The 70,110-nt window shown below is 54.4% G+C and overlaps 1 protein-coding gene across 1 annotated transcript; it reads right to left on the minus strand.

Annotated features, from left to right (window-relative positions):
- Nucleotides 1–9,030: 9,030 nt before the first annotated feature.
- Nucleotides 9,031–27,452, minus strand: NGFR (nerve growth factor receptor). The gene is made up of 6 exons (XM_081161576.1): nt 27,281–27,452; nt 21,317–21,458; nt 17,453–17,812; nt 13,621–13,873; nt 12,286–12,446; nt 9,031–11,598 (listed from the first exon to the last, which is right to left on the minus strand). The coding sequence occupies exons 1-6, from the start codon at nt 27,344–27,346 to the stop codon at nt 11,297–11,299; spliced, it is 1,284 nt and encodes a 427-aa protein (XP_081017702.1). The 5' UTR covers nt 27,347–27,452; the 3' UTR covers nt 9,031–11,296.
- Between the last annotated feature and the right edge of the window lie 42,658 nt (nt 27,453–70,110).

Below are 70,110 nucleotides of genomic sequence, written 5' to 3' on the forward strand. Positions count from 1 at the left end.
CAGGTGAAATGAAGAAGGGACTTCACTGGAAATCTGCAAGGGGGTTGGAGTGGGGATGGTGTGTATAGGGACAACAGCCCCGAAGGCAGACAGGTGTCCGATGCATCAGTCTCCAGCCCGGTGTCAGCTGCAGCCTAGCTCAGCCACCGTCCCCCGACTTTATTTCACCCCCACCCCACAGCCTTCTTCCGGCTCCTGCCCGGAGGCCCAGGCTGTGTCTGTCTCACAACTGGTGTCTGTGGGTGGCTTCTCCTTCTCTACATCTTCAGCCAAGAGTGGAGGAAGGCACGAGCTGCTGGTCTGGCTGGAGTCAGAGGGACAACATGAATGGCTTTGCCAAACCGTGTCAAGCTGGATTAAGTCACAGGGCTGGTCCCCCCCCAACATGCTCCTCTCTCTCCACTCCCCATCTTTCTGTCTGAGTGCAGCTGGGTTCCAGGTTCTCCTTGGTTAGCAGTGTTCTGTCCTGGCTGGCTGGTGTGAAGGCTCCAGTGCAAGTGGGCCCAAGGGTTGCAGGGAGACTCACTCCGTGGAAGAGGAACAGTTAGCATTCCATGGGCTTTTGAGCACCTACTGTGCACAAGCGGCTGGGGGGAGGGGTTTGGTGGGGACAGAGAGAGCGGCAGAAATGAGTCAGCTTATAATTTAATAAAAGATGTAAAGCAAAGACTCAAAACAGAATGGAGTCCTTTCTATGCAAGTGCCAAGGAGATCCTGGAGGAAATATGAGAGGGAGATCCGGGAGGGCTTCCCGGAGGAGCTGAGGAAGGAGTGTGGCTACAGGTGGGGCTGGGGACAGTGCTCCACAGGCAGCAGGCACAGCAATAAGGACCCCATTGGGAAGCATGAGCCGTACTCAGGGAACACAAGTCACCCAGTCTGGCTATAGGGTGGGAGATAGGCTGGAAGGGCAGGGTGGGGTCCTTACGGGGCCTGTAATGCCAGGATAGGTTGACAAGGACTCAAATATGCACTGTGACCCACAGTGCTCAGTTTACCCCAAATCTCCAAGGGAGCTACTATTTCTTTGCATTTTATGTCTGAGAAACAAAGGCTTAATGACCATATGTGACTACCTTGCCCAAGATCCCAGAGCTATGAATGGCCAGGCCAGGGTTTGAACCTAGGACTGTGCGACTCTTTAGCTCACATCCTTTCCACTTGTGTCCTTGGGTGATGAGGCCAAAATAACCAGCAGCCAAAGTGGGAAGATTATTGACACAAGTGGGCTTGGAGCCTTCATTTCAGGGACCCAGGAAGGGGCCAGCAGAGCCCGGGGTAAGGAGGGGGTGCGATGTCTTGAAAAAGCAGGTTTGTCTGAATCCCAGACTGAGATGTGAGGCCCTGAGGAATCTCTGTGGACAGGCAGAGTGGTGGGCAGTGGGCATAGGAAGAGGGGTCCAGGCCAGGCCCACCAGGGTGGGACTCGGAGCTGCAGTGTGGTCTTGCTGGCCTTCTGCTCCCTCCACCAGGCCTGGTCTGTGTGGCTCTGTGCCAGGCTCCCAGTGGCGCCAGCTTCCTGCAGCCTGGGTGGGGGGCTGGGAGCAGAGGGGAGGGGATGTTCTGAATGGGGATCCCCTTTCTTCCTCCCCTTGTGGGTCTCAGCTGTCCCTGCCACTCTTTGCAGGAGGGGGCAGGGGATTCAGGAAGGGGAATGAACCTTAGGAAATACCCAAGTGGGGTCAGTTTATCTTCAACCTCCATCCCCCGGTCTGAATTCCAGTCCCCACCCCAGCTTCCCTGCCTCTCCACACCAGCCCCTTGTTCCACCCTTCATCCCCACCCCTCAGCCCAGTGGCAGCAGACTCAGCCAGTCATGGGGCAGAACCGGAGGTGAGGGTGCTGGGGAGGCAGATATGGCTCCCAGGTTGGCTCTGTCACCTACCATCAGGGGGCCTTGGGCAAATCTCGGGGTGTCAGTTGTGTCATCTATAAAATGGGTCCAATAATACCTCTTTGGTAGAGCTAGTGAGACAATCACATGAAACTACAGCTGTGAAAGCACTTTGTAAACTTTCAAATGTGTTCTGTTATCATTAAGCAGTGTCTCCAGAGGCCCAGTTAATAGGTGCTATGTTGCTTGGTTCACCCACTTCAGTGGCTGTGGTTAACCCCCATCCTTTAGGGATCCCTTGGTCCCCTCACTCTAAGGCCAAACCAGGGGCCAGAGTCCAAGGAATCAGGCTATGGCTCTCACTGACACCCCCTATCCTTACCCTTATCCTCGCTGCAGGCCTTAGAGGCATGTCCTACCAGGCCTAGACTGTGGCTGCCCTTTGTCCTGAATAGAGGAGACTCCTCCTTGATGGAGGGCTGCCTGGCATTTAGGTATCAAATCTGAGTTTGGGTCAGCCCAAGACAGCCTCTTTGCCAGTCTGCCAAGCAGACTTCTCTCTTGCCAAGAGAGGCATTGCCATGCTCCCAGATGGGGAACAAGCCCCTGCCCCTGGCACCCATGCTCCCTCCCCTGTCCCTTGACTAGTCAGACACCTGGTGAGGGCTGAAGGGGTGCCACAATCTGGCCTGGACTGCAGCCTTCCCTCCCAGCCCTCACTCCTCAGCTGCGTCACTGTTCTGGGTTTGCCCTGCTCCGGGGCTTCTGGCAGCCTCCTTAGAAAGGCATGAGACAGGCTCCAGCCTGACAGGCATGTGGCACTCTCTGGGCAAGTGCCCAGCCCATGTGTTGTGGGGCTTGGTGCCCAGAGCTGCTGAGGTGGCTTCTGCATGAACCTATTGTGATTCTGCAGCTTCTTCAGTCCTGCCCTGGCCTTCAGCCACTCCCCTGGAAGGGATGGAGCGAGGATCTCACTCCCAGGGCCTAATGGTTGCTTAGTAAAGTCTCAAAAAAGGTGGCATTTTGACAGGGGATCTAGGTTGTGGTTCTTCTGGCAGAATCCAATCCCACTTAGATTTTCAGACATTCCTCTCTTCATTTTAGCTGAACTTTGAGCTCCTAGAGGACAAGGCACCGATTTTTGCTAATTAATCCTGCACCATTGGCACTGAGATGGATGTGTGTGGGGGGGGCTGAAGAATAGGTGGGGGGTAGAGGGCAAGATGGTTGAAACAGCAAGAGAGATAGGACCCTGAAGACTAAAGTTGACCCCCTTTAAGCTGGTTTGGAGCCTCAAGGCCGTGGAATTTCACACAGAGGGGCTGGGCTGGTGGAACTAGGCTGTGGAGTCCATGTTGAGAGGGATGGCTCAAACCATCCACTTGAGACCTTAAAGCTCCCTGGCTTGGAGATCACATCCTCCTTCCTCTTTCCCCCAGTGAAGTCCCTCCTTGTCCTAGGGCATCTCCTTCCCGTCTCAGCGAAGCTTCAAGGAGAAACTTTATACACGGGGGCATCTCCATTGTCTCACCTGCTACCCTCTCCTCCAACCACTGCCATCTGTCTCCTGCACCCCCCATGGTCCAATCCAGGGGATCGTCCCAGCCTTCTGCCTCCCAGACCTCCCTGCGGCACCTGCACTGGGGATCACCTGCTGCCTCCTCCTGGAAACTTGCTCCTTTCTTAGGCTTCCTCGATGCTGCAAGATCCGGGCCCCCCAACTCACTGACTGGCCCTGCTTGAGCATCTCTGCCTCTTCATTCTCCTTGGTCACCGAAGCAGGCCAAGCCCAAGGGCTCTCTCTCCCTCTGTCCCATGGGGACCTCACCCAGTGCCTGGCAGATGATAATAGAACACTCCCTGGAATTTCCTGCAGCCCTGGAATTTCCCTGAGCTCCTGATCTGTACAACCATGCCCCCCCACCCCTTGCCGTTCTCCCTCAGTGTCCCACAGACTTCTCAGACTCCACAGGGAATTCTAGATCCTCCGCAAAAGCCTGCTCCCCCTCCAGGGCTCTGTCTCCCCTCAGCTGCCACAGCTGAAGACTGGGAGTCATGGAGACTCCTCTGGGCCTTGCTATTTCCCATTTGACCCGGTGCCAAGGCGAGTTCATTCTCCCTTCTTGATGTTTCCTGAATTGCTTCCCTCTTTTCCTCCCCGCTGCTAGTTTCTGTGCCTGAAGCACCAACCTCCCAGCAGTCTTCCTGCCTTTGCTCCCTTCCTCCTTCCAGAACATTCTGCCGCTCAAACAACCTCATTGCCAACCTCTTCAGTCCAAATTCCTCAGCCTGGCATTCCAGTCCCTGCTAGATCTGGCCCGATTTTCACCTTGTTCCCATTATTATTTATGGTCAAAGTTAACTACTCCTCGCTCTCTATTCTTGTGCCTTTGCTCCAGCTGTTTCCTTTGCTGTTAATATTCTCCCCACCTATTTTCCACCCCCACAATCCAAATCCTTCTTCAAAACTTCAAAACTCAGATCAAGGCCTCTCCTTCCAGGCCCCTTCCCAGGTCCCTGCAGCCACAAGGACTTCCTCCTCAGGTCCCCAGGGCCTCCTGGACGCTCTTGTACTCCTGTGCTGGGCTGTTTCATGGCAATTCTTACTAGAAAGACACACCCGGGTCTGGGGGTGGAGTGTTGCTCAGATTGCCTGGTGAGGAGGAAGGAGCCCAAGTGTTGATCTAGGATGGGGCTACATTTGTTGTTGGAGGGGACCCCCTTTTTGTAACTGTACCTCGAGTTCTCCCACTCTCAGTCCCCATGCTTCAGACAGGGGCATACCCCTGCCCCAGAAAGGGATCCTCGGAAAAGGACCTCCACAGTAGCCAATCAGCGATCGACATTCCTGGGACGGGCCAATCAGAACCAAGGATGCCTGCAGGCTTTGGCTGGAATTCTAGGACTTGAGGCTCTTTCCCACGAGCTTGAACCTGAAACTGTGCAGTCATCGGGCCACCAGAAAGGAATTGTCTATGGGAAGAAATGGAGGCAAGAGATGGAGAGGGAGAAACTGGGTCCTGGGATGTTGTTTGAGCCTCTGAATTGAGCTGGGCCTAGAGCCAGCCCTACCTTCTGGACAGTAAATTCCCTTGAACCACGCTGGGTTGGATTTTCCCCTTCTTGCATTACAAAGAATCTGAACTGGTGCACAGGGTGAGAAGAGGGGAACTCCCAGGTGGCTGGCTTCTGGATCTCGGCTTTATCTTCCAGGAGGTCATGGTGTGACCTCCCTTGGTTCCAAGGTTTCGGAATGGAAGCCTGGCTGCTCTGTGCCCCTGGCCCACATATCCGGTGTGGCCCACTGGCATCCCAAGGTCTATAGGAGCAGATGAGAACCATCTGAACCTCTGATTGAAGCCTTAGGCCCTGAGGTAGGGTGGGGTCCACAGAATGTGGACACTGAGGGCCACGCCCAGGTCAGAGAGTGTCGAGGGCTTCTCAGGAGGCATCAGGCTCCCACTGCATGATGCAAAAGGACCCCCAGGTTCTGAGTCATTAGAATATGGGAGGGGGAGGGGAACATTCCCAGACTTTTCCAAAGAGAACAGTCAGCCCAGGGAGGAGACCCAATCCCACCTTTTCCAGGATCCCTTTGGGAATGTAGCTGGAAACATCTGGAGCAGGGATTACAGGGAAGGGAGCACAGGGATTGGGAAGTGCCCGGATGCTGTGGGAAGAGGGCAGGACTGAGCACCCTGGGAGGGATGGGGGGTGAGGGTTGGAATGTTTCTGAATGTTCTTCCATGATGGTGCCTTAGGGAAATGTTCCTTTCCTCTCCTCTGAAATGATTGGGGGACTGGAATAGGTAGACTTGAGGTGTGGAAATGGGGAGCCCAACTTTCAATTGAATGTGGAAAGAATGACCCTGTATGTGGGGATGATAGGGCCACTCAGGGTCTGTCTTGGGAAGAAACTTGGTGCTCACCTGAATGAAGGTGTTGCATCAGAGACCCTCTCCAAGGATTTGTGCTGAGAACTGGGGGTCTCTGATGGAGGTGGAGAGTGACCCGGAGTCTGGGGCAGGGCCCAGGGCAGACAGATTGCTGAAGAAGAGCCTGGTGTAGCTGGGAGGGGTCAACGTGAGGGCAAGGGTGTTGGGAGGAGTCAGAGATGAAGGGCATGAGACTGAAGGAGCCCTCCTTGCCTCAGCTCTTCTGTACCCAGATTCCTTAGAACTCAGTCTCGTCGCCTGGCCTTCTGCCCACCAGCTGCCACAAAGCTAGAGAAGAATCTGCTTTGCATTATCAGAGGAGCTGCGTCCCCCAGCCATATGGGCAGCAGACCCCCCCCGGCCAGGAGCATCATGGGAAATGTCTTCCCCTGACCCCAGCTCTGGCTCAGCCCCTTCTTCCCCTGGAACATGGGGTTACAAGCTCAGTGGGCCCCACCACACCCCTCCCCACTGGATAAAAAGGCTTTTTACATTGTTCCAAGTCTCATCTCAGCTTCAGTGAACTGCATGAAAGGGGAAGGAAACACTAGGGGAAGATAAGGGGCTCTGATGGGCCAGAGGAGATAAAAGGTCTCACCTTCTAGCCTAGAGAATGAAGGAGACAAAGAGAGGTTCCCCCGACCTGAGCAGAGAGGAGTGAGGCCTTGGGGGTGGCAGGTGGGGTGGCAAGGAAGAACTATAGGCCTCAGGCCCAAGGGGACTGATGACACAAGAAGCAGCCAAGGGGCACCTATCTGTCCTCTGAGCCCACTGGGGGCTCAAAACCAGTCCCTCCTCTGGGTGGACAAAGCTCTGGAGCTGCCCGATGGGATAGCCACAGCCTCGTATGGCTGCTGAGCACTCGTGATGGGGCTAATCCAAACTGAGGTGTCCTGTAAGAGTAAAATACATTCTGGATTTTGAAAAATTAATGGGGGAAAAGTAACATATTTCATTAATAATTTTAAAATAATGATTACATGTTGAAATAATACTTTGGACATATTGGGCTAAATAAAATATATTATTAAGTTCATCTCATCCGCTTATTTTACTTTCATAATGTGGCTACTAAAAAGTTGAAAATCACATATGTCAATGGCATTCTGTTTCTATTGGACAGGGCTTCTTTAGAGCACTCCATTCATTCGGTCAACAACGTTTTATTGGGTGCTAGCTGTATGCCAGGCAAGGTGCTGAGGATTAGAAAGTGAGCAAAACCAGACCCTGTCTCTGGTTTCCTGGAGTTTACAGTAATCAAATAATCACTCAGACGGGTGCCTAATTGCGAAGAGATAAGTGGTCTAAAGAAAAAGAGTGGAGCCCTAGCTGGTTTGGCTCAGTAGTTAGAGGGTCGGCCCTCCAACTGAAGGGTCCTGGGTTTGATTCCAGCCAAGGGCATGTACTTCAGTTGGCAGGCTCGAACCCTGGCCCTGGTTGGGGCGTGTGTAGGAGGCAACCAATCAATGTGTTTCTCTTACATCGATGTTTCTCTCCTCTCCCTTCCACTCTCTCTGAAAAGCAATGAAAAAAATATCCTCTGGTGAGGGTTAAAAATAAAAAAAGAAAGAAAAGGAGTGGAACGTGGTGTTCTCTGACCTGGAATCAGGAAGCCTGATTTGAGTCCAGAGTATGGTAAGAGCTTCCCCAAGGAAGCACTGAACTGGGAGGCAACTTGGAAAATAGAGGGAAAGAGTGTTCCAGACAGAAAGGACGGCATGAGCCAAAGCCTGTGGCCGGAGGGATCACCGAAGCTTAAAGAACTGCAAGATGGCTGGTTTGGGGGAGCACAGAGTGTGAGCAAGAAGGTGGCTAGAGGATTAGCAGGGGCCTCACAGCCCTTGGAGGCCACATTAAAGATGGGAAGCTCATGGAGTGTTTTTTCATTTGCCCTCAGGGGAGAATTGGGAAAAAGGAGTGGAGGTTAGGCTGAAGGAGGGCAAACAGGGTTTCTCCACAGTATAGGGGGAGTGCAAATCTCTGGTATGTCTTTAAGGCTCTCTGTCCCCCAACCAGTGACTTCACCTCCCTGCCCGCCCTGCTGCACTCTTACCCTGCACCCAGCAGCCAGAGCTAGTGCTTTCTAAACTGCAAATCTGTCTATGGAGCCCCTGCTTAAAACCCCTCGGTGGCTTCCCAGTGTTCTAAGAGTGCAATACAGACGTCTTAGCATCTCTTTAAGCCCCCTTTCTGTCTGGCCCCACTGACCTCCCCCTCCCTGGGCCCCAGGCACAGGTGCCTCCCCAGGCCCTGTGTGCTCTCTTCTCTCTTTAGGGCTTTTGCTGAGCTGGTTCCTCTGCCAGGAACAGTCCTCCCCCAGCTCGTTGATTCCACTCATCCCTAAGGACTCAGCTTCAAGGTCCCTTTTCTAACAAACCTTCCCTAACCCCTGGTAGGGGTAGATCTGGGCTGGGACCTCCCACTCACCCCTAGCATGGTATTGCATGCCATAGGGGGCTTGTCTGCTGTCTCCCCCTCCAGAATGTAAGATCACTGAAGGCAGGGATTTGCCTATCTCACACGCAGCATCTGGCTCTCTACCAGATGAGAGGTGCTTCCCCCATCAGAATAGGGGCTCCCTTAGGACAGGAATGGTGCCTCCTTTATCAGATTCGAGGTATCCTCAAGCCTGGGACTCCCATCAGATGGGAGGTTCACTCAAGACAGAGACCATCTCCCCATCACACTGCACCTTGGGTGCTACCCAAGTGCCAGGGTCACTTCTCCTATCTACCTGCACCCCACACACACCTTCCTCATAACCCTTGCAGTCTGGGAGTGGAAGATGAAAGACAGCTGCCCCTCCAACTCATACCTCATTTTTGGCTGGGGCCTGGCTGGCCCCTCCCAGGATTTTGAGATCAGGAAGGCTTATTTGCTTCTTTCCAGGAAGAGCAAGTCTCCTGTGCTTTTCCCAACAACCACAAGCCAGCCCAGCCCCATCGGAGGACCTGGCCAAGGGATCAGCAGGGGCTGAGCAGCTCTGACCAGCTGCCTGGCCAGCCTCAGAGAATGGAACAGGCCTGGGGCCCAAAACCCTGCAGCTCAGGGAGCTCCCAGGCCCAGGCCAAGCAGGGCTCAAAGCCAGGCTGGCAGGAGCCAGGGTTGGGACCTGCCTGGGAGAGCCACAAGGGAGGGGCCTAACTCCAGGTCAGGCCAGCCAGGCTTCCTCCAGGCCATCTGGAGCCAGACCCCGTGCACATGCATGTGTTTGGAGGGGGCGGGGGGAGTGTCTCCCAGGCCATGTGGGTGGCTGGGAGCTGCAGGGTTGTGACCCGGCCCTTCTAGCCAGCTAGCCTCTGGCTCCCCTGTGGTCACTTTCACTTCTGACATCTGGTCAAGTTCACAGCTGGCCGGCTTCCTGAATCGCTATTCTCACTTTCCTTCTCCAAGATCTGGGGGAAAAGGGCCCCCACTCCTTCCTATCCCACGTGAATTAATTCCATGGCTACTACACTTGTGAATTTGCTGGATTTCTGTTAAAACTTCCCCATTTGATGTGTGTGCAGGCAGAAAACAGGACAGGAACAGAGATGGAAATTATACCTGTGTCCTTGTGGCAAATACAGCCTCCGCCAATTCAAAACACATGCGTTTCCAGAAAATCATTGCACTAATTTTCTTTCTTTGCTATTTAATGTTCATCATTTATGTTTTATGTGTATGTTTCGGGAGGGCCCAAGAAATGATTACACAAGATGCAAGGGAAAGGTGTCAGGGACTCTGGAGCTCAGAGTCCCCAGCTAGGGGGCCAAAAGGGTTCCATCTCCGACCAAAGGGAGGCAGGAGGGGCCCCAGAACCAAACACATGCTAAAACATACTTGCCACCCCCAACCCCCTCCCCAACTGCTGGGGAGGAAAATAAATACACTCAGACTCTGCCCCACTCCCAGGTGCACAGGCGAGGGGCCAGCAGGTGAGTTTCCTCCTCCCATCACAGATTGAGGTCAAAGAAATGCCATCTACATACAATGTTCCCCATCCCTTACAGGGGGCTGGGAGAACCCTGGGCGGGGGAGGGGGTGGCTGTTAGTGCACACCCTGCTCGGGGCTCGTTCATGCTAAATAGATGGGGGAGCCAATCATTCCAACATCAAGCAAAACAGAACAGGCCAGGAGGGACCTCCAGGCCCCTTCCTGGCACCAAGCTAGGGAAAAAACTGTCCTTTGTACAGTCCTCTAAACTTGGACAGACCAGAGTCTAGGGGCTACAGTTGAACTCAATTCCTTCTTCCTGCATTCCCACACTGGTCCACTTTTCTTCTTTGCAGCCTTCAGGGCCCAGCCAAACCCACGGCTTCAGAGGAGGGGGAGCATTCCTCCCGTGCAGGCCCTTGGAAGACAGGCGCCAGCTCGAGCCTCAGCCGTCCTTGGCCCGCCAAACCCGGGGGCGAGAGAAGACAATGCGCAGAGTTCAATTCCCTGGGATGCTTCTCTGGCAGCTGCCCCGGGCAGGATCCGGTCCCAGCCCAAGAGAAAGAACTTGTGGAGAAAAGATTTCTCATCGTGTGTGTGTGTGTGTGTGTGTGTGTGTGTGTGTGTGTGTGTGTGTGTCTGTGCGTTGCAGGTAGGGGTACTGTCTGTGTTGGCTCTTGGTCTATGCCTGGATGGAGGGCACCTACAGACTGGGCCACACCACAGGTGCCACACTGACACGCCTTAGGGTGACAGGAAAGGGGAAGCAGCACCCCTTTCCACAAACCCCAAACCTGACTCGGGTCATGATGGGTCAACGGACCAAGCCTTGGGTAAAGCATCCATCTCCACCAGGGTTGAACAGGCCTGGGGATGGTGGAGGGTGGACCGGATTTGGCTGTAAGACATTTCCCAGGGGTTGTCACCTGTCCCCCCTTCTCCCAGCCTTTAAGCAAAGGTGAGGCTTGTGCCCTTCATTCAGAGAGGAGGAGGCTAGACCACATTTGGCTACCCCATTGCTGGGTGGCTTTGGGCCAGTCACTGCCTCTCTCTGGGCCTGTCCTGTATGTGAAACAAGGAGGGTGGACTAGATTTCAATACCCTCTTCCAGCTCTGACAAGCTCCAACCCTCTTCGTCTTAGGCCAGAGGGGAGACGTGATGGGGGCTGAGGGAGGGTTTAGGCCACGATGATGCGCCCTCAGTCCCCAAGTTCACAGTGTAGAGTCCATGGCTCTGGTTCCTCAGTCTCTCTCTGAGTCTCTGGGGCCTCGTTGTCACTCCAACACTATCCCTGGTGTCAGCCCCCCAAGTATGACACCTGCTATGGTGGGAGGAGCTGGCCCACCTGGAAATGTGGGAGAAGGAGCAGAAGGCTGGAGATGGTGAGGGGTAGGGACAGGGTGGAGAGGCAGCAAGGGTGCCTCTGGTGCTGGAGAGGGAGTGTGGTCAGAAGCGATGGGGCCACAAGGGGTCAATGACAGGGCTGTGGTTTAGGGGCCCAGGCTCCACAGCCCTGCCCAGAGGAGCTCAGCTCTGATGCTGGCCCATGGGGGGCTGGCTGGAGCATCAGTCACCGGAATGTGGGGGCAGGGCAGGGGCTCCGGGTCAGCTCACACGGGGGACGTGGCAGTGGACTCGCTGCACAGGCTCTCAACAATGTCGGCTCGCTGGATGCGGCGCAGGGCAGCCAGGAGGGCATCGAGCGTAGCGCTGTCCTGGGCCGCCCAGCTGGCGAGCAGGGCGCGGACGGGGCAGGCCTCATGGGTGAAGGAGTCTATGTGCTCAGGCTGGTAGCCCAGCTCGTCCGCCAGGTGCCGCCAGGTGTCCCCCGCAGAGCCATTGAGCAGCTTCTCCACCTCCTCCCGCTTGGCCGGTGGCAGGTTGCTGTAGAGGCCTCCGTCCCCCTTGAGGGCTGCCAAGAACCCAGGAGAAGTCAGACACAACCCACCAGGTCCCCTTCCCCCCACAGTAGGCCTGGCGCCTGGGATAAGACCAGAGAAGGACTGAGGCATTTCTCCTCCCAATCTGGGGAAGCCCCCAGGGCCTACAGGCAGAGGGATGGCCAAGATGAGGTCCTGGATAGAGGGGCCAGGCTGTGGAGGGGGCCTGGGGGCAGATGCTGAGTCATGTGCCTTCCCCACCCATAGCTCCAGCACTATCGCCACCATCTAACCCCTCCCTACTGCCCCCCCCCCCCAGCAATTAATCAAGGCAGAGGAGGAGACAGGACTTCTCAGTCCCAGACTCAACTGTGGCAAGTGTCCTGGAGCTAGGCTTTGGGCCACTAATTAGGGGACATAATTAACTGCTTGTTCCCCAGAAGTCCAGGGCAGGAGGCTAATTGCAGCCACTTGGGGGAGTAATTAGCCCTAGGGGGGACAATTAGCTTGATGAGTCTGGATGCTCCAATTTGTCAAAGCCTCCATTTCCCAAGTCACTCCACAGGAAAGGACCTCCCCCACCCCTTCCCTGATCCCACTGTCCCATCCTTCCACCCAGAGGCACCAGGCAGCCAGCCCCTCTGGCAGTGCTTCCTACAGCCTGACCTTAATCAGTCCTGATTGCCCTGCCTCAGTCCCCTGCCCGGCCTGCTGCTCACCCTGGCCTGAGGCTGTCTGTGTGTGGGGCTGCTGGTCATGCAGGCTCTGGCTGTCCACAGAGATGCCGCTGTCGCTGTGGAGTTTTTCTCCCTCGGGTGGGGGTGTCTGGTTCACAGGCCGGCTGTTGGCTCCTTGCTTGTTCTGCTTGCAGCTGTTCCACCTGGAGCCAGAGGACAGGCCCAGCCTCAGGGAAGAGGGGCCGCAGTGGCCCTGTGGCTAGGGCATCTGTGCTCTGATGTGTGGGCCAGGGGCATGGTAGGTACCCAGCTGTGATCCCCTGCCACAGTGACTAAGGTCAGAGGGGCACTCAGGGCTTGGTGAACACTGCAAGTGTTCAATAAATGTCCATGGAATGAATGACGCATAAATAAATAACTTCCCAGAATTCCACTTTTCCCAGTCTACCCTTGTAAAATACTCGCACATGTGTGCAGGACACGTATAGTCCAAGGACTTCCTCTGCTATTATAAGAACTAAGAAAAACTAAAAACAAATCAAATGTCCATCAGTCAGAAACTGGTTAAATTATGATCCATCCATATTATTGAATGAGTGGTTACAAATGATCAGATAATCTATATGTCCCAGGGAAAGCTCTCTTGGGGGAGATTAGTGAAAAAGTAAGCTGTAGAATATGTATAGTGTGACTCCACTGATGCTAAAAATATATACATATACCTGTGTGTTTACATATAATTTAAAAGTTTCATGTATATGTGTTTATAAATGCACAGAAAATGGTTGGAAAGGATCGAAACAGATACCAATGATGAGGGGTAGGATTTGGGAAGATAAAAGGGAGCTTCTGCTTTTTGCTTTACAAGACACTGTGCTTGTTTGCATTTCCCCAAGCAAGCATATATTACTTTGATGGGATTTTTTAAGAATCAAAAATGCACTTAGACATTTAAAATACTTTCGGAGAGTTCTGGCACATCCTGGATTTCTGGATGTGGATGCCACAGTTTCCCAAGTGTCACATGGGAAGGAAGAGACACATACACATGTAGGTAACTGTGTTGCTAAATGGGGTTCGGGGAACGAGGTCAGAGGCACTTGGTAAAGCACCCTTTCTGTGTGCAGCAGGGGCTGGGGAATCAGAGAGGGGAGCACATGGGAGTGGGGTGGTGCTGACATGAGGACAGGACAGGGACAATCACCTTCCCTTCCTGCTGAGCTGCCATGCCCTGGAGTGGAGCAGCTGATGGTGAGTGAGGATAAGCTTGGCTTGGGGTTGAGTTAAAAGAGTGTGTGCATTTTCAGGTCAAGGTCACAGTAAAGCCCACCTTGAGAACAAAGGTCCCTTTCCCTGTCCCCCACCCCTCCCTCTCACCTCTTGAAGGCAATGTAGGCCACGAGGCCCACAACTACAGCAGCCAGGATGGAGCAGTAGACGGGGATGAGGTTGTCAGTGGAGCCTCGGGTCACCACGGGCTGGGAGCTGCCCATCACTGTAGTCACCACATCTGCTACTGTGCTGGCCACAAGGTCTTGCTCTGGAGGTACCTCGGGCTCCTGGGTGCTGGGGGCGGTGCTGTCTGAGCCCTCTGGGGGTGTGGACCGTGTAATCCAGCGGCCAGGGATCTCTGGGAGAAAGGGTGACAGGATTGAGCGCCCACTCCCCTCAGCCCTTCCCTTTATGATCTGACCCACCCAGCGCTTCTTCCTGAGTCCCCAACCCGCTCCAGGTGCTCGTGTGCCCAGCAGTTACACACATGGGTGACGAGCGAGAGCCTGGGAGTCACGAGACCTAGGTCCCTGCATTTCCCTGTCCAGAGAATGGGGATATGAAGAGAGATGGTCTCTAAGCTCCCTTCCATTTCGGGGGGTAGCTGTGGCCCTATAAATCTATTCTGCCTCCCCTGGGGGGCCCAGACCTGGCATGCAGGTACACACAGAAAGGAGAGAGAGAGTAAGCCCGGGAAGGCTCCAGCTGGAAGCACTCTGGGAAATGTAACCCCTTTGGCCCTAGGTTCGCCCAATGGCTCCAGTCACCGGTCCCAAGGAAGGATGAGGGTACTTAGGTACCGTGCCCCACTCCACCTCCCCAGAGCTGGCACGCAGCCTCCTTTCCAGTCTGTTGTCCTGGCTCTAGGCTTGGGCAGGGTGGGGGTGCCAGGCAGGCTTGCTTCCCTCCAGCCAGTCCTTGGACAGTGGCTAGCCCGTTTCCTGCCCTGTGTGGCCCTCACACCATCTGATCTTGACACCCAGAGAAGAGAGTGTCAAGGAGCCCACACCCTCCCTGGGCAGGAAGCAGGCTGTTGGCAGAGAGAGGGCCTGAGAAGCAGGTACTGCCCAGTACCTCAGGGAAGGAGACTGCACCTTGCCACCCACCTAGACCCTCTCATGCCAGCTGGGTATTGCCAGCCTCTCTGACAGGGGACCCAGCTACCTCCTGGCACCAGTGGGTGGGATTTTCCATTCTGTCACCCAGCTGGGGGCAGTTCCTGGGGTTGTGGGCTCTGGACCGCCTGAGGGTGCCTGCCTGGGCAAAGCTGCTTACCCTACCCGTTCTCACTTCCCACTCCTAGGGCAGGGAGGTAAAGCAGATGGGACATGCCAATGGGGTGATGGGGAAGGCCCTTTGCTCCTCAGCTCAGCCCCACTCAGCTCCCAGTTTGCCCACCCAAGTTGGTGTCAAAGCTGCCCACTGGTCTCTGGGCCTCCTCAGCTCAAGACTAAGATGCTTCAAAGAGCCCTGTTTTCAGCACCTTCTGAGGGGTAGGCCCCCAGATGTGAATCTGGAATCCATTTGGCTGGCACTGAGGAGGGGGCTGCCATCTGCTGTCTCCCCCATCTCAGTCCTGGGAGGGAGTGGGGCTGGAAGGGGAGGAGACATAGCTCTGTCTTTGGCAGCCCCAGATAAGGCATTGACTAGGGGGTGGAGGAGGGGCAGTCTCCTCTTGCCCTGCTAGGGAGCTGGGCCAGCTAGAGGGGCAACCTGAGCCCTGAGGCTGACCCCAACCCATAGGCTGAAGGCATGGTGGTGAATCAGATCATCACAGAGATGCTAGAGCAGCGAGAAAGGCTGAGAGCCGGTGGTCAGGGACAGACCAGGCTGAAGATGGAGCTGTCCAGGGCACTTTCCCCACATTTCTCCACTACCCTCTGATGGGGGTGGGGGGATGAGATCCAGATGTGGCCATGTCCACTAGCATTCCAACCAGCTAAGCCCTTGGCAGGTCCTGACAGCAGTTTCCGGAATGGGGGCTGCCAGACTTGGGGGTGAAAGAGGGACCAAGCCTTTCCTCTAAATCCAGCTTTCACTGGGGCAATGGGGAAGGGGGGCTTCTGCCCCAAGGGTGGGTGAGTCACCGTGTTGACACCTGAAATGTATATGCAAGAAAGTACCATGCACTGGAGGGGAAGGGGGCAACCAAACTGTGAATCACATTCCATTTCCTGAAATGCTCCCTCTTCCCCAGAGCTGACATTTAACCCTTCGGAGGCAGGGGTAAAGAGGGGCAGAGGGACAAGGGTAAACATGGCCCGCAGGGGTACTCTCCTCCTCAGGGTAGCTGGAAAAGTGGGGTGCTGTCTGGGAGGAATCTGTGAATGCCCCAAAAAGGCAGAGCCCACCCCTCCCCCAGCCACCACCTTTCTTTGCTTTAACCATGCCCCTGACTGAGTCCCCCCACCAGCTGGTCTGGACTTGCCCACGGAACTGTACTGCGTGCCTGCCTGTTGCCAGCGGCTGAAACTCCCTCCCTGCCTGTGCCTGATGCCACTTGCCTGCCTCCTAGCCCAGGGAAATTGCCACCAGAACCATCACGTTTTGTACCCCAATCCTCCTCCCAGCCCCCCATCCCAATACAGGAAGCTTCACACACACACACACACACACACACACACACACACACACACACACCTGGCATCAGCGCAACTTAACAGCCCCCTCCGCCAGAGATCACCGGAGGTGGAAGGAAGGCATGGTTGCATGGGAGCCAGTGTTAGACTGGAGGCTCCTCACAAAGGGGACCTATCTCCCCCATCTGACTGGGACTGACTGAAGGCAGAGGCTGGTGCTTCCTCCACCAGAATGAGGGATCTCTCAGGAAATGAGTGCTGGGACCCTGTCTCTCTCATCAGACTGAGGCAAAGGCTGTATCTCTCCCATCAAACTTATGGTTCCCAAAAGGAGGGGCTGTGTTGCTTTCTCGGAATGAGAATATCCTAAGGGTTAGGGAAATAGCTAAGTGGACACCCAGCCACAGGGTGATGGAGAGAACGTAAGGGCACTGTCAACCACTCCCTGCAGTGGAAAAGCTACCCATCTCCCTGAGACAGACGTCACCAACCAGAGGCCAAAACTGTTCTGCTCTGACGGCCAAGGTGCTTCCTCCTCCCACCCCAGGAATCACCCCATCTCCTTCCGGTCTGTGCCTGGCTAAGGTGGGCACACCCAACTCCCATCCACCCCTGGGGAGGGTGCTGCGGCCTCCACCTGCACCCTGCCTCTCATCCGTGGACCCTGCCACTCCCCTTCCTCCACCCCAAAGCCCCTTGCCCATGACCTCCTTAGTGTTCCTTGGGTCCAACTCCATCCTTGACTAAACTAAAGATGACTGTTGACCCTGCCCCCTGATAACACAAGTTGAAATAGACCTGCCACCTTCTCTAACCCACAACACTGGTCACCAACTGACCAGTGAGGAAACTGAGGTCCAAGACACAGCAGTGACCTCTCTAACTAACATCACTCAGCAAGTGGATTCTATCTTGGGTCATAAACCACCATGGACCTAGATCAGGCCTCAGTGCCTAAGGGTCTCAACTCCTGAGGGTCCTCAAGCCTCTTTTCCAGTTCAGAAAGCCTGCCTTAAGGATCATACGTGTCCTGCTCTGCTCTGGTTGCAGTGGCCACCTTCCAACTGTTTATCTGCAACCGGTCCAACGTCCAGCTGGCAGCCACAGTAGACCCGCCACCAATACAGCCCTGGAAAATGGGTACGAATGTAGTAGCTGCGGCCTGAGAGGAGGAGGGTGGCTTTCCAAACAGCCCAAAGGAGGAAAGAGTGAAAGGGGGCCTTTGGTGAGAAGGATCCGAAGCTACCTCCTCCGTCGGGTTTCAGGAAAAGCGGCCGCAGTCCCAGGCCGGTCCTGCCCCTCCCGACCCCCAGGGGGCGCCCTCCCCCCGCCTGCAGCCGGGCCCGCGGCGCGCTCACCCTCGCACTCGGCGTCGGCCCAGCGCGTGCACTCGCGCAGCTGGCGCTCTGTGTCCTCGCACACGGTGCAGGGCAGGCACGGGTCCACGTGGTTGGCCTCGTCGGAGTACGTGCCGTCGGGACACTCCTCGCACACGGTGTTCTGCTTGTCCTGGCACGAGAACACGAGCCCCGAGCCCGCCTCGCACACGCGGCACGCCTCGCAGCGCCCCGTCGCCTCGTCCTGGTAGTAGCCGTAAGCGCAGCGGCACACGGCGTCGTCGGCCTCCACGCAGGGCGCCGACATGCTCTGCAGGCCCACGCACTCGGTACACGGCTTACACGGCTCCGTGGCGCTCACCACGTCGGAGAACGTCACGCCTGCGGGCAAATGGAGGTGGGGGAGCTGCGGGCCCAGAATTTGGTCGCCTGCATTTTGGGCACTTGGGACGCAGGGGCTGCAGGGCCTCTCTCCCTCCCCACGCCCGCAAGGGCGCTGACTCCCTCGGTCAGAATCACCCCCTCGGCGGGCCTCACCCTCTCCCCTGATCCAGGTCCGTGAAAGCTTGTGGCAGCCCACTGGGAGGGAGGAAGGGGTCCGGGAGTCCCATGCTCCAAGCCCAAGCCCGGGAAGCAATGACCCTGAGACGTCTCAAGGTAACCCAGGTGGTGCAGGTAAATTTCTTGGCAAATTCTCTTAGAGAGTTCCCAGCAAGATTAAGGGATAATCTGGAGGTGGTTCCCACCCAGCTCTCCCCACAGGCCAGAACTGAGCTGTGAACCCAGCCCAGGCATGGGGCCTTCAACAGCTCCCCTTGCACAGCTGGCTCGGCTGCCCTTGCACAGGTCGGGGCTCAGGTGTGGCCTGTATGAGAGTAACTAGGGTTAGACAACATAATTTCCCACCCATGGCGCTCCCCCACGCTGCCGAAAGGCTTGGCTCCTGAGGGTGGGGATAAGAATCCTGGCTAGCAAGTTCAGGTACAGCAGGAGGGACTGACACTAGAAAGCAAGAAGGATTTGAATATATCATCCTCTGCGCTTTGAAAGGGCATAAAGGGAAGATTTTCAAAATCACTTTATTTTTTTAATAGTTTTTGTTAATCCTTACCTGAGGATATTTTTTTCCATTGCTTTTCAGAGACAATGGAAGGGAGGGAGGGAGGGAGGGAGAGAGAGAGAGAGAGAGAGAGAGAGAGAGAGAGAGAGAGAGAGAGAGAGAGAGATGTCTCTCTCACATCAACTGGTTGCCTCCTGATTGCTCCCACCTCAGCCAACCTGCAACCAAAGGAAGTGCCCTTGACCAGGAATCAACTTCGGTGCCCTGGGCCAACACTCTAACCACAGAGCCACACTGGCCAGGACCGAGCTCACTGTTAACTTATGCTTTCTTAATTAATGGATGTGAGCTCCAGAACAAGGGGAGGGACGCCAGGGGCTCCAGGGTCCTCTCCTCCTTGTGCAGAGAAGAGAAGGCACAGAGCAGATCTTCACTCCTTTCAGCCCAGCATGGAGAACTCGTGCCAATCTGCATCCAAGAGGGTGCATTCTTGCTCCAAGGGGAGGAAAAGCAGGGATTTAGCAACCTGAGAACCAGGGAAGGTCTGCTCAGAATGTGGAAGCCATAGAGGAAGTAGCAGCATCCCATGGAAGGGAAATCAAGGCCTGTTGTGGGTCTGATCTCAACCTTCTCTAAAGGCACCAAGAGACAAGATGGAGCACTGGGTCATTATCTTGGGGTGGGGGGAGTGTGTAGAAAAGCAAAGAAGAAAAAAACCAGACAGAAGTGGAAAGGGAAAAGATATCAGGGGAGAAGGGAAGAACACAATCAGTTCTGGCAGAGGGACCCCTATATTTCTCTTCCTAGGACTCAGGCAGATCTGGATTCAAAACTGCTTCCATCACTTATTAGCTGTGTGACTCTGGGCGCTTTATTTAACCTCTCTGAGCTTTTTACTTTCTCTGTAAAATAGGGAATAATATCTCCACTCACAGGGTTGTGATGAGGAATAAATGAAATTCACTGTAAAGCACTTGACACACAGCAGGGATCCTATAAAGGTTGGGCCTACCCCGTGGGATATAGTCAGACAGCAGAAAGGACTTCCAAACATAATCAGCCGAGGCAGGATTTCCAATTTAAACAAACAAGAGGCTCCTATCTGGTTGGCATGTGGCACCCTGGAAGGGAAGGGAGGGCCCTCCCTGCTTATGGGAAAATACAGAAAATTAGCAGGAAACTCCTGGGAGAGGGTTTTAGGGGGTGGGGAAAATGTGGTCTTTTTTGGCAGAGAATGAAGGCAGGAGCTTAATGGGTTTCCTTGTGGAAACGTTTTGAGGATAGAGGGAAAGTCCACTGGGGTCTCCATTCCATAAAGTGGGCTTGTAAAGACTGCCTGTTAACGCAGCTGATGGAGAGCAAGGGGCGGAGGGAAAAGGAGGGGAACAGACCGAGGAAATGGGAGGGAGGGTTCCTGCCATCACCTCTGAGCTTGCCTCCCCTCTCCCCATCCCCAGAGATGCAGAACCTCCCTCCCCCAGGCTCCTCTACCCCATCTCTTGCTTGGACAGAGGGTGAGTGGGGTCCCATCCTGTGAGACTTAGGGTTCAGGGAGGAGAGGCCCTGGGCTAGAGCCTAGGAAATGCGAAAGGCAATCTTACGAGGTTCCAGGGTAGGCAGTAGTTGGCCAACCCTTCCCTGGGGTGGAAACCCTGTTAGGCCAGGGCCAGGGCAAGTGCCCAGATGGCAAGGGTATTACAGAATGTCCAGTCTCCCCACCCAGTCCCAGGCATCCCTCTGCTGGGGTGTGGGGTTATAGGATCCATAAGCACAGAAATAGGAAAACAGTATGTTTGAGGATACCTAGGAGCTGGGGTTGCCTGGAGCATGGAGAGGTGGGCAAGTGTTGATGGTGGAAGAGGCATCCAGAGGTAAGACTAGGCTGGCAGGTGGGTTCAGAGTTCCCAGTTCCTGCTCCCTTGTTCCCAGTGTGATTATAGAATAATCTGAGTATGGTTACCACAGGCCCTCCGGATGGGCTGTGAGTGCCAGGTAGAAGGCAGGATCTGACTTGACAGTGAGGAAAGTTTTCTGGGCAGGGGCAGGAAAAGAGTACTGAGCCCATAGCCTGAAGGCAGCAACTGACGCTGGGGCATCCAGCAGAGCTGAGACTCCTGACTCCACAGTGCACGGATTTCAGACCCCAGACCCACCATCCTGAGGCCTCCCTCATCAAGCAGATCTGGAAGACAGGATTCTCTCCCCTCCCCAAGGACATCTCAGGTAGGGATGGCCACAGTGTCCTCTCCCTCCCCCACCTGATATCACCTGCAAGAAGGACATCTTTATAGTACTCTAACCCCCGTCCCTGCTGCCTGGGAAAGCTCTGCTTCCTCAGAGCTGGAGGACAGTTGGCCTGGGGGGAGGGGTAGCCACACCCTCCCAGGATCCCCCAAGGTCAGACTCCAGGGCAGCCAGTATTTGATTCTCCGCCCCTCCCCCCAAAAACACTGCGGGTAAGTGGCAACCATTGATTTTGCAGTGTAGGTGATATTTTTAGCTCATCTTAGTATCAGCTACTCCTCCCACCTGGCCACACTCTTCTACTAGGTTTCTTTGCTTGGGGGCTGGGAAGGGGGGTCCCCTTGGGATCCCCTATCAGGTCCCCTCCTTCCTCTGCAGACCTCTCTCATCCATTCTCAGCTTCCCCTCTCTGCCTCCTATCCTGCATCACACTCACTTCTGGTGCCCATAGAGTGGTGGGCAGGAGACACTGCCAGGAGGCAGAGGACTGTAAGGCCTCTCTTTTGAGCATACTTCTCCTGAGCCTCTGGTCCCTCCCTTCCATTCCTCTCCCTTCTCCCCACCTGCCACCCTTTACTCACTGTCCAGGCAGGGCTCACACACAGTCTGGTTGGCTCCACAAGGTTGGACCACACCCTCTCCTAGGTTGCAGGCTTTGCAGCACTCGCCGCTGTGGGTGTACATGCCTGTGAAGCATGCCTCCTGGGCACCTCCGAAGGACACCTGGGTGGGGGGAGATCAGAAGGTCAGACTGGTAAGAGAAAGGAGAGGGGGTATCTTCTGAGGGATCAAACACCCCCTCCAAAAGCCTTCTATTGGAACCACCTGGGCCTGGATGAGCTCACCAGGGAGGCATCAGGCACATCAAAGCTGGAAGAAAGGCAGTGGGGGACAGTGCACCCCTGCAAGCTGCTGGGGGTATGAGGTCAGGGCCTCCCAGGCTGACCCTCTATAAAGTTCATTTTGGGGTTACAGCAACTCTTGGATCTCAAGGATACATTGCATAGGGAAAGAGGCTTGAGGCCCAGTTGAGGGCCTTCAGGTTGCAGCTCGCACAGGGTTTCCAGCCAAGGGGGCAACTGGCCTCTGAAATTTAGTCCAAATGCCACTTACTAAGCTGCACGACCGCAGGGCTGCATCTGCCCAGAAGGGAGCCTTTTTTGTAACAAAGGCTAGCAGGGCCGTCCCTACTCCAGGTCCTTAATTCTAGGCCAACCCTTACATTCCACATATATATCCAACAGGATGTATCTGTACCCAAGAACAGAAGGCAGAGGGGTGGGGTCTTGGGTTCAAATCCTGACTCTGCATTGGGAGCTCTGACCTGCCCTGCTCGCTCTCTCTGAGTCTCCATCTCTCCATCTAGCTAGAGATGGCTACAGCTCAGCGCCAGAGCAGACCAATCGGCAAGAGTGTGGCGCCAAGATGTAAGAAAGGGTCGCCTGTTATCAATGATGAGAAAGTGGCGGCTCTCATCACCCGGCAGCCCTGCTCCACCAGGGTTTGATTTCCAGTCACCAGCCCTCCCCACTCCCTGCCCCCCATGCAGCCAGTGGGAACAGCTCTGGAACCGGGAAAGGGAGTCGGATTCCTGCCGCCAAGGCATCTTTGCTCATGGATGGAACGATTTAGCACCAGATTCCCTAGAGGGAGGGGCTGCTGGCAGCTTGCTTTATATTTCTGTTCCTTAAAAAAAAAATCTTCATGTCTAATAAAACTCCCAAGCCTGTTTCCCTGGCCCCAGACCACGCAGCTCCCATTTGATACTGAGAGGAAGTATGGGCTCTCAGGTCGTGCGAGCAGAAAGGAGCTTTAAAGGTCATTTTAGATATCCCTCTGCCTCCGCACTGACCAGGTCATGGCCAAGAACATTCCCTTCCCCCCAGTCCTTTAAGATATACTGAGATCTCACCAGGGTTAGGTGGAGGTAGGGGGTGGACGGATTGGATGAGTGTGGGAGGCAGCCTGTGGTCCTCAAGAGACCAGCAGGGAGGGTGCAGGCATTGTAAGAGGGGGACCTTGGATGCTGCCACCATCTTCTCCCAGGTGGCAGGAACACAGGGCTGGGAACATCTGCAGACCAGAAGTCTTGGGGCTGGGGGAGTCCCCGATCCAGGCCTTCCCCCGGGAGGCCAGTGAGATTACAGAAGGGCCTGGTAGGATTCCTTTTCATCTTTTAGGGCTCCGCCTAACTATCACTTCCTCAAGGAAGTGGGCCTGTGCCCCCCCATCAGGCGGGGCTGCCCTGTGACGCGTTCTCTCTGTTGGCTATTCTTGTCTGTTTTGACACTTCTCAGGATCCCCCACTGCACTGTCAACTCCCTGAGGGCCAGGCCGTGGTTGTCCCAGAACCTGACATGGTATCTGGCACAAAATAGGGATCTCGCTTAACTAGAACTCTGGTGAATGACTTCTGGATAGCTGAGCTTCCCAAAAGTCAGGGAGTTGCTGCTCTAATCACCTACCGTTTTCCATTTTAACCAGGGTGGCTGCACCTTTCTCTGACTCCGGAACATATCTTCACAGTTTCCCCATGACTCAGGGACTCAGCATTTACACCAGCGATTATCCTGGGCTGCTGTGCACTGAAGCCCTTGTGTTCTTTATCCCAAATTACTACCACACTTTCGTCTCTTTGAGTTCTCCTGTCAGTTTTTTAAAATACTTTTTCTCTCTTCTCCCTTCCTATCAAGATATCAGTTGTCAATTCTTGATGCTACCAGAGTGTGACCTGAGTGGCTCCTCCCCCACAGTTCTAATCTGTTCGGTTTAATGGCATCTTTAGGGCATCTTTAGGAACTATGTAACTAGCCTTGGTAGGAAGGCATGTCTTAGGAGAATGAGCTGCTGAACCTGGGTGGGAGGTAGTTGGAGGGGGCAGTTTAGCCATCCCCTAAAATAGGAAGCCATCTAAGAATAGGGGGCAGAATAGATATGAAGAAAATCTCAGCCACCAAGGAGTCTGAGGATGGCATGGGGACCAAAGGAGGATGGGTAATTGCTCTCCTTAAAGTTAAGTCATGCAACAACTATTTACTGAGCATTGAAACAAGAGTTTCCAATGAGACATGGTCCCTGGTTTCTGTGGGGAACCACAGTCCCATGAGGGAGAGGAAATGTCACCCAAACAGCTACTCCAGAAGCCAAGATGCTGAGGGGAAAAGATGTGAGGGATTGCCTTCATCCCCTCTCTGACAGAGGGGGAAACTAAGGCCCACAGAGGTCCTTCTACTAAATGGCCTAATGCTTGGCCCCTGCCACACCTTCTATTGGTTCAAGCCAGGGCAATCTTGGGAAGCCAGGAGGGATGACTAGGGTCCAGGCTAATTGCTCCAAAATGACCAGTTTACCACAATGATAGGTGCAATTGCCTGCAATTTACATTATTACACTTCTTCATTTCCAGTTTTATTGAATGATTTCATCCCATCTTTGAAAATGTTTGCAGTCTTTTTATTTTTGCCATTTCAAGGTTTTCAAGAAACTAAGGTGGAAGTACTCTTAGATAAAGTGACTTAAGACTGTTAAAAAATGTTTTTAATTATACGAAATAGAAAACACACCAAAACAGTTGAAAGAATTTGAATATGAATGCTTCAGTGTGACGGACGAATCCTAACCATTTACCCTTAGGTGAATGGAGCTATTAGCCATCGCCATGGGATTGAAGAGTTTTCAGCTATGTGGAGGGTCTTTTGAGGTCACTGCAAACCCAGGGGAGGCAGTGGCACATGCCCCCCAACCCCTTTAGATAAGGGTTGAGTTTGGATAGGGTAGGAGACAAGAGCTAATTACTGAGGATGCTGCCTCATGAAGACTTTGAGGGGGACGGGGATTCTGCGTGGGGCTAAAGGACTCAGTTCCAAACTTGTGGTATCAAGGGCATAGGACACGGATGTAATCTCCGGGGCTAGTAGTGATTCAGGGCCCTCATCCCTCCGGGATCTAGAAGGGAGAGCCGTCTGGCATACGGAGGAAAGAAAAAGCTCCAAGCCAAGCATCCTGGGTTCCAAGGGCTCCACCACTTACTAACTGGGGGAGCCTGGTTTCATGCCTGAAAGCCTGGGAGGTTCAGCTCCAATTGTAAAACGGGAATAACTAGATTTACTCTGATGGGACATTATGAGGATTAAAATAACGCAAGAGAAATTACCCAGGGCAGTGCGTGTCACATAGTAGCCACTCAACCAATTTTCTTATTCCCGCCTCCCCACCCCTCACCCCCAGGGAAGAATCTACGCGCGCGAGCGGGTCGGGCTGGTGCGCCGGCGGGAAGCCCTTCCCTCCGGGAGCCGCTCGCGTCCGTCTAGTGGCCGCCTCGCCGCATCCCTATGAGGCGCATTAGCCGGCCCGCTGCTCGGGTTACAGACGTCTGAATGACAAAGAGCCTCCATTACCGGCGCGGCCCGCCGGCGGACCCGCCGGGACGCGCTCTGGTTTCAGCACTCTCGTCGCGGCCCTGGGAGGACTCGGAGCGCCGCGGAGCCCGACCCGCAGGGAGCCGCGGCGAGCGGAGGCGAGAGCCGCAGGGGCTGGGGCCGCGGGTTCTGCGCGGGTCCACCTTCCCCAGCCCCCAGGCCCCCCACGCCCAGCTCTCCTCCTTCCTCGCCTCCTCTCCCCTCGGGGGACACTCCCTCCTGCCCCTCCGGGATCCACGCTTCTGTCCGCCCCCGTCCCACCTCCCCGCCCCCTTCCGGACGGACGAGCGCCTCTACCTCGCGCGTTCGTCGGCCGAGGTGCGCGCAGTCGCTCCCAAATCCCCGGAAGAAGCCACAGGTACCGACAGCTACAGGGGACCTGGGCTAAGCTTCGGAAAGGGGGCCAGCGCCCGGAGGTCTCTGCCCACCCAGCCTCCACATGCCGCCGCTGGTGTCAAGCCCGCCCGCCCGCCGAGAAATGCAGCTCTTATCCCGCGTGGGGACGCCGGGCTGCCCCCTTAAAGGTACGGGCAGTGCGGGGCTGGGCATCAGGTGAGCGGCAGGCAAGCTAGGGCTCTGGCTCGACTTGCGGATGGCATCCTAGTCAAGCTGTTTAAACTCTCAGAGCCTCAGTCTCCATATCTGTAAAACGGGGACCTGGGGGCGCGATGCTCAGAGACGTGAGGGTGTCAGGGAGAGTGAGAACACCTCTTCCATTGCCAAATCTTCCAGGGCACTCCGTTCATGGCCACACACCAGGTCACATGTCCTGAATATCTGGTCAGAACTACCAGGGGGACCTAGATGCTTAAGAGGACCCGCAGTCCTTTGCCCAAACAGAATCCGAGGCGTCGGAGCGCCTCTATCTCATTCAGTGCTCAGCGTCTTCATCTGAAAGTTGGGCGAGGCGCGGGCGGAATCCCTACGCGCCTGAGCGCTGAGGCCGAGCGAACCGAGGGCGCGGTGCTTGGGTCACTTAACTTAATGGGGGCGGGCGCGCAGCCCCAGTGGCGCCCGCAGCTGCCGAGGGCACAACCCTCGTGCCGCAGCGCCCCCTGCGGGCCGCCTCCGCCTGCGCGACCCCGGGCTGTGCGCTACCGGGACATACCCCTCCTGGCGCGTCCCAGCGCTCTGCTTCCAGAGACGTGGCGGCCGCCAGACCCGGTCGGACGACGCCCACTCCATCCCTTCTCGTCCGCCGCGCTGCTTCAAACAGCAATTCGGAGCCGCTCGTGGGTCGTGCGGGAATCAGGGGGACGTGTTCGCCCCCGCGAAGTGGGCGCTCCCTCCCCACACTCGGATCCTCAGCGCAATTCCCCGACTTGGCGAGGCCTCGAGAAAGAGCGCACGACAGGAGCGGGGAACGTCCGTCCCTCTGCTCTCTTCTCGACCCACTGTCCTTCGGCCGACCCACGGGGTCCCGACCACCTTAGGGGCCGCTCTTCTCTGTCCTCTCATTTTGCTTCCCTCTCCCTACCTCCCTCGCCGCCGTCCCTTTTTTTGCCTCCCCGACCCACTTTTCTCTCTTCAGCCGACGACCCCTGCTCCCCGAAGCTCTCCCTCCCACGCCCCTCCCCCCATTGTCTGGCCAGTCCTCATTGTCCGATGCCCGGTCCCCTCTGTCGTTCCAGCCTCCTCCCCCATTGTTCCAGCCCCTTGTCTCCAGCCCCGCTCGCCCCTCACATCTCTAGTCCCCGTCTCGTTCCTCATCTTCGCTAGCCTGGGTCCTGTCCCACGACCCTCCAGATATCAAGATGCTCAGGGGGAAAGTCGCCTTGAGAGCCTGGCATTCAAGCGCCCTCTTCCAAAGAGCCCAGGCATCCAAGAGCCCCAGGACCCCCTCCTCAGAGACCCTCCCAGCTCCTGCACACACACCCCCAGGTACCGGAGTAGCCGCATCCGCGCGCACCTCTGGACCGCATCTCTACCCTGGATCTCAGGGTCTCCTCTGCGCCCCGGGAACCCTAGACGCTCCTCCGTGGATTCTGGCATCGGAGCTCCTCTCCCGCCATCCATCCCCAGCATCTGGGACCCAAACGCTCTGTTCTGTTTTCCCTCGGGGAAACCTGAACCCACAGGGTTCCGGTCCAGGGAAAGGGAGCGGGCTCCCCTCAGGCTGGCACTCACCCCCAGGAGCAGCAGCAGCAGCAGGCGCGGCCGGTCCATGGCGCAGCCGGCGGCACCTGCCCCCATCGTCCGCCTCCCGCGGCAGCGCCCGCTTCCAGTCAGTCCGCGCTGCGGACAGATAGTGCTGCGCTGCGCTCCGGCACCCGCCCCCCGAGCCGGCCGAGGCTCCGCTCCCTCTGGCTGCGGGCGGGAGGGGCTGGGAGAAGCCAGTGCGGCGGCCCCGCCTCCTCCCCGCCCCGCCCGCCCACCCCCGGAACCGCGCCCGCCCGCCCCGCTGCCTCCAGGAGGAGAGAGGCGCGGAAGGGAGGGTGTGCGGGTAGCTGTGGCTGCGCGTCCTGCTGCTGCTCCTCCGCGCCCTGGCCTTCGGAGCCTCTCCCCGACTTCGCCCCGGTACCCAGAGCACCCGGCCCGCGCTAGGGCGCATCCGTCCCGGGTGCTGCAGGCCCTGACCAGGGAGACTCCCATTCCCCTCCGGCTGCACCCACTCTCAGGATTCACTCTCCAACCCATCTTCCGCTGCCATCCATCCCCAGCCTCTCGCTTCAGCTTCTTCCCTGGTGCGCTGCTCCCTGCCCAGCCTTTATCAGCAAGCTGCCCGCTGCCTGTCCCGCCCTTCATCTTCTGGTCCCTACCCTACCCCTACCTCTCTGCCCCTTCCCAGTGCACAGGCCTAGGGGGAGGGCAGGGAGGGGGAGCAGGTGGCCTCACCCTGGGGACACTCAAGGTGGAGTCCATCCTGACATCATTTGAATTCTCAAATAATAGGTTTGAAGGAATCACAAGTGTGCACACAAAACACAGGAAGACACACACTCTCAAGCTCACATATATGTACTTATGTACCACATGCCCCACACCATCCTCATGCACTCATATAGACCTGCACGTTCTACATATGCATGTGCACCTCCACACTCAAGCACACACGCCCTCATTGCACATGTGGTCGTAACAAACATGCATACTCACGTATATAGTCACACATGCACGTGTACATGTACAGTCACCTCCACACAAGCCCCACGTGCATAGTCTCTTGCACAAGTGCACACACCCATTCATGAAGACACACATACTTACACCGGTACACAAACACACAGATGTATCCTTAACAATGTACTTTTACTAGACTGTGTGTATCCATTAGCTTATGAGCTCCCTGCAGGCAGTGACTATGGTTTCTTATCTGAATGCCTGGTACATAGTAAGTGTTCAATAAAGGTCTGTAGAAGGGAATGAATGGAAAAGCTGTTGGATAAACTCACATCCAAGCACTCATCCATGTGCTATGTAATCATCCCACACTCACCATGTCCCAGAAACCTTGACAGGTCTAAGTCATAGGCCCAGCTACCCAGGGAGTGTGCCAGCAGTCCTTTCTTGGGAAGCACCCCACCACCACCTCGATGCTCACCCTTGCCTGTCCCCACCTTCCCTGGACCCCAGATATGAAGACCCTGGAGTGCAGAGCTGTGGGAGACGTGTCTACAAAGTCCATCCCAGCACCCTGGCCATCTGTGGACCTCAGTTTTTACTTTGGAAACAATAGTACTAATCTCCCACATTACAAGAAGGAGAGATCAGTGCACTCATGCTGGCAGTTGGTAGGTGATTGCCCAGATCAGCTGGAACTAATTCATTCATTCATGGGGGGAAATTTTTGCCCTGTGAATTTCTTTCCTGTGCAACCAACAAAGTCCAGGGGACAGCCCCAGAAAGGACAGGTAGACATCATTGTGCATGAATGTGGATGAGCCACCACCTTGATGGCTGGGCATAAGAGGCCAGGCAGCTAGCCCAGAGGATTCCCTCCTCTGGGACAGGGACCTGCCTCTGAGCTGTTGCCTTCTCCCACTGCTTTTACGGCCCTGCCTTTCCTTTCAGCTGAATTCATGGAAGGCAGGAAGGGGCAACATTAGTACTAACAGCAGCACTGAGCTGCTTACTACCAAGGGTATCCACAGTGTGGCATTAATTTAAATACTCCTGTTATTAATTTATGATCCCAGTTGCTATTATTGCCAAGGTCATCCATCTCAACACAATTTAATATGACCCACACTACCATGGCTGGGCCTGGGTTATTAATAATTTCCATGGTCTTGAGCATTTAAGCCTTACTCGAGCAATTACAAACAGCAATTGTTACTATTATTAGCGGTATTTCTATGGTTAAGCTCACACACAAGACCGTGGTGAAATGCTGAGTGCTGGCTGGAGAGTTGATCTGCGAAGTCCATAGAGGAAAGAACACTGAGCTGCGAGTCAGAAGATCTGGCTATAAAAGCCTACACAGCCCAGCCCGCCCCCACATGGCTTATTCCTGTGTGGTCTTAGTCAAGTTAAGGATCTCTGCCTCAGTTTCTTCATCTATAAAATGGGAATTTTAAAAAAGATCCTATCTTAAAAAGGCATAGTGAATAACAAATGAGGTGACAGTGTTCATCACAGAGAGAGACTCCATCCCCTTTTACTCATTCAACACATATTTATTGAGCATGTACTATGTGCCACGCACTGCTCTAGGCACTGGGGATACAGCAGTGAACAACAGCAGCTGCCCTCAAGGAGCTGATATTCTAGTGTGTTAGGTATTTGGTGTGAAGGACTATCTTCTCATGTGACACCTTGGCTTGACCATACTGTAGATAGCACAGCTGTGATCAGGATGTTCCTTTGCTGGGACCACCACCATGACCACAATCAACACCACTGTCACCATTGCAGCCACCTACACCAAAACCAGCGCCACTATGACCACCAGCATCATACACCAGCATCAGTATCAGAACCACCACAGCTACCACTGCCATCACTCTCACTGCCACAGTCCTCTCCATCACTACCATGACTGCCACACCACTGTCACCACCATCCCCATCATCTCCACAACTGCAGGGTCCCAGCCACCACCACCCGCCTTCCCTCGTCTGCACCATGACAAGCAGCAGGGATCTCTGCTCCTAATCTGTGCTGGACTTGGGTCCCCCCTTTTCCTTGGAACAATATCAGAGGCCCTATGGAGCCACTGCCTGATCCTAATTCCCTAAGGGTTGTGACTCCTGGCCTCAAACATGAGTGTCCTGCACCAACTTCTCCCTGACCCAGCCCCCGTTCCCCTAACCCTCAGCACTTGCAGCTACCGCTGTAGGATGGGCATGGAAGTGGCTCAGGAGCTGACCAGCAAGTGGGAGCAGACAGGCAATGTCAAGGAGGCAGCCATTTTCCTCGATTGTCCCCCAGAACCATCTCCTATAACAGAGCTGCACATATCAAGGGTCCCTCCCCTCACCACACATACCTCAAGGCTTTTGGACCTAATAGGGACCCTAAGGTGAAAGGGTGGAGAAAATCATAGCAGCTCTACGTGGAGCTGGGAGTGGGAGTGGTGAGTCACGTTGCATTGTCCGGAGTTGAAATGAGTTTGCCCCTCCCCTGTTCATCTCCCCACCCCTCTGTCACCCTGACCCTCCAGGAAGGCAAGCTCCTAACACACACTCCCTGTTCTCCCATTCCACTGGGACCCCTCACTTCAGGCCCTCTGCAGAGCACTGCTCACAGCTCCCTGTGTCCACCCCTAGGGAACCAGCCTGCAGCCCCGACCCACTTCTGAGCCAGAGATGCGCACAATTATCTCCTTTAATCCCCAATTCTGTGAAGAAGGTTCTGGGATCACCATTTTACAGATGAAAAGACTGAGGCTTGAAGAGGTTAAGCCACTTGCCCAAGGACCCCTAGAAGGAAGCAGTGGTACCATAACTGGCCATGGTTACACTTCTTGGCGTTAACCCCCATGTCCTGGTCACTCCTCCACTCCAGCCCCTCCAGCCTTCATCCCAATGAGTTGGGGAGACAGAGGGGCTGCACTCTGCCCTTCGATGCTACCACTCAGGTGTCCCTCCTGACATGCATCACAGAATCTGCGCTTGGGCGGCCTAGGTAGGATGAGATGGGCAGAGACAAGCCAGGGAACGATCTCTGCCTTTTGATCGAAGGTGGCATTTCTAAGCTCTCTTAGCCAGTGCTCACTTTTCCTGCTTTGGGGGAATCACCTCCCCTACCACCAGTTCCAATGTCCATCCAGAGAAAGGGAGAAGGGAGATGAGCTAGGAGACAACAATTTCTGAGGGGGGGGAGGGGAAGTGGAGGGGCTGGGCCTCCCCCAGCTGCATCCCATCTGCCCTGGGCAGGCCGCCAGGCAAGGTAAGTGAAACCTGCTGCCCCCTATTAGGAGCTGGCTCGGTGGCTTTGAAGCGTGATGCAGTGATTACATCGGAGCTGACTCCTTCTGGGCCGCAGGGGGGGCTTGACCAATGAGGGGGCAGGGTGGGGCCTAGGGACTGGTTTGGGGTCAGTGCGGTTTGATTCTGGAGCTGCATTAGTAGTGAGAGGGGTGGGAGGGATTAGTCAATTTTGGAGTCCAGTTAGATTAACTGGAGCATCAAAGTGGGCCAGTTGCACTGTGCCCTCCCCCACTGTCTGCTCCAGCCTGAGGCCAGTGCTCCCTTTCAGCCTCCACCCTGTCCTGCCAGGGGCCTGTCTGAACCACATTCGTCAGCCTTCCCACCTCCCAGCCCTTCTGGGGGTTATACTCCCATGAGAGCTGTCTTCTCTCTCCCTTTGACATAATAGCAGACTTGGTCAGTCTTCCATCTCACTTGCAGTCCTTTCTCTCCCTTCGAAGGCCAGCCTCCCTCCCACCTGTGCCCCATTCTGTACCCATATCTCTTGCCAAGGAATCACAAGATCCGATCAATTCATTCATGTAGGCTGGAGGGACTTAATTTCCCCACATTTTGTGTCTTGCAGAAGTGGCATCCAGAGAGGGCAATGCTATACCCACGTGCTGGAATGGAGAGAGAGTTCTAGGCCTTGTGGTAAGGGCACAAGGGGAGAGATTAAGGGTACCCCATATCTCAGGGTAGCCCTCTTCCTTGCTGACTCAAGGAGTCACCCCCCCCCCAAGGCTTTGGATCCAGCCTCTGCCCTCATCACTTAAGTAGCACACATCCCCTTAAGTATAAGCCTTCCTCTTGGAAATTCCTCCTGACTCTCAACTTTGACCCTTCCCAGCCCTGCAGGATCGCGGAGCAGCCCTGCAGTTCTGAAGGATTGTCTTCTCTCTCACTTTTTATCCTGCATCCAAGGATGTCAAGACATATTAAAGAAAAACTGAGTAGGGCTACACCAAGGCTAGAGCCCTGTGAAGTCAGCAGACGAAGACAAGAGGATGGGGCATCGGAAGAGCCCGGGACGGGCTACTGTTTATCTGCTGTGTCCTCAGGTCAGTCCCTTCCACTGCTCTGAGCCTCAGTTTTTCCTTTGTAAAATGGGCATAAGATGCCAGTCTCATGTAGTTCAGGGAGCCAGAGAGGCACTGAGTGTGCTTTGCAAGTAAGTCAGGGGAGCTGGAAAGATGTCAATTAGTCTTGTTCTGTTTGGTGCTGCTGATGGTGGCTTCTGGCCTGCAGTCTGGGGACCGGATGAGGGGTGAGATGACATTTCAGCACTGGAGACCCTGGCTTCGGGCCTTCCTGCTGCAGATAAGAGCCAGAGCTGTGACAGTCCTCTGGTTCAGCACAATTCCCATGGGAATCGCTGGGGGAGGAGGCATCCCAGGCCCAAGCTTATCTTTACTCCGCTCGTCTGGGAAGTGAGGTCAAGTGCAATTGTCTGGGTTGGTTGCCAGCGGGGGAGGGTAAAGGGCATGGGTGTACAGTCTGCTAAGTCTCCCAGTCAAGAGAAGACCCCAGAGGACTCAGAAAGGGGGAGGAGCAGGAGGAGGAGGCCCCCTTCCTAGTCCCACCCATCCCAAGGCTGGATCTGTCCGGTGAGGACCCTGAGACAGAGCTGAACATTTAAGAACAGAGGCCTGGGTGGTCAGCCCTTCCTGCACCAGCTCTCTCAGTCACATCCACTCCGCTTGCTGACTGAATGCCCCCGTCCAAGGAGAGAGAAGACACAGCCCTGCCCTGGGGGAAACTGCAGTCCAAGGGGGAGACAGCCCTTGCCTGGAAGTCCCCTACTCTGAAGAGGGGCTCACGAGGTCTCTAGGCTGCAATCACTTCTCCAAGGAGAGCACAGAGATGGGCCTGGGACATGGAGAGGAACTTCAATGTCACTGTCCTTTCCCACACTCTCAAAGGGGTGGAGAGGGGGAAGACAGGCCATGACCTTGGGGATCTCCTAGTCTAAGGGGTTTCACACTCCAGGCAGGAAGGCCAGGACTTGGATTTTAGAAGTGGAAGCTGCCCCCAGAGTCCAGTTGAGGAAACTGAGGCCCAGAGAAGTGTATGACATGTTCTAAGTCGTTCAGTGGGTCTGGTGCAAAGAAGGTTTTAGATTGGTTGCAGCAGGGTGTGGTGAAGGAGACCCTGGGCTGGGGGGCTGGGGCTGGGGGTTCTCCCTTCTGCTTCGCTCCAGCTCCCTGTATAACCTGGGGCTGCTCACTGTGCCTCTCAGGGCTGTTTCCCACCTGTGACATGAGGGAAAGTGTCCTTCCCAGACTGCCCCTGCTCCTGCTTCCTGGGAATCTGAGGCCAGCCAGGTTCTTGTCCAGCCCCAGCTGGGCCCAGACACAGGGTGCCCCGGAGGGGAGCAGGTGCAGGCGGGTGGGGTCACCTCCTGAAGGAGCCAGCGGAGGAGGAAAGCGCTGAGTCGGCACTCAGAGCCCCAGCCGCCTCGCTCCTGTTCCATTATTCATCCCCTAAGAGGCTCTCTCCTCTGCCCGACCCAGGCCCAGTCTCAGAGAAATGCCTTTGCCTCTCCCCCCAACACCCCTCTCAGCTGGAAACTCTTAAGCAAAAAGGTCGTCAAGATGATTAAATGCGAACAGATTTTCAGCTCTTTTTCCACTTTAATTAAAAATGTGCTCTTCGTTCAGAGGAAGCTGGAGACCGAATAGCGGCTCCCCGAAGGCCCCTGGGCTGAAAAGTGGGGAGGAAATACTCAGAGATGTCTGAGGGTTGGCCCTTGGTGGCCTGGGGTCAGGGGCCTGCCTGGAGCTGCCAGGCCTACAGGCCCTGTCCACAGAGGGCAGTGGGAGCCCCATGCCTCTGGGTACTGGAGACAGAGCCAGAACAGGAGCAGTGGGGTGGGCGAGCAGGTCTGCACCCTGGATCTGGGGTGGGAGTGGAGGGGAGAGCAGAAAGAGTTCCATTCCATAGACCCTCACTACTGGGGAGCCCCCAGCCTGAGGTGGGAACAGGTAAGTGTCCTCAAGAAGGGCTGGAGTCTGACCGAGGATTCTGGATAGAAAATGAGAAATGGATATGTAACATCCAAAGCAACGTAGAAGCAAGCACAGGAGTGGCCCAGGGTACCTTGCAGGAGGACCACAGATCTAGGAAATGGCTGGGGGTGCTGCGTGCAGGGCAGGGGTGGGAAGGCTCTGGGAAGGGGGTGAGATGGGGACACTGCACGTTTTGTTATGTTGATGGGAAGGTGGGGAGCAGGAAGAAGCCAACAGGAGGACTCTCCCCTTCTCTCTCTCCCCTTCTTCTATCAGAGATCAGGAGTTCGAGAGGAGGAGTGGCAGGGGAAGGGATTTGGTTGAGACACCTGAGAACATCCGCAGGGGAGGAGGGGAGGAGGGAAGGGCGGGGGAGCTGGCATGGGCTGCAGGAACAACAGGAGCCCATGGCCCTTGGTCACCGATCCCATTTCCGGTGTGGCCCAGCCCTTGGCAAGCCCTGGAGCAGGGCTTCCCTCCAGAGCGTGAGAGAGGACGGTTGCATCTGAAGTTTCTCTTCGAGCCCGGCCCCTGGGAGAGCGAGCTGCAGAGGCGGCCACCTGGGCCCAGAGAGGAAGGCCTCCCACCACGTCCTGTACCTGGGCTGGGTTGTCCCATCTGTCCTCCACTCAGGAGCAAGGAGTTGCTCCCTAACCCTGGGAAGAAAAGAGAACCCTTCCTAGTGAATCATCCTGGTCCTGGGGGGTAGCCCAGAGCCCAACCCACCACCCAGCTCCCAGGCCAGGAAGCAAGCAGCTCCCATCAGCTTTGGGAAGGGGTCATACTCTATAGAGAGGCATTAGGACACTTTAGAGCCTCCTCTGCCCCGTGTCTTTCCAGTCCCACCTTTACCACCCGGTCCCCTACCACCACTATGAGTTCCACCAGATAAGGTTAGGGGAACAGGAGGAGGGGAAAGCACCTACTCAGCAAGGCTCCCAGGGAAGGTCACATGTGCCCTGGGCCTTGACCCAGGGCAGGACCTCACCAGGACAAGGAGGGGAGGAAAGTCTGAGCACAGGGACTGGGAGGGAGCAGTGTGCATGGAAGTGCTGAGCGATCCACGTGGGGCCATTAGAGGTGTGGGAAGCACATGGATTGAGATGGAGCTGGCCATGCATGTTGGGGTACTCTGAAGGCCCCCTTTTCCTATTGGTGATGGATCTCTCTCTCTAGTTGAAATGCTCATCCTGCCCCTAGGGACAAGCAGCAGGCTCCAAGTCAAAACCTCCTACTTCTCTAAGAATGGCTCCCTGCCCACCCTCTCTCCTTCCAAATTTAGCGACTCGAGTCTGGCGGCCTCTGGTTCCCATCAGCCAGGTCTGCTGGCCTCTCTCTCCCTGGCTGCTTTAGCAGAATGGACATGTATGCCCAGACCTTGGGGTAGCCGCTCCCGTTCTCCCAGTTCACGGGCTACGCGACAAATACCACCCAGACTAGCAGCCTGGCATCTGCTTCTCCAGGGAGGAAATTTGCAGGAGAGGGGTGGTGTGCTAGATGGATGCTAGACACTAGATGGATGGCAGACCTGACACCTGATTCCCACAGCCCCCCTTCTCTGAAACACCTATCCCCAAGCAGCCCCCATGCCTTTGGCCTTCCGTCCTTCGTTCTACTTTTAGAAAAACCAGGGACTCCGTGGCAGGGAGTAAGTAGCCTATTTTGACAGTCCAAATGGAGCAGCGTGGGGAGGGGTAGCCGACAGGGCGGGAAGCGTGTCTCTGTTGGCGGGCACTGCCTTGCCCGGAACTCGATTTTCCTCCCCAGTGTTAATTATCGAAATTAACCGAACACTATAAATAACCCAACTTGGAGACTTGAAGAGGCTCACTTCTAATTAATTCATTTCCAATCAAGACAGTTTTATGCCCCCTACCCTAGAATCGGAGGGATGGGAACCTCATTGTGCGGCTTTTCAAATACTGAATCTGACTGTCCCCCTCGCTCACGAGCTGGGAGGAGAGAGCAAGGAGGAAAGAAAAACCACTCAGCTTTCTTGGAAGAAGGCAGCCTATAAATAACCCCATATGGGTGCATTTGATGGACGACATTCGGGTCTCCATTGGCTTTTGTTGGAATGAGGAGACGTAGAGGGTGGGGGTGGGGGGTGGAGACGTCCATCTGCCTCCCCCTTTACTGGGCAATAAATTTAAAGCAAGACTGTGAGCACCATCCAAGGCCTCTGTGTTGGCTAGAGCTGGGGAGGCTGATCGATAGTGAGGCAGGAGGGATTGGAAGGGGGGAGGAGAGAGAGAAAGGGAAGAGGCAAGCCGTGGATGAGTGTGGGGGGGGGGGAGAAAGGGAAGGGGGAAGGAAGAGGCCAGCGGTGAGAAAGAGGGGGGAGGAGGAAGATAGGTAAGAAGGGAAAAGGGTGGCAGAGAGAAGGAGTGGGAGGGCAATTTGTATCCCCACTTTGTACCGTGACCCTTGCCAGAGACCCAGGCAGCTGCCCCAGGGCCATCCTGCCTCGTGTCCAGCTGCCTCAGGTCGAGATCCCCCTGTGTCTCCTCTCCCAGAGCTGTTGACATCCTTTGAGAAATCATGTGGCCTGTGTGCCCCACCCAAGTGCCCCAGCAGCCCCCAGCAGGCAGGCAGGCCCTGCTCCTGGCTCCCTGCCCTTAGGGGAAGGGACCCAGGCCAAGAGGGAGCAGGCCTCCCATGGGATCTGCTCATTGTCTTTGTGGACCAAGTGCCCTGCTGGACGTGGGTGGAGGACAGGGGAGGGGGGGACAGAGATTGAGTCAGAGGAGAACAGGGAAGGGAGATACAGGAAGGGAAGAAAGACAGAAACAGAGGCACAGAGAGGAGAAAGACTGGCTGAGCCCGAGGGAAGGAATGAGGGGGGAGAGGAAAGCAGAGACTTAGAGACAGACCTAGAGATGGACAGAAGAGGGGAGAGAGGTGGCTCTAACTCAGTGGGCCTTGGCCCCTTGGAGTCCTGATCACAGGGCCAGCTGGAGCGGAGGCCTGGGAGGCCGGTGCTGGGTGGGATCCCTCGAGTGCCATGACCTTGGGCAGGTGATTCTTGCTCTGAACTCTGGATGGTTGTCTCAGCTCTTTCACACTCCTAAGGTTGTCATGAAGATTAAATGAGGTTAAGTGCATATGAAAACCTCACCTCGGGGTCTGGAACAGAATGAGTGCTCAGTTTGAGGCTGTTATTATTGCTAGCAGTACTAGTAGAAGTACTAGTCCTGGTAGTAATGCTAGTTTTATCTTCCTTATCTAACCCCTTGTTGTGAGCGCCCCCAGGTGGACACACCTTCTCTCCCAGGAAGGGGAACCACCCTGCTTACCAGACTGGGGTCCCCTAGCCCAGGGCTGTGGCCTCAGCCCTGTACTGGGAGCTTCCTGAACTGCGTCTCTCCCATCAGGCTGGGAGTTCCCTGAGGCTGGGGTTGGGGGGCAGCCCAGGTTCTTCTTCCTCTGAGCACCCCACCCTGGCCTGTCACGGGCGGAAGGTCCCATGCATGGGGCCGGTTGTTGACTGACTGACTGAGTGGCTGCCTGTGGAACTCACGGCCTAGGGGCTGATTCATTCTCTCACCACCTCTGGCAGCCTCCCAGCCTCCTGTTACCGTGCACCTGGTTCTCCTCCTCCAGCTGAGATTAAGGGACGGACTAGGTGGGGAGGGTGGCCCTTTTGCACCTACATCCTGTCCCTGGGCCTCTGCTTTCATTGAGTTGGGGAGGGGGCTGCTGGGAGCCAGCCCCCAGGCAATCTGATCTCCATTAGCCCCTTCTCTGGTTCTCATTACCAAGGCCCAGGCGGCTTCGGAAACGTGTAATTTCCCCATGGCTTTTCTCCTTCCTCTGCCTTTTGAGGTCTCTCTCCCGTCACAGTCCTCCCTAGAGGCCCCACCTCCAGTGGACCAGCAATGGGGGTACAGGGTCACCCAAACTTTGGGGGTGGCTTATTCTGTGACCCCCCAATCTCAGCCCAACTCTGGATCTCAGGGGGCAGGGTGCTGTCTTTCTTCCTAAATCAAAAATCACTCCCCTCTCACCACTCCTTCCCTGGGTGCCCTATCTCTCCCCTTCCCTGCGTGTAGCATATACCCCCGGAGTGTGAGAGAGAGGGCTGCTGACTGCCCCACAGAAGGTCCCCGTAGGATCCATGGCACCCAGTCCTGTGCCTGCACTGAGGGAGGCAGGCAAGAATGAATGAGCTGCAGGAGTGCTCAGACAAACAAATGCAGACATGGTAGTAGGGGAGAGTCAAGAACTCCGCCAAAGGGAAAACTTAAGCCAGTGACGCTCATCATCCCAGTCTGTATCTCCAGCCTCACCTCCCACTACGTTCCCTTTTGGAACTGTCTCTCTCCCTCCTACTTATCATTCACAACTTGGCACAGGAATCACCTCCTCCAGGAAGCCCTCCATTTTGACCCTTTTGAACCTCAGGCACACTGTTACCACCCCACCCCCAGGACACTGTGGCATGGTCAGCGTTTGCCTTCTCTCTCCGTAGGGGTGCTCAGCCCCTTGGGGAGGGGGGTGATTGTGTCTGTTATCTATCTGGGTGCCCTCCTGCTGAGCGGGCCCATGGGTGAATAAATGCATGGATAGAGGAGGAAATGAATGAAGGAGCAGAGGAGCCAACAGCAGCCCCAACACCACCTGTAGAGGATTAGGATGTAAAGCAGGAGTGCCCCTCTGAACTGCATGCAGGCTTTAAAATCCATACTTAGGAAGCAAGGGGCAGCACAGGGAGAGTAGTAAGTAGAAAGAAGCAGAATTGAAACTATCTAAATTCAGTATGCCATGTGCTCAAGGACCAGAAGGGAGCAACTGTATATTTTTTCCTCTTTAAAAACCCTCCTTTAATGTTGGATTATTATGTTTACAATTCACAAATGACTTTTTAAGAACTTTCTGATGCCTTAAAAAAAGGCAGGGAAGGAGGGTGGGGCAGAAGGAGTCAATGGGGGAAAAAGAGGACATCTGTAATACTTTCAACAATAAAGATAAATTTTAAAAAATACAAAAATCTAAAACAGTAACTACTAGCCAAAAAATAAAAGGTAAGTTAGGGAGGAATTCCCAGATGAACAGAAGGGAATGTAGGCAGGGGGCTCCGGTCACCTCCTTCTCATGTCTCTGGCTCCTCACTGCTCCCACCCCCTCCTCCAGGACTGGCCAGCGGCCTGGCCTAGCACAGATCTGCTAGAAGAGGGAGAGAGCACCCTGCTTGCAGGGAAAGGCGGCTGAAGGGCCTAAACGGCCTTGATTAAGTGTCTAAATGGATAAGCCTGTGCTGTGCCCAGATGAAGTGTGGCAGACATTGTCCCTGCCCTCTGGGGTTTTCAGGAGGATCCAGACACACAGATGGGGACAGACATGGATGGGCAGCCAGGAACAAATATAAAACAGAATGTGAAATCAGGCTCTGTGTGTGTACAAATACATATAAGGTGACCATCTCTTTTCCTCTACCTGGTGAACTCCTATTCACCCTTCAAGGCCCAGTTCATCTGTCCAATCATCCATACATTCATTTGTCATGGATATCTATTGCCCAGCATCACTTGTCCTTTTTAGCTCATGTGAAGCTTCCTCTTCCCAACTCTTTCACGGGGAGAAGCTTACTTTCTCTCTACCTTCATTTACCCCTCTGCCCGCTCCAGGAATGGTCATGTGACCAAAGCCTAGCGAATTAGTGTATACAATACTCTTAGCCATGTGACTGGTTCGAGGATGGGCCTATCACTAAATCCACCCAATGAGAGTCAGCTTTGGGCTTTCTTTGAGATTACCGGGAGGGAAGTGCTTTCTTCATGCTGGGGTGCTGAGCTAGAATATTGAGGCCTCCTTACCATCCCTTGGGAAGAGTCTGGCTGAGATTAAAACCAACACAAGAAGAAAACAGAACCAAGAGGTGCTCAGTGGCAACATTTAACACCTGCACCTAGATTTGACTGGACCTTGGCTCTAACCCTACTCCAGGAAATTTCAGTCGTGTTGAACCATAAACTCTTTTTTGCTTGAGCCAGTTGAGACGGTGTTCCAGACTGACAATCCAAATGCTCCTGGCAAATGCATCATTCCTTTACCAAACACTTACTGCACTTTCTGCACTCCCTCTCTGTGCCAGGAGCTGGGTGGTGGAATCCAAGGATGAGTAGGGCACAGCCCCTGCCTTCGAGGAGCTCAGAGTCGCCTGAGCTCTACCCAAAAGCTGCCCCTCTGTCCTACCTGGCCAGCTCCCACAGTGAGCCCTGTTCTCCACTCTGCTCCCCAGCAATATGTTCAGATGATTCATCCAAAAAATAGTCATTAGCTGCCTACAACACACCAGGCTCCGCAGTTCCTCCTATTGTCATAGATTATGGCTTCGAAGATGGCACTGTATTGGTGACTCCCCAGTGCCTGACGCCTGCTACTTGCTCATGTTTGTTGAGTGAATGTGAAAGAGTGCATGTCTCTGTATGTTTATGTGTGCTGGGGGGAGGCAGTGGACAGCCAGGGAGGACAGTGTGACGTGGAGCAGAGGGGGCCTGCAGGGTTCTAGATCCAGCTAGGGCTCTGCCAAAGGAGCCAGCCCACTGCTCTGATCAATCCAAAGAGCCATCCTGCAGAAGCATCCCACACATTTGCACCACAAGCATCTCTGTCTCTGCACCTGTCCTGAAATTCCGCCCTTCCTGAGCCCTGCCCACCTGTTGCACCTGGCTGCCACCTGGACCTGAGTGAGGTGTCTTCGCAGCCCCTCCCTCTGAGGCTGGGTGTCTCCAGGAGCCGATGGATCCATTCATTCTGCACGAGGCGCTCTCTCCCCTCTCCCGCGACTAACTCGCTCCTCCAGACTCCGCCCTGCTCGCTCTCTTCTTTGCTGCGCCCCCTCCTCTGTCTTTCCCTGGTTTCCCTCCTTCTTTTCTCCCCATCTCTCTGTTGTTTCCCTTCCCATCTCTTTCTCCAGCTTTCCCACTAGGTCATTCCTTCCAGTCCATGTCTGCAGCTGGGTAAATTTCTGTAAACAATTAAGTTTGTAATAAATTCAATTGTATTGCATCCTGATTAGAAGCTTATAGCATTTGGGAAGAGGGACTCGGGCGGCTAAGAGGCTGATATCCTCTCTGACGGCTGAGTGCCTGGAAGTGGAGCGCTCCCATTTTCAAATTAACTTGAGCTTCACGTATTTCATTATCTCCCCACATTTCCCCCTGTCGAATCATCCCGAGCTTTTCTCTTTCCTGCCTCTCTGCCTGAGTTTCTCCTCTACCTTCCTCCAGTCCTAGGAGATACTCCTTAGAATAGGAAGGATGCGGGCTGTACAGCAAGAAGGACTTCCCAGTAGGTAGTATATTAGAAGAATCCTTATAGGGGAGACGGGGGAAGGAAGAGGAGCCTCCATCAGCAGAGAACTGTGGTCACGGGTGGGAGAAGGGGAGACCAGCCTCAGCCCTGAAACCTGGGGATCTGGGACCCACAGAGCAGCTGACATGGGTCTCCTAGCCCAAGGCTCTGGATGAGGAGTGGGAGAAAACAGCTGCACACATCTGGAAGATGCTTGCCCAGCTCCATTAGCCCAGGCACCAGCTGGGCCGTATTTGATGTTTGATCTTGCCCTCAACGCAGGGAGGAAGCCAATGGGATGGCAGGGCCTGCTCATGGAGACACCCCCTGCCACCAGCCTGGCTCCCCTTCCCTGATCCCCTGACAGTCCAAGTCAACTTCCAAGGCATAAATGAAATGCCAGGAAACCAAACCTTGACCCCCCCTACCCATCCCCACAACAGTGGAGCCAAAGCCAATTCCTCTTGGTTGGGGGTGGGGTGCTAGAGTCCCCTCCCCGCCTGCACCCCTCCTCATGCCTTTGTGTCTCCCTCCGGCCCTAGGGAGAGGCTGAGCGCCAGACCACAGTCACGCCTCATTTTGGTTCTTTTTGCAGAGGGCAGGTAATTAATCGAGATTTTTTTTTTTTTTTTTTTGGGGGGGGAGAGGAGGAGTGAGTCCTAAAGACTTATTTGGGAGAGAAAGTGTTTGTGGATAGCAAGGAAAATCAGCAAATGCTATTAAGTAGGACTGGAATGTGTAGCAGGGAACGCAAAGCTGTTGTGCATTTATTGAGTGCCTGCTACATGCATGTATACAGAGGTGAGTAAGCTGGTCCACAAGGGGGGATAGATATATAAGCAGACACAAGCACGGTGACAAGGATGGTAAAGGCACCCACGGAGTGAATGGAAGGCAGCGTATCTGCCAGGGAAGGGCTTCATGAGGCGGTGACTTGAGCTGGGCTGAGAAGGGTGGATAGAAGCCAGCCAGGCATAGAGGAAAGGGAAGAGCCTGCCAGGGCGTGAAGCAGCACTAATAAAGTTTGGGGAGAATGAATGACACCCCTGGACTGCAGCAAGGGAGTGAGAGTGTGTGGGGTGGGGTGGGCAGAGGCGGTATTGGAGAAAGCTCACACCTACTAACCCTTCACATTTACACAGCACTTTACGAAGGTGCTTTTCTAGGTCACACTCTCATCTAACCTTCATCACAACCCATGGAGGCAGGTTTTAGGTGCCCAGTGTAGGAATGAGGAAACTGGAGCTCAGAGAAATCAAGGTACTGCATCTGAACAGAGTAAGCACTGTGCAGAGTCTCTGACCCTTGTGAGGCCTTTAGACCGGGGCAGGTGGAGGTGAGTGGGGTGTCCAGATAGATGCACCCAGCTTAGACCCAGGAACAGAGAAACGGGGGAGAATGAAGGAGGCAGCTCAGGCAGGCTTCCTGGCAGAGGGGGCCAGAGAATTTGGTTGGGATACAAAGGAGGGGAAAGCTGGTATGAAATTCAGTGAAGGCAGGGGTTGGGAGACAGAGAGAACTCACCCGGCACAAGGCAGGGAGGTACCAGAACTGAGTATTGGATCGAATTGCAGAAAAGTGGGATGAGCTGGAATAACAGTGAGAGAAGGGTCTGAAGGCAGTCCTGAGGGACCCCAGACTGCAGTGGGCAGTGGTGGCTCCACATGGAAGACAGCATGGGGAAGTGGTTAAGAATGGGCTTTAAAGTGGGCTTCAGAGTGGGAGGGAACTGGGTTCAGATCCCAGCTTCCCAGCTTTCTAGCACTGACCACCTCAGGGGAGTAGGGATTGAATAGACTAAAAACTACTCTGTGCTAGGAGCTAAATAAAAAGTTTCTACATAGGTAAGAGTTTTTGAGATTTTCTGGGTCATAAGGCTTGCTGGGATAACTTAGATCCTCTAGGCCAGGGGGACTAAGTGTTTTTTAACAAGGGTCCCAGGTGGTTAAGCTCAGGCAAGTTTGGGAAACACTAACACTGAAGAAGGCTGGGTCCAGCATTGAAGGGGTGGCAAAAGTGGGATAGAGGGACTCAAGGCTGATAGATGAGGAGAGCAGCTGCTGGTGTGGCCCAAGCCAGAGGATAAAGGACTGCTGGGATATATTTATCATATATTGATTGCTGCACATAAATTATTCTAAATTGTAGAGGTCTGAAACAGTTTCAACCATTTGTTATCTCATGTAGTTTCTGTGGGTTAGGAATTTGAGAACAGCTTAGCTGGCTAGAGGTCTCTTGAGAGGTCACAGTCAGATGTCAACTTGGGGCTGCAATCATCTGAAGGGTTTACTGGAGGTGCAGGAGCTGTTTCCATGATGGTGCACTCACCTGATGCTGTGCTGGCTATTGGCTGGAGGCCTCAGCACGTGGGCCTCTCCATAGGGCTGCTTGAGTGTCCTTACAACATGGCAGCTGGTTTCCCCTCAAGCAAGTGATCTAGGAGAGAACAAGGAGGAAGCCACTTGTCTTTTATGACCTAACCTTGAAAGTCACACTCTGTCATTTCTGCAATATTCTATCGTATACATACCTCGGCCCTGTTCAAGTGGGAGGGGACTCAGAACATGAAAACCAGGAGGTGAGGTTCAGGGACACCACATTGGAAACCATCTACCACACAAGGTGTGATCACTTTCATTTCATGGATTGAGAAAACTGAGGCTCACCTAGTGTTACTCCAGTCACCCAAAGCAGAGGCTTGAACCATGATTTCCCCCATCTGAGCCCAGTCACTTTCCACCCCTCCCTACCTCCCAGTACCCCCACAAAGCTCCTGGGAGATGAACGCGCTGGTGGCGAAGGCTAGGTCTGTGTGCCCCCAGCTGAGGGGAGGGGTGACATTCAGGCCTCCCAGGCCTGAGAAATAAATATAATCACATGTTTGCCTCAGCAGAAAGCAAGCTTCTAGGCGGGTGGGGGAGGGAGGGGCTCTCTTCATCTAAACATGCTTCTGCCCTCATGGGCTGTGTTTTCCATTTAAAACCACACTCAGGATGGCTGGGAAAATATGCCTGATCCAGGCGCATTTTTCAGAAATTCAACCTGTTGGGGTTCTTGCCCCTTTGTCAGTTCCCCCAAGAGTGGGCTTATCCCACCTCCCACAGTCTTAGTGGCTCACTCACAGGGTGGTCTCAGACCCCTGTCTCACCCTCTCTGAGCCCCCAGGAGCTGGGGCGGCTGCCAAGTCTCTCCTGGTGGTGGAGCAACATCAGTTCTTCATATCTTGATGTCACAGACTTTGGGGAAAAGTTGCCTTAGGCCAGGGAGTCCTCTGCTTTCAAAAGGGCCTGAGTGCAGGGGCTGTGCCTCCCCCATTAAACGCTAAGGGCCTGTGTCTCCCAATAAGTGGTAGCCCCCAGAGTGGGAAGCCCTCCTTCCTCAGCTGATCATGGGTGAGGAGAGATGGCTAGAGAGGGATGGGGAGGTCCCAGGAGGGAGATCCTCCCATTCCTTCTGCTGTTTCCCTCCATTGCCCTCTCCCCAGTTTCCTTTTTCCCGATTAGCAGCTTTGGCCCAGGGAAGAAGGTTCGTGAAGAAATACAATGAAGAAGGTGAGAGAGAGGCCAAGGTGACAGGTCTCAGAACCGCACTCAAGTCTCCACCTGCTCCCCTTTATGGACACTCCGCATCCCCTTGGCTGCGTGTTGACCCCCTCCCCCAGATCCCCAGCTAGATGGACCTCACAGAACAAAAAGCTGCAGAGCTGGAAAGGACCCTTCCCTGTGCAAACGAAGAAACTGAGGTTCAGAGAAGGAACAAGGTGCCCACTGAGTAGGCTACAGAAGGCAAGCAGCCTCCCTCAGATATGGGCATTGGGCAGAGCTGACAGTGGCCACCATCAGGGTCAAAGGTCACCACATTCCTTCTGGAAGCCCAACCTTCCTGAGGGGAGGAAGGAGAAGAAAAGCAGCAGAGGATGCTCAGAAATCTCAGGGAATCCTCTTGGGGGTGGGGAGAGGCTGTGTAGGGTGCCCTGGGGGAGGAGACAGGAAGGAACAGCAGGTGCAACCTGGCTTTAGACAGGTGGAACCAACCCTCCAGGCCTCCGTTTTTCCATCTGGAAAATGGGGATTTTTTCTCCAGTTTGGCTAATTGTTAATTGCAGATCAGAGACTCTCCCTGTCGGTCCTGGCCCCTAAGCACAGAGAACATGAACTTGGCCTCCTCTCTCCTAACCCTACCCCCAGTTTCCTCTCTAGAGGAGTCGGGAGAGGGAAATAAATCCTATGGGAAGATTAGGGTCACTGAGATCACTTGAGAACTCAAATTGCGGCAGTGTGGACGGATACTAGATTAGAAGGATTCCTGGCCTAGTGGACAGTGGTCCTGCGGCCTGTGGCCACCCCCCCAGCCGGGAGGGAGATCCTCTCCCCTGACACAGCCTCCCTTCACTCCTCCTCCCTGGGGGCAGGGGAGGGTATGGTGGTGTGGAGGGTGCCAGACTCCTGGACCCTGCTGGGATGTCCCTCCCATCAGGTGCATGAACCCAGAGGCCACCTGTCTCATTACAAAGCCACGGAGACCTGGAGGTAGGGAGGTGGGGAAAACCACACTCTAGTGACCCCTTCCCACCGCCACAGCTCAGACCCTAAGCTTCCTGCTTTGGGGAGGTGGTCATAGGGACAAAGAAGGTGGTTGTGAAGAGGCTGGACTGGGTCAGCATCCAACTGTGGGGAAGGGCATGGAGAAACAAACATTTTACACAAAAAGAAGAAAAACGTTCCATTAAGAAAAGCTGGGGGCCAGGCTTGCCTTTTGAGTCCTTTATTCAACCTCCAGAATTCTGGGAGAGGCCCAGACACCCCTGAAAACAGCCAGTGCAGGCAAGGCTCAAGGGGGAGGGCCAATTTTTAAACAAATAAATGAGAATTTACCAGGTAGTTTATTGTTTGAAGAGAATAAAATAGATTGGTATTATACTTAGAGAGTGCCCTGGGGGCTGCAACAGATGGAGTGGTCAGGGAGTGCCTCTTTGAGGAGGTGACATTTGAGCTGACACCTGAAGGCCAAGAAGGAGCCAGCCATATGTAGAACTGCGGGGGAGGGGGGGAGCATTCTGGACAGAAGGAACAGCAGGTGCAAAGCCCTGAAGCAGCTGGTGCAAAGGCCCTGAGGCTTGGTGATTTTTGAGCCAGAGTAAGGCCAGAGTGAGTGGGGCAAGACTGGCTGGAGGTGGGGTCAGAGAGGTAGTCAGGGGTCTTGAAAGGTAAGGCAAGGAGGTTGAGTTTTCTGCTAAATGTGATGGAAAGCCCTGAGAAGGTTTTGATAGGGGAGTGACAAGTTCTGATTTATATTTTTAAAAGAGCCGGCCGCCGTCTGGAGAATGAATTATAGGTGCCAGAGTGCAGGCCGGGAAGGGAGGCAAGACCCAGGCTCTCAGAGTATCCGACCGACAGCCACTGGAGGCAGTGGAAACAGAGAGAAGAGCCCAGCGTAGGTTTGGTTTAGAATGAAAGCCCTGCTGACAACTGGATGTGGCTGAGGGTCAAAGGGAGGAGCGGAGACGGCGCCTGGGCTCTTGGCCGGAGCAGGCGCAGCTGGCGGTGCCTCCCAGAGAACCATCCTCCATTCATCCCCTGCCACAAGCCCAGGCTTTCCTCTGCAGAGGCTGCAGGACAGTTGCTCATTCATGGGTTCCCATAGGAGGCATTTCTGGAGCTCCAGCCAGGCCCTTTCCAGCCCCCAGTCCTGCCCTGACCAGCCTCTGCCCTGTTTCTGAGAGTCAGGGTGGACAGCTGCCCTCCATCCGGCTTGGGGGGGTGTCTCATACACTGCCTCAGTCCAGATGTGGTGTCCAGACTCTTAGGGCCTTGGAGAGCTTGAAAATCTCTCTGTGTCGTGAGATGCTCTAGAGGAGGAAGAGGTGGGGAGTGTCCCTGCCCAGGAAAGGGAGCCCTCATCAATCCTGGTACCTGAGCATATAGCTAACGATGAACACTTTTGACATTGTGGAGTGTAATGAATGACAGACTCCTAGGAATCTTGGATGTCTGGACTAAGACAGTGGAAGAAGAAGGTCCCCAAGAGTGTCTATGCCGAGGGGGTGATTGTCTTCTCCTAAAGGTCCTGAGAAGTGGAAGCTCAGACCAGTTAAGTATCTTACCAAAGGTTACACAGCAATTTCTCAAACAAAGCCTCAGGTCTCTTTTGGCTTGTTCTGCGCAACTTAAGACAAAACTTCAGAGTACTATGCTACAGATCTCTGCTCTGAGTCACTCGCCAGCCTCATCTCTCACAAGTCCCTGTTCCCTTAGAGCCAGACCCTCATTTGCTCCCAAGCTTTTGCCCAAGCCTTTCCTCCTGTCCCCAGTGCTCTTTCCATTTCCAACTGCATCCTGTTCCCTTTCTTCTAGAAAACACCCCTCACCGCTCACACATACTTAGATGTCCCCTGTGTTGCTCCCTAAGACCTAAGGCTCCCACTGCCTTCGGCTGCCCCTCCGTGGCTAGGCTGGGGTTGGAAGCATCAGATGGCAGCTCCGTGCAGCGTCCCTGCCCCCTCCCTGGAGCCCCAGTCTGTCAGTAGTGATGGATGCTGAGCAGTAGTCCCTTGGAACGGATCCTAGATCTAAAAGCCTCATGAAGTGATCCTGGGTGGGAGGCGGGGGAAGGACATGGGGGTCCCCCAGAGCCCGGCTCCCTGCCATGAATCAAGCAGCCGGCAGAGCCAATTAGCGCAGACAAGAGCCCAGAGATGAATCATGAGCCCATTAGTCGTCGGGCTTGCACCTCCCCCTACCCAAGGGGGTCCTGGCCAGGGATGGAGGTAGGGTGGGGGGGTCCTTCCTCCCTCTGGACTGAAGGTGTTCTCTTCCCCAGAGCCCCCCACCTCAGAACTGCTAAGAAGACCCTCTCGCCGCAGGGTCTAGGGTGGACAGGATGACAGTCAAGTCATTTGCTTGCATTTGCATGGTTGAGGGACTTGGAGGCCCCTGAGGCAGCCTCCCCACCCTACCCTGCCCGACTGGTTTAACCTGAGAAAAGACCTCATAGGTGACCTCTTGGCCTGGCCCTTTCCTCCATCTTCCAGGGACCGAGGGCCCTGGACCCAGCTTCAGGAATAACCCAAGTCAGCTCCTACCATCCAAACCTGGCCCTCCTCCAACAGGAAGGAAGACCAAGCCCACAAGGGGCTTGTCAGAGACCCAGCTCAGCCAGGTAACAGGCGGCCACACCTGTCATCCTCACCGGTGCCTAGAGCCACCTCCCTGAGCCCTTCAGTCCTTGAACTGACGGTCTAACCATTGAGCCACACTGGCCAGGGTGAGCATTATCCTTTAGCAGTTGATCCTCACCCTTACTTTATCCATTTTATAGGTGAGATTATTAGGTTTGGAGAGGGTAAGGGCCTCGTCCAAGGTCCCGGAGCAAGAACAGGGGAATGAAATTTGATCCCAGGTCTGGCTGACTTCAGTGCCTGAGCAGGTAATCTCTGAGTCCATGACTGAGTCTGTCCTGAACTTAGCCTCGTTTATCCAAATGCCTAGTTGTCCTATAGGGGCGGCTAACTCAATGTGCTGAAATCTGAGCTCACCCTCCCTCCAGCCCAGCTCATTCCTCTTTCCTGCAAAAGGTACCTTTAGCAGCTGGCTGCCCAAGCCAGCAACATGGGGATAGTCCCCCTCCTGCCTTTCTTCCTCCACATCCAACCAGATACTCGAGTGTGGAATCTGGGGCATTTCATCTGTGAAATGGGCCGCTCATTGGACCCCTCCTTCCCCAGCTCTGTGGCAGTGGTCCTGCTCAGGCCCCACGACTTTTCACCTGGATGATTCCAGGACTCTCCCAGTGGGTCTCCAGGATCCACCCCCACTCAATTCCTTCTTTTTTTTTTTTTTTTTTTTAATATATCTTTATTGATTTCAGAGAGAGGAAAGGAGAGGGAGGGAGAGAGATAGAAACATCAATGATGAGAGAGTCATTGATCAAGCCCGCAACCGGGCATGTGCCCTGACTGGGAATCAAACCCTGATCGCCTGGATCCCAGGTCGAAGCTCAACCGCTGAGCCACGCCCCGCCGGGCTCAATTCCTTCTTCCATGTTGCTGCCAGAGCGTGCTTCCTCAAATACAATCTAATTCTTCACTTCCACTTGGTTTCCCATCACGTTCAAGATAAAGCATCAAAGGGCCTTCACAGATGGTCCCAGCATGTCTTTCTCAACCCACCTCCAGCCACCTTCCTCTTAACACCCAGAAAGCTATTGGCCACATGGGATTGCTCACCTTGCCCAGCAGGTACCAAGGTGTGCATTCAATCCTCTTAGCCACCAATCCTGCTGTACCTCGGCCAGAAATGTGCCTTTTCCCATCTCTGCCTGGTCAACTTTTACTCCTCCTTCTAAGATCAGTTAAATGTCACCTCCTCAGCGAAACTTCCCCAGCCCTGCCCAGGAAGGATGCACTGCCCCCTCTTCTGTGCTCCCACAGCACTCTGCTCGAACTGCTGGCCCAGCACTTCCACAGTAGTGCAGTTGGTGAGTGACTGCCCACCCCCCTTGCTGAGAGGCAGGGGCCACGGCTTACTGAACTCGGCTTCCCTGACAGAGGCTGGCACATCAGAGATGTTCAATAAAGGTTTGATAGATGGGTGGACTGCCCTCTCCCTCCTCTTTTCTCTTTTCTCCAACTTCCTTTCTTTGGCCTTGCTCCCAAGTTGAAACCATTCAGTTAAAGGAGTCGTGCTGGAAGGCAATCCTGGGAGTTGGCCATGGTCTGTGTGATCCCTGGAGCTGCAAGTGCCTGGTCTGCCCAACCACATGGACCAGAAAACACAGACTGGAGTCAGGGACTTCACGTTCTGAACTGAAGTGCGAGATCTTGAACAAGTCACGTCTCTTCTCTGGCCTCGGTGTCCTCATGTTAACTGGGGGTGAGGCTGGAGGGCAGATGACACTTTTAAAGTCCTTCTAGTTCTGATGTATGAATCTATTGATTTATGATTCCACAGCCTGTGGAGGGCCCTGGACAATTGGCATTTTATGTAAATGAGAAGCAAGAGTTATATCTTGGGGGTAAGCTGTTCAGGGCAGACAAGCAGCTGTCTGGGAGATGGCTCCTAGGGGAATGAGGGACCAGGGCGGGCACACCCTGATGGCTCTAGCTCTAGCGATTCAGTTAATTGTGAAAATCAATGGTCTGGCCGGAGGCAGGAGCCAGAGGAAAGTCTGGGGCTGGAGACTGCCAGGGAATGAATGGGATGGGGTTTGGCATCCTTTCTGATCCTCTCCCAGGGCTAGTCCCGGGGATCTATAGACAGAACAAGGTCCTGGAGGGCTGGAGCTCAGGGAGGGAGCAGGGCAAAGGAAGCAGCCTGCTATTAGAATTTTTTTTGGGAGGGGGCCGGGCAAAGAGAATTTGGGATGCAACAAAAATAGTAATTGTATGCAAACTAAGAGGACCTCATTGTTGCACTCCCTTCCCACCCACCCTGAATCTAGATCTGGGTTCTAATCCTGACTCTGCCACTGACTTGTGGTTGTGTGACCTTGAGCAAGTCCCTATTTGTCTCTGTTTCCTCATCTGTAAAATAATGGTAGTTCTTGACCATCTCTGAGGGCCATGGACCTGGCACAGTATGTGGTTCCACCAGCGGTCCTGCCAGCCTCAGCCCCTGCCCCCACATGTTTACTCTCTGACCCACCCAGGTATCTCCCGCAGGCCCTACGTTCTCCCGGGCCCGCTTTCCTGGGTTCCTCTTCAAAGCGCCCCTCTACTTCCCTGCCTCCAATTCCAGGCAGGCCCTCCAGCCTCTCCAAGATCCTGGTTCTGAATCAGTCAGTTGGCAGAGCTGATTGATTTTGATTTTTGCAATTAGGCAAAGGGAGCACAGCTTGTTGTAGGACAGTCCGGACCTCTCACCCTTCCCCCCTCCTCATTTCCCAGCTGATACACCCCCAATCCTCTCTCACTCCACAGCAGGAAAAGAACAGCCACTGGGTGTCCTGGGGGAGGGGAACAGGAGAGCCCTGGTGGCGATGGTGGAGACCAAGGGGAGACCTCTGGTGGGGATAGGGCATGAAGGAGGAGTAGGGAGCTGCAATAAACCACTCTCCTTTAATCAGCAGCCTCCCAGGATGAAATAGTACTCCATTTGGTGGGCCAGAGAGGAGGTGCTAGTGTTGACCCTGAACCTGGAAGGAGCCATGCTCTCGGCAGTGAGCCCCCAGCCCACCCCTTTGATCGCCCCTCGCCAGCTCCCTAAGAGGTTGTTAACATCTTTCTTTACAGGGCTGGGGATGCAGCCAAGACTCACACCTCATCTGGGCCCTGGGCGGCTGCCTTTGTACTTTTTCCCATGCCAGGCGCCTGTCATGGGGACCAGCCTGGCCCTCCTCCACAGGACTGTAAGTGAGCAGTAGTTAGGTGATCTCATGGGAGGAGCAGTCTGAGCTCATAGGGGGCTCCCAGTCTGATGGGGGCCGCTTGAAGACAGATTGAAGACAGCAAGACAGCTGAGTGAGAGACTTGGGCAGGCTTCCTGGAGGAGGAGGCGAGGAGAGGCCAGAGGAGCAAGGCCAAGGAAAAGGAGGAAGAGTCTATGGTGCAACCAGGTGAGGGAAGAGGGGCCCACAGGGAAGGTATGGGTGGTTTGTCCATCTGGAGTGTGGAAGAGGCGGTAGGGAGGTGAGGCAGGAAGGTGGGCGATTTCAGAAGCTGAGATGGCAGTGCCGAGTCTCAGTCGACTCATCTGTGAAAATGGGCCCCACGCCTGCCTCCCCAGTTGCTGTGAGAATTAGCCAAGAACCTGTCTATAAAGGCCCTGGCTAGAGATCACACTCCTTCCTCACTCATTTCCTGTCCTCCCATTATCTCCCATCCCTCCAAGCCCGAAGGGCCAGCCCCCTCCCCACGTCTCAGCATCTGGCCTCATCTGGAAACATCTGCCTCTCCTGCTCCAAGCCTCAGTCAACGCTCTGAAAGAAGAGCTGGTTGGGGCCAGGGCTGAGGTGGGGGTGCAGACGGAAGGAGCGGGAGGTGCATCTTCCTCGCCCCCACCTCCCACAGGCCTCATTCAATACAGTTTTGTCCTTAATCTCTCCATGTCCCCACACTCCTGGCTGCCCCCAACACACACCTGCTTTCCCTCTCAACTCCTCGGTGCGGCCCCTCCAGGCCCTCAGTAGAGGCCTCGGCTTTGCGCCCTCAGCTCTTCCTTCAGTGGCTGCCCCACAATGGATTCTCCGCTTTTGTTTCTGAACTTGTAGCCAATTTTGTATTTTCTGTGCAATGTGTCCATGTTGTTCTATAGGAAGATACTTTACCTCCCAGTTAAATTAGCAAACTTTTCCCTGAAATATCTTTGAGTAGGAAGCAGTGCCCTCTTTTACCCTTTGGCTTTGTCAGCTGAAGGCATCTGACAAGGACTCGGGTCTGTGTGGGGTCAAAGAATCCCCAGAGCCCTCTGTTCTGCCCAAGAGAAGAGGCAAAGACATGACCTAGAGCCACAGGGTGGGTGTGGGGCAGGGCCGAGGCCGGCAGAGGGGAGGGTGCTGGTACTACTGCTTCCGGTCCCCCAGGCTGGTCGAATCTAAGCTGTCCTCGGTGACAAGGGACTGAACTTGTGACAGCACAGTAGATTAAAATTCAACTAGGCATGGCCACTTAGAACTGTGTCTCCTTACGTGAGTTTCAATGCCCAAATTAGGTGGCAGGCTGACCCCATGTTACTTTTGGGGGTCAAACCCATCAGCGAGGGTGAAAGAACAACAAAGCGCCACCTGACTTAATCTCAAATAATTTATTGATTCTTGAAAAGAGAAAGGAGAGGAAGCCAACCAAAGCCACAGGCTGCCAGTTGAGTAAGTCATCAGGAGTCTTCTTGGATCGGAGATGTGGTTGAATTTACATCACTTAGCATCTCCTGCCTCGGAGGAGAGTTCCTGGTGGGGCCTCGGCCTCCCTCCTGACTGCAAGCTCACTGAGGACAGAGATCGGGGTTGGCACGGTGCCTGGCTAGCAGGGGGCTCTGCTCCCCTTTCGCAACTGTCCGTTCAGCCTCCTAAGTGCTTCCTCTGCCTCTGTCTTGGCTTCTCCAGTCCACCCACCAGTCTTCTTAAACACCGATTAGATCTTCTCGCTTGGCTTAAATGCCTCAGGGACTCTCCATAGCTACAACAATAACGCCCAAAGTGTGCCCTGGGGCATATCAGTTCCAAGAGATGCTCCTTGAAGAAATGGTTTGGGGGCCAAATAAGTTTGGAAAATGCTCTTTACTGGAGTTTTCCACCCCTTGGAGATTCACATTCTACTTGAGCATAATAAAGGCTCTGAGAAGTCCTACAAGGTTAGCGAAGAGCCAGGTTAGCATGTTTGACACAGCTTTTCTAAACTTATTCCATCACACACAATCGTTTTTGCAAAAAATACCCATAAACAGCCCCATGGGACATACTTTGGGGAGAAGTGGACTGAACTGTGAAGCCTGAAGTCCATTTGGGGAGAGGAAGGACAGCTGTGTCATGACAAGTCCTGCCTGAGATGTTGTGGGTCTGTGGGAACACTCAGGGAGCAGCACTGGCCCAGGGTACCAAAGGGGAGGTGTGGCCGTGGGTGGATAAGATAGACTGCGGGTCAGGAGAGTCCATCAACAGCTCTCTTCTTGAACATGAATGTCCTGGGCAAGTGTGTGTGTTTCTGGACCTCGCATATCCTGAATAAATCTTGACTTCTCATTGGACCCAGCAACCCTCAACAACTAGAGAGTTATTGACATGGAATGCAATTATGAGATCTCTCCCCACCCAAAAATTAGCTTTTCAAGTAGATAGTCATGGAGGCCCTGTCCCAATGGATCAGTGACAGCAGGAGCTTTCTATGGTAGGAAAGCATAGGTCTTGAAGGCGGAATCCTGTGTTCCCATCCTGATCCCATCGCTTACTAGGAGCTGTGAGACTTTGGTTAATTCACTCAATCTCTTTGTAAATTGGGGAAATAGCAGCTGCTTTCAGGCTTGTTGGTGGAGTCAGGATTCAAAGCAAGATCTTGATGCCTCCAAAGCCAAATGGGTTCATTTCCCTATAGTTTAAGTCGCATCATCTCCAAAGTTCTAGAAGTTCCCAAGGGAATGATTAAGTCTCACCATTCATTTATTTTATTCAATCCAAATATTTATCAGGCATCTACAATATGCCAGGCACTGGAGAAACAATACCAAAGACAAAAAACATGCATACACACAAAACAAACCAGGTCTCTGCCTGCATGGAGATCACAGTCTGGCAGGGATTGAATCGTTCACTCATTTATTCAATACTGAGCCCCCACTGTGGGCCAGGTACTGCACCGGGCTTGGGCCCTGTGTATTGTGTTTACAAAGCACTTCTGCCATCATTCTCTCATTTGTTCCCCAGGACAGTCTGAAAAGATAGGAAGTACAGAGGTTACTACTCCATTTCGTAGACAGGAAACTAGAAGTTCAGGAAAACCAAGTGGAAAACTGAGCTGGAAACCAAAATCTCTCTCCTCTCCGCAGGAATTCGCTGAAGGCCTGCCCTGGGCCAGGTGCTGTGTGCACAGTGTGGTGCAGATGTTCACTCTGGCTGCACAGAGCTCACAGCCTTTGTTTGCCTGTAGGTCATTGTGGTCCCTAGGCCTCCCTGAGGCCCTGATCCTCCCCCTGCCCATCTCTCATCCATGGCCCTTCCACAGGACAGGATGCACATGAGCTGCCTCCTCCAACTCCAGCCTCTCAGCTGTCCCCCTTTGCAGCTCAGGAAATCCTTCCTGCTCTTGAACTTCCACACCTTGCAGACCAAGAGTGGTCTCTCCCAGGGGCCTCCTTTGAGTGGAGCCATGCTCAGGGAAGACCAGGATGATTCAGTTCTTCCCCAAATGCCAGTGAGTGAGCCAAAGGCCCAGCAGACCCTGCACCACCGGCCAAGCAGGTGCTCACTGTGGGGTCAGCCTGGGGTTGGGGGGGAGCAGGAGCCAAGCATGTAGATCTTCCAAAGCCAATGGGGCTCACAACTGGAGTGGGAGGAGAGGAAAGAGTAATGAGGGGCAGCGTGGTGAACCACCATCAGTTTACTGAGAGCCTAGAAACTTATGGCAAGATGGGATTCTGGCGGGAGGTGCTGCATGGGGGTGGCAGGGGTGGGAAATATCACCCAACACCCAACTCGCTGTCAGCTTAAATGAGCACATCCCAGCTGGGCCAGCAGACTGACAAATCCAGCAGTTCCCTAACCCCTTCTGAACGCTCCCTCCCCCTCCTCCTTCTCCAGAAACACTTCTCAGATCATCTCCACCCCCCCAGAATATTCCCTGTGTGTCTGCCCAGCTGCTATACCTACACCCTCTGTGTCCTGGGCATGCTCACTCTCCTTTATCACACGGGGGCTCCAGAATGTGGGCCAATGCCCATGAGACTGCAGAGGTTTCTGGAAAGCATCCCCTCTGCAGGTACAGAGTATGGATCCTCCTTTGCAGCTCCCTCCCCCTGGGCTCTCCTGCCTGCCAGGCCAGCACCGGCTTCGGAGCCCACCCCTCACCTCCACCAGATCCGGCTTCCACAGCGTTTACAGCCTCTCTCCCGGGCTCGCGGCACATGGCCCTCCACCTGGATCCCGTCCTCCTCATCCCTTGCCTCTCCTTCTTACCGTCACTCCTCTAGCTCTGTTGGCAGCGCGCAGTCTGATCTAAGCCACACTCTCTGCAGTTTTAGGGGCCTATTCGTACTTCCCGAGATCTGTGGGGGTACTGCTAGCCTGAGGCTTTGGGGTAGATCCAAGGCGCAGCTACCTGGCTGGGGAGCATACTTACGCTATCCTCACAGTTCACCCCAGTGCCCTCTCCAGGAGGAGAACTTTTGTCTCCGTGAACTTATTGCCAGGAGCAAGTAGAGCTGCTTTTTTCTTCTTTACAGGTGGGAAACCCTACAGGCAGGAATGCAGGAGTCATCCTTGACACCACCCTCCTCCCCTTACTAATCCCGTGCCAAGTCCTAGTTCAAGCCAGCATCAGCTTTCACCTGGACCACTGCCATCACCTCCTAACAGGTTTCCCACCTCCTCTCTTGTTACCCACCCCCCCAATCCACAGCCAACCTGAGATGATCACGTCACACCCCCAACACAACCCCGAAATGCTTAAGTGGCCGCCTCTGCTCTTAGATCAAGGTTTTAAAAATGACCTAGAAGACCCTAAAAATCTCTGCCCACCTCTCGCTCTACTCATTCCCCTTGTCTTTGCACTCCAGCTACATCCGCCTTCTCATAGCCCCTTGTACATGCTCCCTCCTGCCACAGGGCCTTTGCATGTGTTATTTTCTCTGCCAAGACTGTTCTTCCATCTCCTCAGGTTTCAGCTTGAGCACCACCTCCTTAAGGAAGCCCCTTGGCTTCCCTGGCTGGTGAGGTGCTGAATATATACTCTCAGAGCATCATGTTCTACCTTTCCTTTGCACTGACCATGGTTGCCATTCTGACTGCATTTGTGTGACTTTTTTTTTTTAATTTTCACCTGAGGATATTTTTTCCATTGCTTTTCAGAGAAAGTGGGAGAGAGAGGGAGGGAGGGAGAAACATCGATGTGAGAGAGACACATAGGTTTGGTTGCCTCCCCACGTGCCCGGACTGGGGCCAGGGATCAAGCCTGAGACCAACGTACGTGCCCTTGGCCACAATCGAACCCGGGACCCTTCAATTCCTGGGCTGACGCTCTAACCACTGAGCAAAACTGACTAGGGCATTAATTTGTGTGACTATTTAATCGATGTTTACCCACCACTAGATTACAGGTTCCATGAGGGCAGGGTCCAAGTTGGCTTTGCTCTCTCTGTATCCCCATGGCTAGCACAGTGCCTGGCACATAGTAGACTCTCAATAAATACTTGCTGCTTGAATGAATGAAGCTTAAATGAGTGATGCACATGGGGGAAAGTCACCCTGTGAGGCCTTAACCAAGCCAGGACCAGGACCTCAGAGTCCTTGGGTTAACTCCTAGGGACTAATGGGGAAGCCACCATCCCATGCCCTACTGCATGAGGACATCTCCCTCTCTCTGCTTGGCCAGCAATTAGTCGCTGTTTGAAAACAGAGTCAGCTACAACAGAGCAGTCCTCCAGGGACTGGGTGTGGAGAAGGGCACCGATTAGAGTACTGACTCCCAGCACAGTCCCAGAGACTCCTGCTCCCTCTCGGTGGTCTAATTCTTGGTCTTGGGGGCCCTGTGCTTGTACATCTTTACCTTTGAAATGGACCTCCCCAGGCCCACCCCAAAACAGAGAAGGGGGAGGCTTCAGTCATTACTTGAAATGGGAGACCTGGTGGGAAGGAGGAAGACTCAGAGGAAGGGAAACCGAGCACCCAGGAAAAACTCAGGTGACAGGAGAAAGGCTTGTGGAAGGCAAGGTGTTGGCCATTTGGGAGACACCCTGGGAAAGTGATTCATCCTCTCTGGTCCTTCGGTTGCCCCACAGGGCATACAATCTCCCTCTTTATAGCATCTCTCCCAGGGGAAGGGAAGAAAGAAAGCAAAGGATATCTACTGTCCAGACAGAACCAGGCAGGCTCCTCTGAGCAATCTTGGAGGACTTCCTGGAGTAGAGGAGCTTCACAGAAGCCACAAGCAGCTGGGAGGGTAGCTGAGAAGCAGGAGGCAGCAGGCAAAGAAAGGTGGTGTGACCAAGGTGGAGGGAGGCAGGAATCACCCTGTTGCATTAATATCTTTGGTCACATCACTCTGCTCAAAATTTTCCAGAGCTTCCCCAGCTCACTCAGAGAAAAACCAAAGACCCTCCTCCCTGCCCTCACCTCCTGCTCTCCACCCATCCTGTTCAGCCACACTCGCCTCCTCCTTGGTCCTCAAGCACATGTTCCTTAGGCTGGTCCCTCCTCCTGGAACTGTTTTCCTTACACAGTCCCATGGCTCATCCCCACATCTCTTGCAAGGACTTACTGAAGTGTCACTTTCTCCATGGAACCTCCCCTGATGATATTATTTAAAATCGCAGCCCCAACCTTGGCACTCCCCATTTCCTTTACCTTGCTTCCCCCCCTCACCATAGTTCTTACACTCTTCTAACATACTCCAAAATGTACTTATTGTCTCTCATAAGAAAGCAAGCTCCACAGGGCAAGGATAATTTGTCTTGGTTTACTGATATATCACCAGCACCAGGGACAGTGCCTGGCACATAGTAGGTGCTCAATAAATATTGGCTGAATAACTGACCAAGAGAAGTAGAGAATGTAAGTGGGGCTGGGAATGGAGTGGAAAATCATTTTTTCAGGCTTCTTGGCCATCTGAAAGAAGATTGAGGGGTGGAGTAAAGAGAATTAGGGGGAGCGGTAGCCAGCTCATGAGTAGACACCCAGCGTGCCAGGAACAGGACTGTCCCACTTGCTGTCAAGTGTGTCCCAGCTTGCCCTCCTCCTTCCCTCTCGAGTCCTCTCTGGGTGATGGTGCTCCTGGCATCTGGCATCCATCAGTCCCTTCCAGAAGTCCCTGTGAAACGAGGGGGGTGGCTAAAGTGTTCCCAGATTGGGGGCAGGCAGGAGTGTGTGGGTGAGCTGCCTTGCCCCGGAGGCGCCCCCCCCCCGCCCCCTCAGCCCTGCCCAGAACTACCAGCCTACTGGCTTCACTGCTCCCAGCACCCTATGGGCCTCCAGGAGGTTGTTGCCAACCACACACAACTCCTGGCTCCAGATGTGAGGGAGGAGGAGGGGAGCTGGCAGGAGGGAACAGGGGCAAGCAAATGGGACCTGACAGGGGCTGGGCACCTTGGGCAAAGAATGTAAATAAAAATCAGTAAATATTTAGGGGAAATGGAGCAGGAAGTGGGAGAAGGAGGGGTAAAGGGGACGTGTTGGATTTCCAACAACATCTGGAGGGCAGTCCCCTCCCCCGCCTCCCCCACATTCCATCCCACCCCATGTAGGGGCTCAGTATGAGAGAGGGTGCTGGCTGGCGGGCGTGTGTGTCTGCACCCAGCTGTCTAGATGCACATGTGCCTGGGGATGAATTTGATGGCCTGGGGTGGTTGCTTGGCCAAGTGCACACAAGGTCAGCCTCCCCTAGTCCCAAACTGAGTGCTTTCCTCTGAGTGGCTCCCTTGCACAAGGCCCTGCCATGAGCCAGACAGCGGTCATTCTGGGATGAAAAGACTGTGCCCCTGTCCTCAAGGAACTTCTAAGTGAAAGCACAATGACAGCACTTGAGGAGGACCTTGGCAGAAGTCAGCTCAGGGAGCTCCACACCCAGGCCAGAGGGGAGTGACCCAAAGTGAAGATCAGGGAGGGCTTCCTGGAAGAGGGGGATCATGAAAGCACAGGGAGAAATGGATGAGAAAAAAATGAGTGAGTTGTAGTGAAGGCTCCTTTTCAGGGAGAAGTAGGAGTGTGGAACATTGATGGGCAAGGTAACAAAGAACGAAGGAGCAGGGGGCCAGAGAGGACCGAAGCTTTGCCTAACCCCGGGAGAAAACCTAAACCAAGAGCCAATCCTCCTCTTCCAAAACTTCCTAATGAACCTTTTCCTGGGCAGGGGTCATGTCTCTTCCTTCCTCTGTAGCTTCCCCCTTCAGCCCCTGCCAACCCTGGGAGCACAGCACAGAATGTGGGAGCCTGGGTGTCTCCTGAGTCTCATTCCATCAGGCTCCAGGAGAGGAAGCAAAGGCCCAGAGAAGGGAAGTGACCTGCCCACGGGTCCATGGGTGGCACTAGCTGGTAGAACTAGGGCTAGACTCAGAGGTCCCTGACTCAGGTAGGAGAAAGTGGGAGTGGGTGGAGGAGTCCTCATTGCTCTGTGCCGCTCCAGGCTCTGCCTTGGGGACTCAGTCTGTGCCTGGGCTGTTGGCAGAGTACATGAAATAACCAATGTCCAGCCCACCCCTGTACACATCCCCCCGCTCTGCTTGTTCTTCAGCACACACCACTGATGTCCTTTGCTGTGGCCCTTCCCACCAGGGGACATTGGATGGATCTGGCATAATTGAGAGGGAGCCCCTGAACTGGGGATGAGCAACCCAGGATCCTGATTGTCTAGAGCAGAGGGGAAGTAGGAGAAGGCCAAGCCCCGGCCCTTAAGAGAACAGAGCACAAAGCTTCATAGCACATAAATGAGGGGACAGAGACATTCAGTCATTTATCAACAAGATTTTAAGCACCTACAGGGGACTGGTCCCTGGATGCTTGGGGGACACCAAGAAGCAAAACAGTCTAAAGCAGTGATTTTCAAACTATGCTTTGTGGAACCCCCCCTTTAGGTGATGCCGTGGGGGGGGGGGGTGAGGGATGGGGAAAGGGGCTTGAGGAAGTCTCTGCTACCACCCCACCATTCCTACCACCTCCACCAAAGCAGCTTCCGCCTTTCATCTACTGTACTGATCAGACTTCTAAGAAGATTTCACTGAAGGCTCCCAATACTATTGGCAACAAAACTTGAAAACCACCGCTTTCCTAGGGCAGAGAAGACAAGTACCCCTCTCCCCCACCCTCCCTCCAAACAGATGTTGCGGCTAGAGAAAAGGAAAGCAGAGAGCATCTGCTTCTAACCTCAGAGCAGGGTTTCAGCCTCCCAAGACTGAGGTTAGACCCTAGGAAGGACTTAACGGATCTTCCAAGCTTTTCCTCTGTGTCCACACTGGGTCAGCCTCCCTGGGTGGGGCCTGCCTCCCTGGGCCGGCCCACCCACCCTCACACTGAGGCTGCCTGGCCAGAAGCGCAGGGTCTCTAAAGAGGGTCTAAGAACTGGAGTGTCATCCTCCCACCTCCTGCTTCCAAGCTGGAGAACAATTAGGACCTTTGTCTATCAGGAAGGAGAATGCCCAAAGGGTGAGGTCACCCCCAACATGGCTCTCTTTGTCCCAGAGCCAGGGAGACACCAAGGCTGAGTCCAGGCACACACACCCCCGAAGGGCTTCCCCTGGGGCCCAGGAAGGAGTGTGACACGGAGGGAGGTGAGGAAGGTTTGAGATGGGTACACTCAGGGAAGGGGGCTGAGACAAAGTCCCCAGCTTAGAGGGCATCCCTTCCTTACAAGTATCTCCAGGCTCTATGCGGCTTGGGCTAAAAAGACGGCTCCAAACCCAAAAGGAAAAACTAAGGGGTCTGATCCCAGAGGTCCCAGAAGCTTGCTTCCACTTTCAACCAAGGGGCCTTGGGACAGGGGGGTGGAACTGAAAGTCCCCATAGGTACAGTCGTAGGGACTCACCCAGCCCCAACAACCCCACCATAGAAGGAGAATCTGGGGCACAAAGAACAGGAAAAACTGGGGATGGAGAAGGCAAGGAAAGTGTCTATGGTCTGGAAGAGCAACAAGCCAGAGTCTAAACCAGAGTTTTGAAAGAGCTGAGACGGGAGGCCTTCAGGAGGCATTATAGGCAGAATGGACTGAAGGTGGGTAAGAGGGACAGGAGGGGCAGACCAGAGGGGTGGCCTACACAGAGTTTGGAGGAGGTGTCATTGTGGTGTCACTGAGTCCTAGGCTGGGAATCAAGGTACTTGCTCCTGGCTTTGCCTCTAACTCACCCAGGAACCTTGTTTTCCTCTCTCTGGGCCTCAGTTTCCTCCATCTGAACAATGAGATTCTTCTGGAGCCAAAATTCTAGTTGTCTGGACTAAGCAGTTCTAGGCAGCAAGGTGTAGGAGCGCAGATCTGAGGCACAGGGTGAGGGGGCCTTGTGGTCCCCTGATGAGACATGGTGGGACATGGCAGGACAGGAAGGGCCCCCTGAGAGCTTCAGCTATGGGGGCAGCTGTCTGTGGGGAGTAGGGTGGGGGCAGAGCTCTGCAGGAGCCAACCATGATGCGGCTGATGAGGAAGACAGTGGTGCCATTGGGGGGCAGTCAGCTATCCGGAGGCCACCAACGTTGGGAGAGTGGAGGGGTGTGTCCACCGCAGGGCTGAATGGACAGCCAGAGAGCGCCCAGAGCATGCTGGGAGCAGGGGCCAGTGACAGGACACCCAACAGCCTGACCAGGTCAACCTCTAAATATGGATCCTCGGACTTTGGGAGCTTCACAGACTTCGGGGGCGGCCTGCCTCCCTCCCCATTAATTCTGGACCAGGCCCCACCCCATTTGGTGGAATGTTGTGTAAGCTGAGAATAGTCATTGCTGGGGTCAAGGAATGGAAGGTCGCCGGGGACTAATTGCCCTAAATAAATGAGCAATTAAGGCTGTTACAGGAAGTATTCAGACCCCCCCCTCCACCCACCACCCTGAATGATCACCATGGCAACCACTGGGGGTCTGCCCCAGGAAAGGCCGAGCCACTTGGTTGGCTCACATGGTTGTCATTCAGACAGTGGCGGGTGGAAAGGGTGTGGCTTCACCCAAGGAGAGCGGAGAAGGTGCAAGACGAGACTGCCCAGGAGGGGAGGCAGAGGGTGACATCTGATGAGGATTCGGGGTGAGTCCTCCCATTCAGTGAGAAGACAGAAGGCGCCTGGAGCACGTCCCGGGACTGCGGCTTGCGGGACAGCGGCCCGTGGCAGGGGCTGGGGGGCGGTGGGCAGGAGCAGTAGGCCTTTCCAGGTCCCCACCTCCTCCCAGCACCCCGCCCCTCCCCCCACACTTCCTGTAATGGCGTCTCCAACGGGGAGGCCATTAGTCCTGCTCAGGGCAGCGCCTAAGCACTATAGCTGATAAATATAACATGAGCCCATCGATTAGGATCCGCTAGTCCTGCAGCAACTCAGCTCCCTAATGGCTCCCCTCCCCTCCACGCACTGACTGCCCGCCCCCACCCCGCCCGGGCTGCTTTTCTTGGTATTGGGCCTGCGAGGCAGATGCTTCAGAGGAGCAAGTGAGGTGATGCAGGCAACGCCCAGGCCCAGGCAGAGGGCTCACCACTTGGCGACAGGCTGGACCAGTTTGGCCCCCAAGGTGCCCTGGAAGCCCCTCTGTCAGTTGGGGCTGGCAAGGGCAGGAGCAGCCCTGGCAGGCCATGAATTGTAGGAGGCGGAGGGCCCTGCCCTCTAGGAGTGGACAGCACAGCTCCTGCCTTTGGGGCTCTCTTGGTGACAGAAGAAGTCTGCAGCAAAACCAGCTTAGACCCTGTCATCACACCCTCTCCTCCCCTGGGATCTCTCAACATCTCCACAGCACATGTCCCAGCCCAGTGAGCAATCCCCTCCTTGCCTCTCCCAACCCTGATGCTCCCCCCTTCACTTCAGCCATCTCTGGGATGTCCACATGCCTTCCTCAGATTGGGAGCCCTTAGTGCAGGGGCTGTGTCTTCCCCATCAGCCTGGGACTCCAGAGCGGTAGCAATTGTCTTCTCTAGATTTGGGGGCTCTGGAAACCATGAGCTATCTCCCCAAACTCCCAAATGTGGACTGGGAACTGCAAAGGGTGGGGTGTGCCCTCCATAAGATCATCAGACCAATTAGATCTTTAGACTTTGTTCAGCTCTGTGCTGAGCTGAGACAGCAGAGCTGAGGCAGCTCTGCACACCTCCCCCCAGTCTGAGACCCCTCGAGGCTCTGGCCAGCTGCTTGAAGACATCTGGAAAGGCCTTGGCAAGAGGTGCAGGAACAGCTCCTGCCTGGGCGCCAGAGGGGGCTTTGGTGGGTGGGGGTTCAGGCCTGGGAGGGGGCTGCGGTTTTGCAGAGCCATGTCTCTGGGCAGAGGCTGCCCACAGAATCTTCTAACAGGAAGGCTGAGCCAGGCTGGCTGCAGCCAGGAAGTTAATCCTTAATGTGCCTCTGGCCTCGCTGCTGTGCAAACTCACCACTTAAACACTCCTAGCCGGTGGGGACGAGCCACAGAGCCCACACTCCTCGGGGTGGAGCTGGTATCATGGCAGGCCAAGAACCAGCCATGCTGGGTGTGCTACAGGGCTGCCTGGCTGCCTGAATGGCTTTGTATGGGAAGAGAATTGTGTTTTTGTGGGTTGGGGGTTTGAGCACCGTTCTTCTTGCAACCATCCCTCGTTGCAGCTATAGAGATGGTGACTAAATTGCAAGAACTTCCTTGTGTACACTGAATGGAAGACAAGAATGAACATCCTGTAGGGAAGTGAAGGATTATCCTTTGAAGAATTTCTGGAAGAAAGTTAATTCTAGGAGAAATGGATGGGAGCATGGTAAGGGGATGAGCAGTTAGGTTTTACTTCCAAGATGTCTTAGTCGGCTCGGGATGCCATAACAAAATATCACAGGTGGCTTAAACAAAAGAAATTTATTTTCTCACAGTTCTGGGGGCTAGAAGTCCAAGATCTGGGTTCCAACCATTTTGGTTTCTGGCAAGATCTCTCTTCTTGGTTTGCAGATGGCCTTTCCTTTGATGCCTGTGTGCGGGGGTTGGGGGGGGGCAGAGAGGGGATGAGCTCTCTAGTGCCTTTTTAAAATAAAGATGCTAATCCTATGGGATCGGGGCCCCACCCTGATGACCTCATTTAACCTTGATGACCTTCTTATAAGTCAAATATACATGTCTCCAAATACAGTCACATTCGGGGTTAGGGCTTCAATGCATGAATTTCCAAGGGGGGACACAACATAGTACAAAGTGAGGACCATCTCTCCTTTCCCCCCCCCACATTGCACCCTTACTTTTAAAAATAAGTTAATTTGGATTTCCTCTTCCATCTTGCTAAGCCAACTCTTTCCCACCCCTCCCCACCTCCTGGAAGAGCTCACACACCTGATCCCCACCCTAATCCCTTCTTTCTGAGCCTCTTCTTCTCCAGCTCTCTGAGGCCCTGGCCTTGGGCAGGGCAGCTGAGAGCCTGGCCCCTCAATAGCCTGAATTCAGCCCCCAGCCCAGGCTATATTTAGCCTCTTGCCTCAAACACTGGACAAAGCCACTTTGCAAGGAGCTGGTGGAGACATAGCTGAGAGGCGGCTGCCCTTCCTGCCCCTTCCTCTTCCTGATATGGATACCCCTCAGTTGCCCTACTGGAGTTACCAGGAATACTGTTCTTAGGCCATGGGCTAGGGCTCTGTGGGACTTGCATTCTATCTCTAGATTATCCACTGGGAAGTGAGTTCTGAACCCCTGCCCCAGCCTGAATGGGGACATTCTGGACCAGCTTTTCTTTCATGTTCTCACTGTGCATAGGAATCATCTAGGGACCTTTAAAACTGGAATCCCGGGCCCTACCTTAAACATTCTGATTTAATTGGTTTGGGGTGAGGCTCTGGCATCCTTTTTTACCTTTTAAAAATCTCCCCAGGCTACTGTAATGTGCAGCCAGGAAGGCAAACCATTGTTCTAGATCCTTGCCACTCAAAGTGTGGTTCCTACACCAGCAGCACCCAGGGGAAAGGAAGGCCTGTTAGAAATGCAAAATCTTAAGTCCTGCCCCAGCCTGCTGGTCAGAGTCTGCATTTTAACAAGATCCCCAGGGGATTTCAAATGAGGCTGAAGTTTGAGAGTCACTATTCTAGAACCTTCCACTGTAGTGGCGAAGACTCCAGATCTGTGCTTCCAAGTTGTCTGGTTAGCAGAGGGTTTCAGCCAGGCTGAAGCAGCAAGAAGTTCTAATGCTCACCCTCCCTGTCTCTGCTTTATTCTTGGGAGAGGATTCTGATGTCATGAGAGGGTCCACCTCAACCAGGTCCACACAGTGGCCTCACTGTGTATATAGGTTCTTCCTTCTCTCCTCCACATGTCTTCACACTCACACATGCACACACACATCCCAGATCTCAGTCCACATCCCCAGAGCAGACAGACTCTCCACTGCCCACAGGCCATGCTCAGAGAGATTCAGAAGTGTGTCTTGAGTCCTGTGACTCAACTCCCAACTTTTGGTGCTCAACTCTCACTTCCACCAAAGAACTGTCCACTTGCTCCTTCAGCATCAACAAAAGGCTCCCCATTTTCCCTCTAAGAAACCCCAAGGGTCCCCAATCATCAGAAATTCTGTCTCACATCCAACCTAACTTCTCAGGATCCACTTCACTGAGAGTGTCTTATATGTAATTCATGTCTTGCCTTTACTTAAAACCCTTCACTGGTACCCCCCTGTCTCTAAGACAAAATGGAAAGTCCTGAGAGGAGCAGCAAGGCCCTGCAGGACCTCAAAGACTTTGGCCCCATACAGAGCCTCACCTCCTGCCATTGTCCCCACCCCACACCCAACACTAAAGCCACACCCAGTTCCTGCTGGCTGCGGAGCACACACTGCTCCCCTGGCGATCCTTTCTTTGCAATGGGGCACTTTTCATTTGCTTGTCCCTGGATGGAATGACTTTCATCTCTTCTTTACCTATCTCCCTGATGGGTTCCTACTTATCCTTCAAGTCCCAGATCAGATCATCTCCTCTAGGAAGTTTTCCTTAACCCTCCAGGCACAGTAAGTGTTCCTGTGGCTGTTTATACAGGCCCCTCTCCCAGCACCTATTATAATGTCTGTCCGTGTCTACCTTTTCCACTAGTCTCTTCAAGGGAAGAGGCCGTCCCAGTCATTTCTGTGATGCTGGCACCTTAGCCCAGCACCTGGCAAGGGGTAGAATAACAATAGCTGACATTTATTGAGTATTCATTCCATACTACGCACGGTACAAACCACTTTCTGTGTGTTATTCACAACAACCCTATAAGACAGGTACTTACTTTTACCATCCCCATTTTATTGATGTGGAATCTGAGGCTCAGAGAGGCAAAGCAACTTACCCAAGATCACACAGTAAGTCGATGCAGATGGGATTTGGACTCAGTCGGTCAGGCTCCAGAGCTCATGGTCTTTACCTCTGCCCTCGGTAGAGCTCGTTAGATGGATGATGGAATTAATGAGTGAACTTAATGCCCTCAGCGGGAATTGCCTGGAATCGCCTCTTCATCAACACCTTTGTCATCCTTGGTGTCAGTCTCATCTTCCTGTCCTAATTCCCTTCATCAGCAAGCATCCTTTGCAGGAGTCCAGCAACTACTCTCCTGGCGCAGTTGGTCTGACACAGGCATTCCCAGGCTATTTGGTCACTGACTTTGATGAGGGAAGAGGGTTGTCACAAAGTGTGGGGTTCTTTTTTTTTTTTTTTAATTTTTAAAAATTGATTTTAGAGAGAGAGGAAGGGAGAGGGAAAGAGAGAAACATCAATGTGAGAGTGAAACATCCATCAGCTGCCTCCTGCACGCCCCCTGCCGGGGATCGAGCCCTCAACCCCAGCATGTGCCGGACAGGGAATCCAACTGGCAATCTTTCAGGGCCGGGGATGACACCCAACCAACTGAGCCACACCGGCCAGTGTGTAGAGTTGAGTGAGGCTGTTGAGTGGAGTTGAGTGAAGCCACCCCCTCTCCTATGTTACTCCAGGAAGACCTCCTGAGGGGAGAGGAGGACTTTGAGAGTGATGGAGCTGGTGTCTAAGAGAAGGTCCCGAAGGCTGAGGCTTGAGGACGCAGGGAAGGAGGCAAGGGCACCCGGCCTGTGGGACCACCACAAGCTCCGGCAGACTCTCCCCTGGACGGCTGCCTGCCCCGATCTCTACCTACCCCCACAATGCAGCGGGTACTCTATTAAAACCTGGAGGTGACCCCAACATCCCAGCCTCATGCCTTCCTTCTTGGCCCTGGGACAGAGCTTTGTTGGCACCATTCCCCGGGGGATTGGGAGGAGAGACTAGAAGACAGAGAGCGGGAAGAGGGGACCTTTGTCCGAGCCCCCAGTGACAACCCCTCCCCGGGTCAGAGCCAGGCCGAGGGGCCAGTGCAGAGCCCCCTCCCTTCGTTCTTCCCTGCCCCATAAGGAATGTGTCCTCTGAGGCTCACCAGCTTGGTGGTAGGCTTCAGTTCACAGAGGGGGCTGTGTCCTGCCACCCATCCCCTCTGAAGCCCCCATTGTCAGGCTGGGGGTGGGGGATCGGGGGCAGGCTGGGGGCATGTCTCAAAGGCCTAATGTTCTCAGAGGTGGGGAGGCTGAGGGGCTGCCCGGAGGGACTAGGCCGTGGGACACCTGGCTCTTCTCCGCCTCCCTGCCCAAAGCCCCAGTTGGGTTTGCCGGAAAGAAGGCTTCCCAGGAAGTGGGACAGTCATCAGGGCATCCTCTGCATTTGCCTGCTTTGTGCTGAGCTGCTCCCTAAGCCTGGCAGATAAGCTAGAGAAGACTAAAGTCAAGCCAGCAGAGAAACAAGAGGTGTATAAAATACTATGAGCTAATATTGTAAAGTCTTACCGAGGGCCAGCCATCGTGCTGTGCGTTTTACAGTCACCACACCCACCTTGGAGTAGATGTGATTATTACTGTCATCCCTATATGGTGGATGAGGCAATGAGGGACTGAAACGTTAGGTGACCTGCCCGAGGTGACACAGGCAGTAAGGACAGCCAGCTGAACCCAGGCAGGTGAGTTGCAGAGCTCATGTCTGCAATGACTGTACGAACCAGGGACAGAGGAACACTTGTGAGGAAGAGTTATGAGGAAGGTGGATGGTGCCCATTTGCACCCAGAGCCAGTTCCCCAGGCACCTCCAAGGGCCCCACAGGTCTCCCAATCACAGCAGAAAACACTGTTTTAAACCTGCTGCCAAGATCCTGCCCTCAGCGGGGTCTCCAACCCATGGCTTTGATTGCTTTGGTCTGGGGCCTGCTGGGGTCATCTGCCCACATCCCACTTGACTGCAGCTCCACTGGCTTCCACCAAAGGCTCCTCCAAGCTGAGTGGAAAGTGCTGGTGCATTTTCCCCCGGGGCATGAGGCCAGCTCCACTGGATCAAATAAAGGCCCTGAAAGGAAAACACAAGATGTCACTGATGGTTTTGATAAAAGCACCAGGACTCACTCATGGCCCTTTTTAAAGCAATCTTCCTAAGAGTCCCCTCACATTTTGGGAAACTCCCACCATGGGCCTGTCTTAGAACTAGCAGCTCAGCCCTCCAGCTCTGCTGGGCAAGGCAAAGCCTCCTGCTGTGAGGGGTGAACTTGAGTTTAAGGGACAGCCAAGAGCCACTTGAGTGTGTGGTGAGTGAGAGATACCTCCTCCATCGAGGCAGGTACGTATCATTCAGCTCACAGTCGTGGAGCAGGCACTTACCCGGGCGCAGTACCAGGCTGGGTGGCAATGGGGGTGGCCCAGAGATGAACAAGGACACTCATCATTTGGTGGTGAGGAAAAAACCCATCCCCGAAGTGTCCAGGGTAATGTGGACAGCACATGTGGGACCTCCCACAGGGCAGGCCTTCTCTGTTTAGGGGGCCCCAGGACAGGGTGAAGAGAAGTACTACTGTGAGGTTCAAAATCAAGTTCACTTAGAGATTATCTCCAGGGTGTGAGGAAGGGCTTACAAAATCCAGGATAGCTTCCTGGAGGAGTCAGGCTTTGCCTCAGTCATTTACTAGCTGCATGGCCTTGGGCAAGTGACAATCTCTCCCGACCTCGGTTTTGTCATCTAAAAAATGAAGATAATAATAGTG

This window comes from Miniopterus schreibersii, assembly GCF_964146895.1.
Source record: "Miniopterus schreibersii genome assembly, chromosome: 16".
NCBI lineage: Eukaryota > Metazoa > Chordata > Mammalia > Chiroptera > Miniopteridae > Miniopterus > Miniopterus schreibersii.

Coding starts and splice junctions, on each gene's coding strand:
- NGFR (XM_081161576.1), bottom strand. CDS start 27,346: ATGGGGGCAGGTGCCGCCGGCTGCGCCATGGACCGGCCGCGCCTGCTG. Junction 17,813..21,316: donor GTGTGAGCCCTGCCTGGACA/GTGAGTAAAGGG, acceptor ATTTGCCCGCAG/GCGTGACGTTCTCCGACGTG. Junction 11,599..12,285: donor ACAGACAGCCTCAGGCCAGG/GTGAGCAGCAGG, acceptor GGTTCTTGGCAG/CCCTCAAGGGGGACGGAGGC.